The sequence below is a fragment of the Centroberyx affinis genome, unplaced genomic scaffold, assembly GCF_046629955.1.
Source record: "Centroberyx affinis isolate AG114_WGS23_722 - 3 ecotype Tasmania unplaced genomic scaffold, CSIRO-AGI_Caff_v1 ptg000827l_1, whole genome shotgun sequence".
Lineage (NCBI taxonomy): Eukaryota > Metazoa > Chordata > Actinopteri > Beryciformes > Berycidae > Centroberyx > Centroberyx affinis.
Genome location: NW_027279426.1, coordinates 29168 through 101256, shown reverse-complemented (window position 1 = coordinate 101256; position 72089 = coordinate 29168). Strand labels below are relative to the sequence as shown.

General features: G+C 40.0%; 1 protein-coding gene across 1 annotated transcript; it reads left to right on the top strand.

Annotated features, from left to right (window-relative positions):
- Window positions 1-35749: 35749 nt before the first annotated feature.
- diaph2 (diaphanous-related formin 2) lies at window positions 35750-68879 on the top strand (the record flags this gene model as incomplete). The annotated part of the gene is made up of 6 exons (XM_071520811.1): window positions 35750-35793; window positions 36409-36773; window positions 54778-54810; window positions 56488-56664; window positions 63614-63718; window positions 68859-68879. Coding segments are annotated over exons 2-6 (420 nt in total), but the record flags the coding sequence as incomplete, so codon positions are not given.
- Between the last annotated feature and the right edge of the window lie 3210 nt (window positions 68880-72089).

Below are 72089 nucleotides of genomic sequence, written 5' to 3'. Positions count from 1 at the left end.
ACCTGTAGGCTTTATTTTGCCCCTCTCTGTAAGCATATAGCAAGGCCAGCACTTTCATTGGAAAGCTGATAAATATAAAATATTGCCTTACTCCCCAAAAGCGCCCAGGCTGCTTTGCATGGCTGCACTTTGTATCTCTCCTCATGACTGAAAGGATGTCTTGCATCCAGTAAGAACAAGGGCAACCCTGCCTATCTACAAGGGAGAAAAGCAGAAAGCAAATTCAAGATTTATGTTCTGGCCGGCCATAATGCCGTTTGAACTTCTCAGTCATTTTCAATGAAATTGCAGAAGAGTGAAAATGTTGAAGCTAGTGTGCTGATGCTGTACAGTCCTGCCAAATGCTGTCAGACAAAGTCTCTGCATAGATTTGACACCAAGTGCCAAGACCCAAAGCCTTTGCCAGGACATCCTGTCACCCAGACCCAGCCTAACACAGACAAGCATAGACAGGGTGCAGTCTCCCCTAACTTACTTACACCCCATTCAAGCTTGTTTTCGGCTTTCTGTGACTGACTCAGGGTGAAACAAACAAACATTTCTATGTCGAGATAAATTTCATAAACACCTGATTGGTGCCATTTTGCATAAATATTATTTACAGACATGGAAAAAATGTCATTTGCAACGTCTTCGAAGCCATCTCTTGATCAGGATTCTTCTAATTAGTAAGACAACAAAACACAAGATGCATGAAGACCACATACTGGCATCAAAATATGAAACAGTATGATATGCTGATCGAGTATGACACTTTGTTGGTACCGCTGCATCTCTCACATCTCTACAAATCACCTCTCTCCACAGTGTAACAAAGCACCACTGCCATAACCATCAGGGTTCGGGACAGTCTTGACTCCCTCGCCAAGAACCACAGTCTGTCAAGTGCTGTCTAAAACCAATCAGTGCCATGTCTATAACCCCAGCCAAAAGGCTCAGCTGGGCTTTGTGCTGGGAAATGGACTGCTGGACCCCGCCAAAAAGCCCTCAAAGTCATTTCTCCCAACTGTAGTCTTGGGGATTCTTGTTAATCCACCGTACCCATCATCTATAAATAACTGGCACACTTGTGTAGACGCCACTTAGAAAGAGCGGTTTGAGGCTGGACACTTACAAGGCCTATCATTCTTCATTTCCACTCCGCTGCGCAAAGTAAATTGGAGGAGGCCAGTAGGACCAGGTAGGAGGAGAGGAGGAGTGTATGTGAGGGGCCGATAAAAACACTTTCCTCTAAATTTACAAATTTACAACTCTTTATGACAAATTAAATTGTAATTCACAGTACTGTACTCATGATCAACTGTGATTTGAGCATGCATTTTGGGATAGACTGGTCTATATGATTTTAGAAGTAAATGTTTTCACCATTTGCTCTATCCATCACTGTTCATAACTTTACTGCCTGGGTGCGTATTCAAAACATTAATACTGCAAACTGTTAACTATTCATAGTAGATGTTTTTCCTCTTACTTCAAGGTGCCAGGGGCTGTTTCACTCCCCAATCAAAATCTACACCAAGCAATAATACACCATGGCTATGACAGGGAGTGAGTTGTTTGTTTCACATCACTGCATTGCCAGATATTTGTTTAATAAATCGCCAAGGGGTAAGGCGATTAAACAGCCTAATTCTCATTGTGGTATTAATTGCTAAGAAGTTAATTAAAATGCACAGCGAATGGGATATACACCATCCCGTAGGATGTAATATTGCTGATATTATAAATACTTGATTGTGAGACTGATACTATAATATGCACCATCTCCTCTATCAGGCATAATAAGGTCCTTAAATTACAATTCCTGTCACCTTTTGTTACTTTTAGTCATGTCTGCAAACCGCATCTGCCCCTTTCATTTCCGATTACTAATTACCCATTATAAAAGAGTATCCTCCTCAAAGCAAGAAGGATAGACCATGTTTAGTAATATAAAACTAGTTAATAGGCTTTTATGCTAAGGGGAATGGTGTTAAATGGGCAGGATTAGCAGGCTGGTTTAAAACATTGCAGTACTGAATAGAATATTATGAAACTGGGGAATGAATAGCTGGAGGAATTAACTATTTTCTCTGTTGGCAGTTTTTCCCCCATTTATGCAAAACATCATTGCTATTATCTCATTTGATGTACTGAAAAGACCAGGCAGGAACGTGTCATGTTCTTATAATACTTTAGACCTGAGAGGAAATTTTAATGCCTTTAAGGTCCTGGTTTTTAAAATCATGGATTAATTACTTGTTGTGTCAGGTATAAGACTAGGCTGTAAAAGGGTTGTATGAAGTCTTTGAATTTAGTATTTAGGTACCCATAGATCACAAGTGGTTCACTGGAGGGAGGAAGGAGGTTAAACTAGGATAGCTATGAAAGGAGAAGGGAAACATATGGTAAAGTTTGTCATGTGGGATTTTAAGGCTACAGGTCATAGTTACTGCACCTTAAAATTTCTTATTTTTTCCTGAAAGGCAATGTACTGTAACTGGCCATTCGAGATTGAAAAGGCATTTATCCTGGTCAACCTCTGTGAATATCCCCCTTGCTTTCTTGGAGATCGTGCCCTGCTACTGTAGCAGTGTACAAATGATTTATAATGATTATCCCATTGTTACTTTTATGTAGACTGGGAACTGTGATAAAATATTGACCTACTGTATCAATGCAAGCTACAGTATCTTGAATGATCGTCAAAACGCTAAGTATTAATGCTACAAAGATCATGCTGTATCTAGAAAAAAGCGAGCGGTCCTTTTGCATACAGCTGGACTTTTTAGTGCGTGCCACATGTTTTGCATCCACTATAATGGCTTAAATATCCTTTTTTATGGGTGTAGAACAGCTCTGACCAGCTGGCATGTTCTCTGCCCCCTTGAGCATTGGCCCACTATCCAGTCCATTGCCAGTGAGTGCCAGTTTTTTCATGTCTATCGCATTTGTCAGAATTTCTTCAGCTAACATCCAATAGCTGTAAAACAGATGTGCTCAGAATGTTAACTGTTAAGTTTCAGACCCTAATGGAGAATTATTATTAGGCAACTATAATGGGGATAGGGTGTTAATATTTTCAGTTTTATAACATACAGTATATGTATTATATATTATATATTATATTATTTTTATTTTCAGATAGCCATTATTTGTCCAATTTAGTTCTGTTGAAATTAAGGGAAACCTGGCCAAGACCAGCAACAGCACATACATTTACAGACATCACAAATAATTTTGCTTCATAATAATAAGTAAAAGGTAATCTCAGAAAAAGTGAGAAAAAAAGAGGGGAAAAAATAAAATATAGAGGGAAGGAAAAAGAGAGGAGACACACAGAGATAAAACAAATTAACTAACCTTTTATCATTTTGATGATGATGATTAATGTTGTAGCCATAATAGCATGAAGCACTGTAGAAGGAGATCCAATCAAGATGAGATTTCTATCTGAATGTGGTGTGCATGACTTAACTTAGGTGGCCCCTAGTACCAGATTCCATCCATCACAAGAAATACTATAGTGTGGATACAATCCATTTCAATCCAAAATAAGAAGAGAGTGAGAGAAGGGCATGTTCATTTTCCCAAGAAAAAGACCAGATATTACTACAGCAACAAATTGCAGCACGATTCCTCCTAGAATCCACTCTCTCTCATCATTATTGCTGCAATCTAACTGCACACAGACTATGAAACAAATAACATGCTCTAAGAGTGAACCCGCATGCATTCTCTATGTTTTATGAGGCTACATTTCTTCAGCCCGCTCACATGACCGGGATGCAATCGGAACGTTGCTACACTCTCTCATCATTTCTTGCATGCGAATAAAATGGCCAGTGGCCGCTGTTTTTTCCCTGACTGGGGAATGCCATGGGTGTCAGAGCAATCAGGGGAGCTTAGAGGCATAAAGTCCACGGCTCCCTCCTGCTGTCTGCTTGCTAGCCCACCACACCAGAACCCTGATCCAAACTGACATACGGGACTGCACAGAATGTCCTCCACTGCCTTTGAAACCAATTAAAGCTCAGGCACTTTTATTTGAAAGTCCATTACAGAAGTCAGGCTCAAGCGGTGAGGTAATAGTATAGGGCTAATGATAGTTAGATTGCTCTTTCTCTGAGGAATTACTCAATGAAAGTGTGTTTGACTATATTGTCAAAGGCTCTGTAAATTTCCCACAGCAGCATTTCTTAATCTTTTTGATCTTGTGAACTGGCAAGCAGTTGTCATCAAAGATGGGTAAGCTATGTCAATACATCTTTCAAGGATTGCTTCAACACTTTTTGCATTGAATTGATGGCAGAAAATTTGATCATTAAACAATAACACAAGGATCAGCACTAGGCCCAAGTCTACATACTTTCCTAAAGTATGTAGGCCATCTAACATAGATATTTGTAGTGCAGTCACCTCCGCATGCTCATGGTGCTCCCCTCTGGCTCCCGAGGGTGTCGGACACACATCAAGGCTCACTGTGGGCTCATGGTTTAAGCATGTCAGCAGTGACTAAAAGATCACTTGTGCATGCTGCTTTAATGGCACACCCCATGTTGCACTAATAGCTCATGTTCTCTGCCCTCCCCCATCCTCATCCTCTGGGACATGGCAAATGGAGCTTCCACTGTATCGGAAAGGGATTTCCCCTTCCAACCCCATTGCATCTAATTCCACAGATCCCTTTTTCCCGGGTTTTAGTTCCTTCTGCTTTCTGCCTCATTGGTTGATCCATGGTGGTCAATCTTGCAGTAAATGTTTTCTGACTCCCAGCCCATAAACAATGGGATACCTCGATATTCATTATGTCAGGGTAAAAATTTGAAAATTACTGAGTTGTTGTCTCAGCAACTTCCATTTGAAAGTACATTGTTGAGCAGTCAAGATGGGAATTTGTCAATTTCTCATCTTGCTCAACATGACAAATGTGTTTTTTCCTAGTTTCCATCAATTTTTCTGTCTGGAGGTTCAATAGGGTAACATACCTGGAGTAAAATAGCCTGTGAATTGCTGTGGATACCCGTCCCTGGCTTTTACAGCAATTTCGGAAATGGATTACACATACATACATGCTAAAGAGATTTATGAACCCATAACAAACAGCCGTAGCTGCTGCAATAGCCGACAGCAGTCAGTGGTCTATGATGCTCCCTCTATTGTGCATCTAAAATGAGTCATTCACTTTATTTATGGCTTTCTTATGACACGGCCTGTAAATACACTTGCATAATACACAGCCCTCTGAGTGAATTACCAGAGACAAGATTGCATAAAATGCCATTTCACCTCATCATTGTCTGCCCTGCATTTTTTCCACATTGATGGCTTGTGCTACACACATTCCTATGTAAAGAACAGCATGCATAAGTTGTTATACAATTTTTTGTTTTGCCTGACAGCGGCACAATGAGATTAGCGGAGATAGACTGGGCCATAATGACCATTTCTGTGTGTCTCTTTTTGAGATGAAGAACGACTGTTTTCTGTCTTTTCCTTCCTCTCATTATGGTACTCCACTCCATTCAATTGACGGCGGGCTACTCTATCTCCAAGTGTCATGTTTAATGAACTCACAATTCATTCATTTACAGCCACAGAAGGGAGGAGAGAGGGGAGGAGGACTGACTGAGAGGGAATCAAAAGGAACGAGAGAAAAATGAAATGAATGGTAGAGAGGGAGAACAAGAAACAAAGAGAGAGATTGAGAAAATGAGTGGAAAAACAGAAGGGGTGGGGGGACATAGCTATTAGGTGAGTGAAACAGGGAGCTCAGTGCCCTGTTAGATTCTGTATCTCCTAAGGACAGGTCCTCAGGCTGGAGTCACTACATTCTGACTTGTTTTCATAAATAAGAGAACCAGGGCTTTTTCTCACTGTTCTGCACACACAAGCCCCAGGGTGGGACTATTCTTATTTTTGTTTACTTTTGACAAAGATATTTTCCCCTTGTCCTCCCCCTCTCCCCCCTATCGTTTCCAAAGCCAGCCATGTAAGCATGACGGTGAAGACATGGACAGAGAACATGAGAAATGCATTTATTGCTCTCATTCCCTGTCATGTACTGCCCATACCAGGATGAGGCTGTAGTCAGACATGCCCATTAAAGATAAAAGTGCAAACACACACAAACACATGTGGTCAAAATCAAACTATACATTTTATTGTTAGTGGAAGCAGTTCAAAACGTGACACTTTCAACTTTCACTCATTCACTGATTTTTGTATTGAGAGTCTTCAAAAGAAGTCTTGTCTACAGGAATGTTGTAGTTTGTGTCTCTGATTTGTCAATGTGGCCACATTCCCCCGAGGAGCGCAGCAATACTTTCAAGGTAAGGATGTGTATCCCTGAGCTGAAAAGAGCCAAGTCAACAATCCCCTTGGAATGCATTAGAGACTCATCAACGTTACCCTGGCTTAAAACCATCAGCTCAGCTCTTTTTCTTGCCCATCCCTTGTGGCAAACGCATTCTCATTAAATAACTTCCATAACGGTGGTGCATCTGAAGAACAGGCGATGGGAAAATTTTTAGGAGCCCCAAGGGGTTTCGAAAAGCCACGCACTGAAGCCTGCAACTATTGATCTGGCCCAGTTAGAGAAGAACAGAGATACAACAATCATTTAAGTGTCTGTGTTGAGTACAAGCTAATTACGGCGATCATTAAAATGCATTGTGATTGAATTTTGGTGTCTCAGCACGAGGAGAATCCAAAATCTAGAATACATGTTTGAAACTATGTGTTTATTGGGTCATTAAAGTTAAAGGAAAAAAGCGATATTCTCAAAATTTACTTGAATCCGGCCTTTATAAAATTTTTGATCATGTGGAAAAGATTTAACATAGCATATCATTTTGCGGGGTTTTAACCTCACTGGTACCACAAGGGGGTGGAACTCCAGGCCTTGGTGCTCTCGAAACAACAGTGTACAATTTCACATCCACTTTTCAGCTCCATAAAATTGTCCATGAAACTTGGCCTGGGGGTGTGTGAGGGGAAAAGGAGTGAGATTATTTTAACTCATCGAAGGTCATTGGTTTTTTTTGTGGCTGAGGTCACTCTCTCTCTCTGCACAGACCCCGTGGTGTTTTATTCCCGGCACCCTCCCTCTCTCTCCCTTATCCTCCTGGCCTCCATCACTCCATCCGTCACTGTCTCCCTCTCTATCTCTCTCTCGCTTTCTCTCTCCTTCCATCGCTTTCTCTCCTTTCTTCTCATCCCTATCTTTTTCACCTTTTTATTCTTCATCAGTTTTCCCCTCTTCTCCCTGCTTTTCATCTGACATACTCTCTCAGTGAAGCATTTTCCTTTTTCTTTTTGGCCTTGGATAATTTCCTATTTCTCCAGCCAAACTATAATAAAGCAAAGTTCTATCTGTGCTGGGTCAGGGAATCCAGCAGGACATAGTCACAGGGTATTCACACGCAGGTTTTACAGATAAGATAGGAGTGTGAAAAAAAATTTCAAAGATGCCCCCTGCACACACAAACGCACACAAACGCACACAGTTGGCGTATTTCTTTATTACACAAACAAGAAATCCTTGGAGCAGAAGAAAGGGAGATAGGGATTTCAACTCGCCTCTACTTCTCAAAACCACTGGACCTGTTCCATTTGTCCAATGCATCTTGTATTCATGTATGCGACAGTTTACTTTGGTCTCCACAAACCTTACCCATGGGCTCAGCATATCTTGTTTTTTCCAGCAGTATTATGTAGCAACATATTGAAGTACATAATTTTCTTTCAAATCATGTCTTTTGACTTTTTTTTTTTTTTACTTCGATCAAGGATTACTGAGAGAATCCTTAGTGGCTAGTATTTGGGCTAACTTATTTTCTATGTCCCTCTCTGCCAAGGGATGTCTCGGGTTGCTCCTGGCAACTGCAGATGCCATCAGCTTCCACTGAGCTTCACAGTTCTCACTAAATACATTATTCAAATTAGGGCTATTAGAGTTATTTTGTAAATGCCAAAGTGGTGTACTGAAAAAAATGTGCATTCCAGTGAATGTTTATTTTTGTTCTCTCACCCCTTGGGTATTGGAAAACATTGAAACCATGTTGAATACTAATGGATTGTGTCAAAGCCTCCTCCATCTTGGGGACTAGTGGGTGTCATTGTGAGAAGCCTGGTGTAAAGCTTTGGATGGACGAGTGGGGAAATTAAATTGTGCAGAGTAAGCTGCCTTCTAGCAATTTATCAGGAATGCTATGGGAAGGATTAGCCAGCATAGCCCCATTGCAGCTAATGGTGGTATAACTAGCTGCTGAGTTGTTCATATTGTAATGAATAGGGATCCTGACAGTTGTTGTTCCCAGTGTGCATTTCTAGGTCAGTTATCAGACACTTTTTGCTGTTTCTTCAGATGGAATAAATGTTTTGATTTTATCTCCAAACTATTTTTCTCCCCAAAGTCTGCAACCAAAAGATTAGAAAAGCAGAATTGTGAAGTTTGTTAGGTCAAGACTCCTGGATTGGCAAGGAAAATCTGGGTGGAGGATGTGAATGACTAATGCTCCATCTCATAAAACCTACAGCTGAAGGGTATTTGAGCAACGCACCTAAACTCCTATTGCTCCAGTGGCTTCGCTCAGTGGCCAACAGCTGTGAATGTGTGTAACTGTATGAACTGAGAGGCAGGGAAAATGCATTCACAGCATTCATTCACAGCATTCATCATAGCAGAAGAGGAGGATCTGAAGATGTGGAGCAAAATTAAAACAGCACTGAAAAGTTTTCAGAACATCTCCTTCCCTGCCTGGACCATCAAGAAAGTATGAATGTTCAGAGTGAATGTAATCGCATTTATAAAGCTCATAGTCTGTATTACTGTATATTACACCCATTAGATGATATAATAATTCTTCATACATTTGTGGTATCTTTGTGTGTAAAAATCTCTGTGATTTCACTAAAATGTGTTAATATCCTGTGTTAGCCTATCTGAGATCTGTAGTGCATTTGAAATTAATATAACACTCACATGGAAAACCTGTGAGGTTTCTAAACTCATGCCTTGTTAATTCCAGTCTTTTTTCCTAACTGTGTAGCCCAGCTGAGGTTATGGTGTCACTGAATGAACAGTTTTGATGAGCCTTTTTTTCACAACGTTAGCCATGATAAAGATGCTACAGCTCTGTGGAAATGTGCCATGAAGATAAGGGAAGCCGACACGTCAAAGAGTGTCTCTCGAACCAGAAGCAAGGCGCATGGGACGTTCTTTGGCGAATAAGTAGGGCAGCCCTAATTCTAATTTGACAGCCTCCTCTAACGCATTTCCATAGACCCTCAGAAAGAGAAAGCGAGCAAAGCGAGAGAGAAACAAGAATACAGTAAAAGCCCATAGATACAATGGACATGCGTGTACACACACAGACACAGACACAAAGACACACACATACACGCAAACAGCCCAGAGCAGTCAAACCGGATGTTTCCGTCACAATTTTCAGCATTCACTCTCGCTCATTGCACAGCGTGGGCAAAGTCAGCCACAAGACGAGCAGTGTGTCACTCTCATAGGCCCACATCCAGAGGGCTCACGAGTAACTCTGTGTATATTTCTAGTTGCATGTGTCATAATGTGAGTTTATAAATCTGCATACATATGATTGAATGCTTGAGTGAATCTGTTTTGTGTGTGTCGATGTGTGTGTGTGTGTGTGTGTGTGTGTGTGTGTGTGTGTGCGAATGACGTAGAATGTGTCCATGCATCTGTCACTTTGTCATCCCCTCCACGGGTGTTTTGTGTAGGCCATCACCACTTTATTCCTCTATAAACTGATTGGGGAAGCAGGAGGGAAATAAAAAGGCTTTTCATCTTCCGTTCGTAGCCATGATTTCACAGGTGGAGGGACCGCGCTTTTAGCCCTGAATGCATTAACAACAAGCACAGATGGATGCCACGCAGCTTATTGTGTGACAGCCAACACTGTCATCCCACATCCAAATTGTAGACAAAACAAGACCTCAGTTAACAACCCAGAGATGACACAGGTGGATTCTGTGCCAACGGTGTAGTGGCTCCTGCAACACTAAATACGTTTTATGGCAGCAGGATCAAATCATATGAGGAGAATATCTGTGTTCAACAGTTGATCATGCAAAATCACATAATAATAAAGGTTGTGATATTTTGGCAACCAAAGATTCCCACTATCCTTTTAAAAACACCATGGTTTTGTATTTGAGTATTCAAAAGGTGGACATCTAATTTTGGAACAAACATCCTTTATTATATGTTGTGACACGCAGAAGTCCAGCAGAGAAGTCCATATATGTAATAATGCAAGAGTCTTCAATCCATGCTTGCTTTCAGGTAGTAACAAATCATTAATTAATCATTTGTGACTTGATGCTCGCAGCATCACAACAATGCTGTAGATACACAAGAGCCACAGAGGTACTCATGCAGTACAACTAAATTAGCAGTGATACAGATCTCCTTTCATGTCTGTAAGCTTTACAGCATTACTAATTCCTATAATTTTACCATTTTGTTTTTTTCACTCTTTTTTATCATCTTTTGTAGTGACAACGAGGGGTTCAATGAGAAGAGGACAAAAGAAGTGTCTGCACATTTCCTAATACTATCTGCATCTGTTATTAGTAAACAATATTGCTGTTGTATTGTTCTCACCAGCTATGGATTTATTATATTGTGTGTTATAGAGTGTGTGTGTGTGTGTGTGTGTGTGTGTGTGTGTGTGTAGGGAAACGTGTGTCTATGAGCTACCATAGTTACCATGGCAAATGTTCTCCAAGATCAATTAAAACTTCTTTATACTGTGTGCCTTAGTTCAAAGCTTTTTGTTTCGTGTTTTTGTATCAGCAAGGCTTATCACAGGCTTTTGCAGGCTTGTTCTGCCCCCAAGTGGTGGGCAAGAAAGTCTATTTTTTTCAAGTTAAATCACTGCGCACATAGCAAAATATGTCACAAAGGCAGGTCTTTACTGTGTTTTATACTCCAATTATATCCTACTCTGTTTAAGATTATCATAATTGCATTAATGGAAGCAATGAATGTCGTTTGGGACAACTCTGTCTCCACCATCCATATGAATGACAGTTCTTCTTTATGTATGACTTGTAATAATCTGGTAAATGGATCAATGTTTGATTTGAGTATTCATTTAACAGGCTTTATCTTCTTTATTTTAGACAGACAGTTACGGAAGGCATTGAATGATGAACCTCGGATTAGGATTAATCCTTGATCAGAACCTGAAATTAGTAAACCATAGTGGTATTTTTCCCCTCCTGCACTCCCTCCACTGGCTGCCTGAGGCTGATTATATAAAAGTATACAAAGTTACTAAGGGAGCATCACATCCAGACCTCCAGGGCATCGTTCAGCCCTACAGTCCAGCTCGTACGGCTCTACTACTACCAGGAGTGTAGCAACCCCATCCCTGCAGCAATGTGGCCATTGCTCTACTCAGTTTCGACTTCTCTCCCCAATGGTGGAATGACCTTCTCACTAGAGTCTGGAGTGCAGAAACACAGACAATCCTCCATTGTAACCTGAAAAATGCTCTTTTCAGGGAAAACTAGGAAAACCTCACCTTGCCTTTTCACCTTATTTCCTCCTCTAATAGCACCTGAGCTTGCTCCTGTCAAAAAACAAAACATGTTTCATGCTCTTACTTCTGTACCTATTACTTCTACAATGAAAGGAATGCCTTGCCGTAGCTTTGACCCTGCAATTCAATTTATTGTTAACTTGTAATATAAGTAGCTTGCTGGTTAAGTTGCTTTGGAAAAGAGCATCTGCAAAAATGCCTCCATTGTAAATGCAAAATGTGCTTCTATACCCATGTTTCTCCACAAATATGGGCAGAGATTATAGCCAGCAAAAACTGAATTTGAACTGCATTCATTTTATTTTTTGATGCCTGTACTGTCAAATGTGAAACATAATGTAATGTAATGTAATAGTCACATACAAAATTAGATAGTCATATACAAAATGTAATAAAACTGTCCTAAATCACATCTCCAGCTACCTACTGTACCATTCCAGCAATGTTTGTTCAATCCAACACAGTACTAGCTGCAAGTAAACTTTTGCAACCATTGCAGCACAGCACACTGAAGCAGAAAACAGTAAAACAAACACACCTCAAACTAGCCACGCCCACATAAAATCCTGGATGTATATCTCAGAGACCTGAAAATGTCAGAACTGAATTTTAATGCATATTGAGGGTTGAATTTCTTTAAATACAAGTTTAAAATTGACAGCAATAATGACCAAATTTGAATCAAACAATTACATTTCGTTTCAAATTTGACAATACAAATTCAAATTCTGCAATTCAAATTCAGTTTCTGCTAGCACTTACTTCTGCCCACTATGGTGCCAGCTGTCCTGTGTTTTCCTAGTCTTAACACTGTCTGGGAATCCACTTTGATCCAGCCAGCAGTTTAGGGGTTTTAATGTTTTTTGATTGGTGCATTGGTGCATTGGTGCCCTTTGAATCAAGCAATTGAGCAGGTCATGGGTCAGCTGAGTGGATTAATTGAGCAGGGTCATGTTTGTCATTCTGTCAGACCCCTAAGGTCTGGACACTAACTGCCACTGTTTACACTCAAATGATTTCTAAACCAATTAATCACAAGGGTCAGCCTTTGAGTAGAATAGGATTGGTAAAATGTACATACAATACATTAGCTTCCCTTTGCTTGGCATTGCTGGAAGGGAGAGCTTGTATGGCTCAGTTGGAAAATGCATCATAGTAATGACCCCAAGGTGCTCGTTTCGAATCAAGGGCTAAGCAAATAAGAATCACTCAATGTCCTTAGTTATTGCTCTAGGAATTTCACAAAGAATTTCAAATGTTTTTTACTTCCAGTACCATGATGCTTCAAAACCGCTGTAAGAGTGCAACTGTCCTATACATTTTATGTTACTAAAATAATATTCAGTAATAGATGAGTGGTATATATTCTAAATCTTCAACAATCACACAATAATTTGAAAGATGTTGAAAATCTCTCTGATCTCAAACAGGTAAATTAGAAAGATGTTATCTGTTTTATTGCCAGCATATTATCATAATGTTCACATAATAAATAATTGAGATTTTACATATGTGCATAGCATGTAATCATATGCACACTTTCTGAATCACTTGAGGTGACTATGTAGATTTTATTGGCCCCCAACACAATAAAAATGTCCCATCCCAGATTTAGAAAACAGAGACTTTTTTCAATTTTGTTGGGAAACATTATCAAAGGACTTACAGTAGCCTACATGTTATTACATGATACATGATATTCAAACTTTCCAAGTCCATATACTTCAGAATGTTAGAAAAGACCCAAAGCAATACATGAAAAATAGTATACAGTATGCAGTAAGGAGCTTTTGGACAGAGAGTGAGAGATGAGACATAGCACAGATTTACCACAGGATGGCATTGTGATACGAGAAATAACCATTGCCTCCCCTCGCTTGAGTTTTCCTTCCCTGACCTTCAGTCACTCACTTGCCTAAAGAACGTTGTTTTTAAGGGTGCATTTGTGCCTAACCACTTAAATAGAGATGTTTGTATGAATGAACATAATCTAGACCAGTGATTCTCAACCTTTTTCATATCAAGGACCCCTAATTTAGTACACATTAGGGCCACGAACCCCCATTTGATGAGATTTTGTCTCTCAAACCCAAATCTGAGAATATTTTTATTGTTAGATGAGAAGAATTCCATGACTATCTGTATTGTAGGTAGAGAGATAACAGTGAAACTATGATCAAAACAGGCATTTTTCTACAGTCTCTAATTTACATCTTGTAAATTAAATAATGCTGAAGTTTAACAATTCATCAATTTGCTGGGGACCCCCTGGAACCCCCTCAAGGACCCCTGGTGGTCCCCGGATCCCACATTGAGAACCACTGATCTAGACAACAATGAATGCCAAATATTAACTCTTCGCAGTTCAAAACAAACAGAGGGTCTTCAAATGACATTCCAATCATACAGACATTCAATCATTCAATCATTTCAGTCATTTCAATGGATGAAAAGTTTAACATCTCTCACATAGTTGATCTTCACATAACTTGGCAGAAGTCTTCAAGGGTGCAAAGCATTTAATAGCGAAAAACAAAAGTTTCTTGATTCTAGCAAGAAAGCTGTTGACATGTCTGTCTTATTGCTGCATCTGAAACATTGCTCCTAGTACTTTGTACCTGTATAGTTAACTGGTGGGATTCAATTAATATCATAAGAGTTTTAAATACGTTGAATTGCATCCAAATATTTTTATTTAGTGTATTTGTGTTTTATACTTATTTTGGCAAATTTTCCATAATTAAGAAAAGGCTGGTTATCATTTAAAGGTTAAGTTTGGCGATTTTGGACCTATAAACGATAAGATAGCACTGTATTGATCTCCTTGGGGAAATTCAGTATGTACAGGTATGTAAGAGACTAATTATATATATATAGGTCCAAAACTGCTGAACTTATCCTTTAAGGGAGCAGTACAACCTGTATGACATCAGGAAAAAGACATCAAGATGTCTGATGTCTTTTTCCCACGGCGCAGCCGAGGGCATCACAAGCCAAATTCAGGTCAGGCAGTCAGTCAGTCAGTCAGGTAACGCTTAGTGAGATGTCATCACCACGCTGATGACGCTGACGCGACCTGTGCGTGCAGTCGACGCCATCAGCGTGGTGGCAGTAGCTGTAGCTCCCGGTGTTACCGAATTTGGTGACCCATCAGATTCTGTGACCTGCCCTGATATTCTTACCCTAACCCCAAGCATCTCACTCCACATTAGAGATCTTCACGGGTCCAAAATGATGGACCCGAACCCTAATGGACCCGGGAAATTCGTTCAGAGATCCGATTGGACCTGATCATTTTTAAAAATATATATATACCGACCCGTTTTTGCCCGAGATATTACAGACCTGACCTGGTGCATGTCCGAGAGGAGAGAGACCCGAAACCCATCCGTTTTATGGACCCGACAAACCCGGTAATTAAAATTGCTACTAAAAATGCCGTTCTACTGCTAAAAACGTTATCATGTCATACAACATATGGTAGCCTAATAAAAGGGGATCAAAATAACAGCCAAGTTTCCGACTTGCCAAGTTGTGCCGTTCTACAGTTTGTCCAGTAGATGACAGTGAGACTCCATAATGGAATCTAGCAGCTACTTGGCTACGTAGCCCACAATAGGCTAAGTGACAAGGAAATTAAATTGCATGTTAGATGGATGATTAAAACAATAGTTTTTAGCTTATTTTTCACCTCAGTGAAGAAGGTATCCATCTTGCGCCTTTCCTCCGCTCCAACTCGCTGGCGCCGCTCAACGTTTTTTTCACCTTAGTTTCGCTCTTGTAATCTGATCCTAGGTCAGCCTAATTATCACGCAAGTTACACAGCGCTTCCATGCGTTTCTCGTCTCGTCACGTGATCGGCGCTGATCACGGGTCTTCTCGGATCCACTCGGGTATTACACATAATGATAAACAGACCCGGGACCCGCGGTAATAGAATGGGACCCGACCCGGACTCGATTGACCATAATAAAACGTGGACCCGAACCCGTGAAGACCTCTACTCCACATGCCTAAACCTAACCACCCAACACTGCAGGTCACAGAATCTGATGGGTCACCAAATACGGTAGAACATCGGCTCCAGAGTTTTTGATGTTTAAAAGGCGTATCAACCGGTGAGTATCTGAGTGCAGTTGCATGAAAAACCTTAGGTGTCAAACTTGAGTTTGTCCCTTTAGGCAAATAATTCCCTGAGGCCAGGGGTTTCTTTAGGAACTTTGCATGAAGCCCTGATCTCCTCAGCTAAGGGCTTGTATTTAGTGTTTTACAGTATTTTCAGCTGTAACAACGCAGTTGAGTCCCTCGTTACCGTGGCAACCGCTCTGCGCGATCTACAGAGGCTCGGCAGAGATGCTATTATTTTGAAACATCTACAAAACTCACAACTCCCCTTGCAATTTCATCAAAGTTTACAGTTTTGTGACACCAATCCATGTCATAGATACTTTTTGTACTACAAACGGACTGGCTGCAAGCTAGCTAATAGGAAAATGCATTGAACAAGCTGCTAGCTTGGTGGATTTCCCTCTTGCCAACAATTAGCACATTTGGCTCTCTGGCTAGCCAGTCTGAAGCCTCCTACACATAAAACAACATTTTCTTTGACTGTAATATTAATTGATTTCAAAATAATAGCAATAAATGGCACAAATACTTAAGAGGCCATGGGAGGCCCCTTAACATTTAAGGAAAGGAAATTCCCTTAAGGGGCTTTGTGCAGTTATGGAATTATTTAACCAATAACCGTGCGGTGGTGCTTCAGTGCATTGATTTGAACACACGCGCCGTCGGTTTGTACCGGATCTGTGCTTGTTGCTGCCTTTCTGTTGCTGCCTTGCTGTCTTTCCCCATATGAACTCATACTGTTAAGTGTTTTGGACCATTAAGTCACTCATTTTAGTACTGGGTTGTGCTTACTTTTGCAGCTCCCTATGATTCTAACGCAATTCACTCTCCAGTTTATGTCCGAATGGGTAATCCATCATGGCATTCTTTTATTGTCATTTTTATTTAGCGTAGCCTTTTGTGTTGACAAGGGAAACATCTTACAATTGTGGTGATTGCACGATCCAAACCAGGTTAGGCTGACTTGGGAACTTCTTATATTTGTACACATTGTATAGATATTTTAAAAAAAAAATTCCAAGCTAAAATTCTTCACAAAAGTAACATAGCACAATAATAGACAGACACAAATGTAAGTCTCTGGAGAGGATTTTAGATGCACTTTTGGAGGCATTCAGAACGATGACATGGGTCATTTTAGTTCAAAGTTTCCAATAAGGAAATGGATAGAAGTAAAGTTGTTGGTGGTAGATGTAAAGTGATTGATTGTATGTAGCATGATCCATTAAGTACATCATCTTCTTTTTTAATTTTTATCCAGGAAAGATTACCTTAGTTCATATTCTAGTTTTCAGCACTGATTTTTCAACACTCATTTTCAGACATTCATACCTGGGTTCTACCGTCAACCCCCATCTTACGAAAATTGCACACAAACCATTCCATATACTTTCATACCTCTTGTAATAGTAAGAATAAGTAGGGCTGTTTGTGATGACTTGTCGTTTGTGATTTTGAAAGTAATGGTTTCATACCCTGTTGACTTGCACTGCAAACAAATGCTAAGAGGAGGCAGGTGCCAATTTCTCAAAACAAAAACATTGGCGTGAAAACTTTTTGAATAAGGAGGCTTGATTAGTGACCAATAGGACAGGCTTCTCAAAACCCCAAATCCTATTAAACATGCCTTACCTGGGGACATTATCCCACTCGAATAACCACACATCCTTTTGTTAATTGATTTCTACTCAGCCTTAGCTCAGCTTAGCTGTACACAGATACAAGATGTACACTACTAAAACAGTGAATTCATTTCCATTTATCTTCCAGGGTTATTCTGTTTCAAATAAATTAATCTTTTTCAGCAAATCATCAGGAGTGAACTGAAGGGGCGACAGGTGGTTTGTAATGGATTCTGTCCACACTCCCATGGAGTAAAGTGGATTTGTCGCTTCTACAAGTTCCTCATTCACTCCCTCTATGTACTGTCTGTGTGTGAGTGGAATTTCCACCCTGTTCCTCCCGAGTTCTTAAGTGAATTGAATGAGGCAGAATAAATCATTGTCTGATCAAGATGTCATCTTCATGAAAATCAAAACATGATGCCTCATAATAAGTTTCCTGATCGAGGGGGCTGTTGGGGCTTAATAACTTAGGGCCAAGTGCTTGGAAAGCATGCGGTCTGCAGGCAGATACAGCAGACAGTGGAGCCAGTAATAGTCTACTTTCTTTGTGGAGTTTCTATAATGCATTCATAAAAGCCTCATGTTTCATGTTTCATAACACACTGATCAGTGAGTTTTCCAGCACAAAGCATTCAGGATTATATCACATGCAGTATCTCACTTTAGATCATATTAGGGATGCATAGCTTATATGTATTTCCCTATCTCCATCCCCCTGTCATATCCCTTTATACATTAATAACTGGGATAAGGTTTATCCATGCCGCAGTATCCTGACTAATACTGGTATATCTTAGCTATGTTATTCATGTTCCTCATAATCTGAGAAAGAAGTTATCAATGTTAGATAGAACGGGTCAAATCCAGTATGGAATACTTGAGTATCTGGAATAATTACAGTGTATTGGTGTGCATGCAACTCCGTTCAAAAAGACAGTGTTGCTGTTTTGCCATAGATAATTCATTTTTGTGTTGTCCTTTCAGTTACAATAGTAGACAACATCAGAACAGATCCATTTGAGTTTGCTCATAAGTGTAAACCTCTAAAAGCTGCAGAACAGCAGGCCCTGTCAAACAGGCTCATCTTTCAAGGTAGCGCTAAGAAACAAAAGCAGAACAATAATACATTTTGCAGCAATGCCAATTAGTCACACCAGGACAGGAGAGGACAAGACAGGAAAAAAACCCAACAACTAACAGCTTGCAAGTAGATGAGTTCAGACCCTATTTTCTGACGTTCTAGGAAAGTTTTACAATACGTTGTTACTTCTGTAAATTCGTGTTTACAGCTTCACCCCTTTATCAATTATTCAACACAGAAGCAGCGTACAGATTTCAGAGGCTCAGAAGGGGGCCTTCCCTTGTATTTATAAGAGATTCCTTTGAGTAAACATGGGGGTGTGCCTGCCTGATAACATCACTGTTGAGCTATCCACCCTGCAATTTATGCTATCTGTTCAGTTTAATTCAAGATGACATGCATCATTTCAGGATTCTGGTGCAATCACTTTGATTCTGGAATTTAATGATTCATGAGATGGTAAGACAATTGTGGGAGTAAAAGATGGGTTCAGTATTTTGGGAAGTCAGAGCAGTGTTTTTTCTGTCACCTCATGGAGAAAAATAAAGCCTGGATTATAAAGGAGCATAATGTATCACAAATACAATGCATCACACACCTTGACTTTAACAATGGATATTGGGCAGTTAGGGGAAATGATAATGAAACTGTTCAAATTTATATTTGTGTGTGAGTATCACTGTGAGTGATATAAAGAGCTATAGCTAAGATCCTGAAGGGATTTGGGGCTATGTAAATGTGTTCTGAAACACTGCCTGAGTTGCTTGGAGCAGGGGCCTAAGGCAATCTCTTCCTGCTTTGGTGCCCTGCTTTACACACTTAACTACATCACTGGGAGAATAAGGCAGGGTAATTGTTCAGATGAAGTGTCCCAGTGGTAAAAAGTTAAAATGAGATTAGTTAGGTATTTGAATTAAATCATGCTCCTCAACCAGAGGTGTGAGTCACTGAAATGGGAAATTAAAGCAGAAGTGCCTTTTTTTACGCAAACTTGGACATTGTAAAGCGAGAGCTTAGTTTGTCTCTACTGCCATTCTCATATATGTTTTGGCAGTGCAATAAGCTTTCAATTGGCCCATTTGTTTTTCACCATTGCTTTACCTGAGCTAAACAGCTCCCCAGACATGTTGGGTTGTGGTGATGTCCCTCAATTTAAGCCTTAATGAAAGCTTTGTCCCACTGCTGTGAAGCTGTTCCTTGACAACACTTCACATCCCCCATTCCTAGAAAAGTGCCAAACAAGATGCGCCAGTCTCCTTCGCTCTGAAACGAGCTCCCCTTCTGTGATGAAAAATGCAGCCTGTCTCTTTGCTTATTGCTCTGGCATTTAGGTGGCTCAGCGTGGTGATTTGAAGAGCCTGTAGTGTCAAAGCTATTTCTCCTGCTCTTGGCTTAATGCTCTGACTCAACAAACCTGACCATTGTCATTTCCCCCCATCGGCTTCATGGTGGCCGTGAAGAAAAGCCAAGGAGTGTGGGTAATAACCTTCAAGGAAAGGGCTGTGATTGCACATCCATTTCACACTGAGGACCTCTTGCTTCCCCAGAGCAGTAAAATGCTGTATGGGGTAGGGAGTGAGAATGGCAGTAAGGTAGACACAGTGTTTTGTTGGGAGTGGGAGATGAAAGGGGGAGGGAACAGAAGTGGGGGAGGCCTGTATGGGGGCTGCCAGAGCTAGTGTGTGCCTTATAAAGAAAGGTCTCCCACTGTCTGGTCTACTACTTAGCTTTCTCAGGAATAAGTTTTAGCTCAGGTATGATAGCGCTGACAGGGGACACGCACAGTCTAATCCTAATGGGCTGCCAGGGGCACTGTGTGCCCCACAAACAGTACCACTCCACCTGCTGGGACCACTGACTAGAAGCACAATTTACAGATCTCGCTCCCGCAGCCTGAACCTGCACCAAATGGATGATAGCAAATCTTATAGTACCACCCTTGACCTGGCTACGAGGCAAAGTGGATGAATGGTTCCTATTTATGGAATAAAAAGTTTCATACTGTAAGAGAAAAGATACCAGTTACAACTTTACAAAGTACCAGTCATTTGAAGACAAGGATGACGAACCACAGCCTCCATTCATTCACAAAGGCTTTATAACTGATATGTGGGTTGACCCCAGTGTAGATCCATAATGGATACGTTTATATTTGTACACTTTCCCTCACCGATTTTGTGTGATTGCATAGTAGCTTTTAAATTTTGCCTTCCAAAGCTCCCCATATGAAGCTGTTGACCTTGCAGAGGGTTAAGCAATGCAATTTGATGGTAAATGGTTGTCATTTGGTTTGCCATGCCTCATGAAGCCGTCTAGGTTGTTATTTCTTGCCTTCGAGGCCCCACTGATCACCACATTACAGCAGTGCATGACTAAGTGGATGAGCTCCGCCTGCAGCAGCATTAATGCGACTGAATTGTCCATATTCCACTGTTAAAGTCCCCCCACCGTGTTGTCAGGGAGGTTTGCATACCTGTTTTCCGCAGCACAGTAGCACATAACTTTCCCTTATAAGGATGGATGCTGTGTGTACTATCAGTTTTTGGATGATTTTTGTCCAAATCGAAACTGTTAAATGTGTATTGCAAAAGGACAAGGTGTTGTTTTGAGATGACATTGGTGAAGTTTCTCATCAAACCTCTAGATGTCACTGTTGGCTAACCACTGGTGTTCTGTTACCATCAAGTAGGATGTTTGTATGGCTCACACAACCTCTGCAACAACAGATGGTGCTGATCATCATGCCTCACATCATATTTATCTTTCTTTGTTACTCCTTGTAAAATACCAGCCTCTAGATAAATAAACATCACAATTGACAGTACATGTTGGCTCAATGCAATTAGTCCTAATTGGAAAAAAAAAAGATATGGATGTTGGGCTGACAGGTTGAACATGCAATTAGGTTGAAACCATTCAGATGTGTGGTCTTATGTCTCGTCCTTGAGGAAAACGAATACAAGCCCCGAACAGATAAAAGAGTCATAGTTCCTCAAATGCCTCTTCATGTCGTAACATAGATTGCTTTTGTCTGTCTCAGTTTGTACCAAGACAATTAGTCAGTGAGTCGGAAAACCACTTCATCTTAATATGATATCCCATGGAATCGAGAAAATCATTCTCTGCAGTGTCCATCCTGTGTTGGAGATGATTAGCTAAGATCCTTCCCAGAATGTTCGCTCTCCCCTGCCTGCTTAAAGGGTCTTACCCATGAGAGACAGTGATCAATGATAATTGCACATATCACAACCCTCTGTGGGATCACAGTAGGGCTTGGAAATGTTCTCTCTCACTCTCTTTGTCTCTGTCTATCTGTATTTTTCTCTCTCCTCCTCCATCTCCCAAGGCTAGATGAAAATGCAGCCAAACTGCTGAAAATAATGAACTGTTGTATTTGGGTGTCTTGTTGGCTTCTTATTCTTCTTACTTCTTTTAGCACGGTACATGCTATATGTTACATTGATAGAGATAGGAAAGCATCTCTAGGGAAGCATCCCTTGGTTTAACACTTTAAATACATGATGTGTATGATAGTAACAGTTTTTTCAGACTGAGTGTCAGTGAGTTTTTCCCCTATCATACTTCTCCCTATGAGAAAGTTGGGGTCAGAGAATGCTGTAACCATGCTTTGTTCGCCTGCAAGGACCTCTGGGACCTCAGCATGCTAGCAGAGCCAATCAGCACTGTGTAATTGAAATGGAGCAGCAGTAAATGACTGCAGATATGAGCTGAGCTCCACTCCCACTGCAAGATCAGATAGCCAGGGCAATGATTTTTGTTGAAAACTAACTGTGCTACTACACCAATCCAATCCCCTTGGACCACGTAGATAGACTTGCACAGCACTGTATATACGCAGGAAGTAGGTGAATGTAGGGAGGAAACTGGCAGTAATGATATGACAAGTTATCATGGAGGAGGAGTGGGGAGTGGATGGGTGCGGAATAGACCCAGAGACTGGTCTGTATAGCTACAGTTAGGTCTGATAATTGTCGGGTTTTGTCACGTCTCATGTATGGATGAGTCATGAATGTCTAGACTTTCCTTAACTCTCACTGTGTGTATGAACTCTCTAGTACCTACTGATCAGTTGGCTGCTTCAGTATTCTGAACTGGTAAAATGGTTTGGTGGGCAAACTTTCCCTCAACATCATTACTGAGAATGCTAAGATGTTATACTGTCAATGAGTAAAGTTTTCTTTTTTAATCAAAAATATAACCCATGTGCCGCACGAGTGCTGGTAAAATTAACCTATCATGGAAAACATCAGCAATGTGATGCGAGATAGGCCGATACGTCAGCACTTGAGCTTTATGTGGTTCGAAAAATCATGCTGAATTTGTCACATGCTGTATGCGAAAAATATGATACATGACTATTTCAGGATTTGAGCTTCAGTGTGGTTTGAATACAGTATGCTGAAATTGTCCAGTAGCATATTGATATTTTGTGACAGACATATGTGACAGTATAGGCTACAGTACAGTTGGTAGGGATTGCAAATACTATTAGGATTGTGTATGTGGAGCATTACTGAGCAGAATCCAAACACGTTACACTTAGAAGTGGACTCTCTAAGTCACAATGGCTCATAAGAAAAACTAAAAAAATGTCCAGCTTTGTTTTCCTATTATTATTAAAGTTATTAAATAGTGGCACCTATATTGGGATTGTGAGCCACTGCATTATTTTCCTATTCTTTTTTGTCAACTGGTCACGGTGGCTAGTTGTAATTCAGACATTGATTCAGACTTTGCAAACTGCATCACATTATCCAGGCAACATACACGTGTGTAGACAATTAATTGATCATCAAATTATTTTGTTCTGGATAAAAAATATTCATAATTTACACAGATTTTTCACTTTTTTCACTGGTATAACATTTGTAGTTTTTGGTTTTGCTTCTGTTTGTAACAAAGCTCAGCTCCAAGAAATATCCAGGCTGGAGCATAGACAATCACATCTAGTTGATGAACTAGATGTAAAGAATTATAACTCAGAAAATGAAAAAGAATTACACAAAGTGAAAGCTGATTTGAATGCTCTACTCACACAAAGAGCTGAGTGTCTTGTCCGTAGAGTAAGACAAACTGAGTATTTGATCGAAAGCAGCCTGAGTTATACACGGTCTTAGAAAACCCATTACAATGATCAGAAAGCAGATAAATCCTCTACTAAAACTAATAAGGGAGTTCTAGTACATGATGCTATCATGATTAACAGGGAATTTCAACAATTTTATAAACAACTTTATTCTTGTGAGGCACACTTTATGGAAACTATCTTAATTTCCTTCTTTGATGGCTTGAATTTACCCAAACTATCTGAACAACAAATAACCTCATTAGAGTCTCCCATCTCTCTTGATGAATTATATGATGCACTCAAAGAGATGAATCAGGGGAAATCTCCAGGCTGGGACGATATCTCGCTTTATGTGACTTTCTGGGAAGAACTTGGTCCAATCTTATTAGAGATGATCCAACAAGCCATCAGGGACGAAAGCATTCACAGAGATATAAATATTGCAATAATCACAGTATTACATAAAAAAAGGCAAAGACAGCAATTTGTGTTCTAGTTACTGTCCTTTATCCATCCTTAATGGGGATATAAATTATTTGCCAATGTCCTCGCTCTGCATCTGGAAACAGTCCTGCCTGTATTGGTCCATCCAGACCAAACCGGATTTGTTATACAAAGACCTGTATCTGACAACTTCAGACGCCCCTTGCATATCGTTCACACGGCTTGTAAAACTTCCTCACCATGTGCAGTACGGTCTCTAGATGCAGAAAAAGCATTTGATAGGATCGAATGGATGTAGGCTACTTGTGGCATACAATGAAATGTATGGCGTTTGGGGATAACTTCATAAATATGCTTAAAATCATGTATCATAATCTAATTGCTGTGGTCCTTACATCCAGCAGCGCTCTGAACAGTTGGAGTGGAGGAGCTTGGTAAGCCCGGCCTCGGCATTGTTATCCACTTTATCACTCCAACCTTTAGCTCAGAAGACCAGAAATTCCTTTGAGGTTAAGCCAATAACAGTGAATGAGACATATCCTGAGACATCTTTGTACGCGGATGATTTATTACTATATCTTGACTTACTAGCTTACTATATCTCTACCAGCAATTTTAAGTACAATTGAGGAATTCTGCGTTATTTCGGGTTACAAGATTAATTTGAATAAGTCATCACTGCTCCCATTAAATGCAGTCATGAGTCATTCTCACTTAGATGTGGAGATACCAATTAGTTTCTCATTTCAGACATTTAGCCATAGACACATACTCATCCACTGACAAAACTGTAGCAAAGAATTATAGGAAACTTAAGAAAACAATTTCAACAGTACTTCTAACATATAAACTTAAGTGGACCAACCAAAATAATAAAATTTTGCCTGTGTGCAATTATCAAAGAGGAAGAATGAAGAAAAAAGGTGACGATTACTGATGAATTCACATTTCAGCAGAGCTATTGTCAGAGGGCAACTGTTCATGGAGTCATGTCAAGGTGAGTGTGTTGTAAATAGTGAGATTGTTATTGTAGTACAGGCTTTGGAGATCTCCAGCGGGGAGTTCAGCGGTGCGGGGATCACAGTGCTGGCATTCTCCAATGTGTTTTTCTTCTTTCACTCTGTGACGGACTAATAGGGCTTCCCATCAGGGAAACCTGCTTGTGTTTCCTGTCCCAGAGCTGCCCTCTTCCTCTCTCTGTGAAAACTCACAGCCTGCTGCTCCTCCACGCCTCTCCGGAGGTACAGTTCACTGCAACCCTGTTTAAAGGTCTAAAAATAGCCCACAGTATCATACCTAATCTGCTGAATTTGACACAGCATGGGTAGCGGTAGGAATACTACTGTAACTTAGCTACACAAAGATACACATGTGAAATAAAATGTGTGTGTGTGTGTGTTTTGGGAGGGGTGCTCAGGGTGTGCATTGAAAAGTAGATAACAACTTCATTTGACCAAGAGAATTTCCCTGAAGTTGTATGTGGTTTTCAATTCCATGTGACTCTGGGTCGTTTGAATGGTCTCTATGGACTGGGATCCACAGAGGTTTGTTTGTCTGGTCTGTTAGGTTGTCCCTCTTTTCGGTTTTATGTATTTATTTATTGGTTTAAATTTAGGTATTGGTTTATTAACAACTTATCTATACATATTCGTACTTAATACGTAGTTGAAGTTGTTACCAGAAATAGCTGAAGGCAAAAATGGATGGATGTTAAATTAAATTGTATGGATAATGGGTATGGTTATATATTACAGATGCTTTGTTAGCTAAAGAAACATTAAGAATCTGAGAAATTTGCCGGCAATGACAAGGCAAAGAAAAGAGACAAAAATCCTTGAAACAATCCTAGAAACAAACTAATTGTGTTTTTGTTTACATAGCAAGTCCTTGTGTAAGAAGATTGTTGTCATTCAGGATAATTAAATGCGGTGTGATCAAGTAACCGATATCCAGTATCTATACCGATATCCGGTAGCTGTATGGGGTAGAAACATGGACACTCACCGCTGCCCAGGAGAACTCGCTGGACGGGTGTTACACCAGGATGCTCCGTATGGCCCAGGACATCTCGTGGATGGAACACATGAGCAATGCTGACCTCTACGCTGGTCTACCGCTGGTGACCACAAAGATACGTCAAAGGAGACTGAGGCTCGCCGGCCATAGCGTGCGCCATCCTGACCTCATCGCTTCAAAATTTGTCCTCTGGGAACCCATGCATGATAAAGCCACAGGTGGTGCTAGGAGGATAACATACGTGGACGTGCTGAAGAAGGACACTGGCTATGCCAGCGCTGATGAACTGTGCTCTGGCATGCTCGACCGGGATGTGTGGAGAGGTGTCATCTCAAAAGCCCGAGTTGCCCCAGGGGACTCGACATGATGATGATGAACTGATATCCTCCTCTCTGCTATCTGTCCAGGCACAGATCTTGTTTGCTTTACCCGGTTTCACCATTTAAGCTTCTCCAACGTACTTCCACGATGCTGCTGCATCTAAAGTAATGCAGAGAATCGATTGCAACAATAACTAAGAAAGCTTTGGCAAGTACTACTGAATATGCATTCCAAAAAAGCATTCCAGGAAATCGAGCTTCTTCTGGAAGTCTGGTATGGCAGCTTATTATTTATGACAGGAAGAGGAATATATTTAGTATCAATCACTGGTGGACCTGGGTCATGCCGGGCCTGGATGCAAGAATTAGGCCCCCATCCCAATCCCTTCCCTCACATCTCTCAGAGGAGAAGCAATGTTTGCTGTTGCGTTATGGACTTGGGTACAGCCACACTTTCTGAACCACTTGGATCTCTGCTTGTGTTATCAATCATATGCTGTTATATGCTGTTATTATTCCCAGCATTTATGTCATCATGTCACTGCTTTTATACAGGATTCTCTGCTGCTTCCAGGTTTAGAATCAGCTGCTCTGATGTTTTTTTTCTCATGTCTCTGCTACACTCCTTGCACATATGTTGTATGATCTTTTACAGACATCTTAACATTGGTACTAAAGGCACTCAAATGCACTCAAGGCTAATGGAAAGAGAGATATCTTTTCTCCCATACATTTACGGGAAGTGGGAAACACAAGTGTGACATCTTACATTTTGAGGGGTCTGTGATCTTTTGGTGTTGAGTTTGTGATTTCAGATTTCACTATAAAATACCCACAATTCACTGCAAATTGTAGTGAACAGATGATGTACCCTACGATTTCTCCTGTATACCACAATCATGTCTTAGGCTACAGAAGAAGAAGAAGAGTAGCTAGCTAATATTAGCTTACGAGCTTTTTGTTTGCCAAACCAAAACAGCTTGCTACTGGATTAGGAGACGCCACCTTAATTGACAAATCACACTTGCACATGATTAGAATTTCAACAATTTATTTGTAATTTAATGTTCAAAACTTCCTAAAAATCGATACCTGAGTACATTTCAACCTGCTGTCATGTTGTGGTTTGTTTATGAGATGCTGGAGTGAGTGAACAAGTGAACCATTCTGAACGCAGATACAGCTGATTATAATGGTAAGACAAGGACTGAGTAATGCTAAATGGCTTCAGGTGCTAATGCACATACTGTTAGATCTGAGTGCTAAATATGAGTGGAGGGTAAGATTGATTTCACAACCTGGTAAGTTATTGGAAATCATGAAAATCTTCAGTGGAAAATGGACTGTGCATGTGTAGAAACCGTTTGTGTAATACATTTTGGATATTTGAATTCCTACAGGAATTTCTGGTGTAATTTGGACCCAGTCAAATATTTTCAGGAGTCTGATTTGCCTACTTGAATCCTAAGGATTTTTCACTCAGGTGGCACATCTTTTCTCATCACAGGGGTGCTAAGTTTCTCCGCAACAATTACATCCTGACTGTATTAGCATTTTAATTACAAGATGTTTATTGCAATAGAGTTGAGCATTGAGTGATTTCTAATTAAGGAGGCTTCAGAGTATTTCTGTAATGTATGAATTGAGCTACTTTGAGTTTGGTATAAGTTCTCCCAACAATTAATTGGATGTACCACTGTAGTGTTTTTTTTTACACTAAATCACATACTGATAGGGAATACATGCACACTACAGTAATAATAAAAATCAATGTGTACATCTTCCAAGAAGCTAGACAAATCTCTTGCTATCCTGCTAGCAAGAGATTTGTCTCCTGCTATCCTTGACTAAGGTCACAGTTACCTGTATGGAGTGTAACATTAGAAATAAGTAACTACCAGTCTCTTTTGAGTCCTTAAAAGAAACAATTAAACTAACAAGAACTGTACTATTGAGTTGCTCTCTTTTGTGATGCCTGTAAGCAATTACAGTATAATGCCTGTCTCTGGACCCTTCTAAAGGAAATTGGGGAGTATGTCCTGTATTCATTTACTGCCAGGCCTGAACAATGGGCCTCTCTTATGGTGAGGCCGATTACGGATGGAGAGCCAAGTTGTTTACAGCTTGGATTGTGTACATTAATCGCCGTCCACTTATGTCTGATTAAACTTAACATCCTGACTCCAAAGGAAAAAAAAACAGAAACATCGAGGGGTTTCTCTCTTGAACTTTATGCATCGGTAAGAGTGATCTGTATTTAGGATTTTTGTTCTCTCCCCACTTGCTCTTCACCATATGATTTTGGTTTTCCTACTGTTCAATTAAATTATTCATTAAAATACCAAGCCCAATCAATACCAATTAAATGGACAATGTCATCAGTTGAGATATACTTCACACCAAATAACCTCCAAAAGAGTACATCATCTGAAAAATGTTCTGATTTCTTAGCTTTAGCTTACAAAAAAACATTGGAAGGATGTAGCATATGTCACCCTACATCAGAAACCTCCTCTTCCTCCATCAAATAATGATGATAAAAATACTAATCTTTATTTGTATGAAACTTTTCAAAAAACAGTTACAATGCGCTTTACAAAGGAGTAAAACAAAGATGAAACCAAGCCTGAAAGGAAAAGACAATGGAAGCAATGAAATGTTCTGATGTGTCTCAGTCAGTAACAGGCTCCATCACAAACAAAGCAACACCTCACACCTCCACTGGACGAGCCGCACCTCCAGGCACACACACTTCAAAATGTTTAACATCAGGACAATGTTTGGTGCTGTGCCTGCAGTCCAGCCAAAAGAGAGGTCAGGGATAAAAGATCATTCAATAAAAGCAAATCTATAAAAGTGAGGAGTGTTTTACAAGATGATACTAATTTAGCCAGACTTAGCTCCAGAGGAATTTCATTTTGGCAATGGCTTGATGACCTCTTGTTTTCAGTCTAGACTTTGGAACTGCCCAAGGACCTCAGGTTGCACTCATGTGGAGTGAAAAAAATGTCTGTGATATATGTCTGTCTGGATTTATTTCATTCATCTAGGTAGTAAGATGTCAAAAAAAAAAAATTACAAACAAAATCCACTAGACTCAAAATGAAAAGCTGAAGATGTTTCACCACTCATCTGAGAGTGGTGAAACAAAGTGACCATGAAATTACTTCATGGTGTGAATCACCCACAGAGGTTAAATGCCATGGAATTCCCCACCTCTAAGTAGAACTGATGAAGCCTCTCGGATGAGTGGTGATACGTCTTCAACTCTTCATTTCAAGTCCAGTGGATTTTGTTTTACTTTTTTTTTTAATGTCTGTGATAGATTGATGCCTCACTCATCCGTCATCACTCATTAAAAGTGTAGAATCTTAAAAGATACTTTCAATATCACTAGGTCTTATAGGCAAATATGATTGTGAGTCACAGCGTAGCGGTGAAAATGTGTTGTGGATAACATGTCCAAGTACAGTGTTGGATAGTAACTGATGATGTAATAACTTCCAGATAATTAAATAACTTGAAAATGTAATAAAATATCCCTCTAAATGGGTCAAAAGTGTAATAATATCTCTTAATGTAATAAATTGCTGGATAATATAATAACATCACATTATTACATTAACCAGCAATTATTACATTATAAGGGGTGTAGCATATGTTTTACTGATGCTGTTTGATGATGATACTGATAATATAATAATCAAAGTCATCAAATTCTTCTTATCCTTTTGAGTTATTAATTTTTAATTAATTAATTTAATTTTCATCATAATTAGTTGTGGTCCTCTCAGTTGGAGCAGGCACATACTAAGTACAGGTAGTCGAGTAGGGTAAAGGTAGAGGGCAGGCAGAGGACTTTGTGCATGTTGTCATGGCTGCTATGTAAACAAGATAATTAAGAGTCTCTGTCACCACCATGTGATGTGAACCATGTGCTCAAAAAGCACTCAATGATTTTCTATTTGTCTAATATTGAGTGGTGACGAATCTCTGTGTTTGTCTCCAGGTTGTCACATGAGCAATGATTTCAAGTGTCCTTGTACCAGCACATTCATGTAGCTGGCTACCATGGAAACAGGTAAACCAACTGTGGGGAAGTTGTGGTGTACAAGGGCTTCTGGGCAGTTGTCAATGAAAACCTTATATGGGCTATTATTGGAGACTGAGGAAATGCATGAGGCGCACTGTCCTTGAGGTGTTTTTGTTGTGATATTGAAATAAACAGCTGACACAATTGAAAGCTTTTTGGGGAAGTGTGTTTTGTATGATCCGAGAAAATACAGTAACTGCATGAAAAAGTACAAAAGGAAAAAGCACTTCAGCAAGCAAAATGTCACAGTTAAAATAAACATTGTCTGCTCAGCTCCGTTTTGTAAATGTAAGCAATGTGACTGTCAACTGCATTCTGCAGGTCATCTCGCCTGTTGGTTATATGTTTACATAAAGGATTTCAACTACCGTGCAATCGCTACATCAACAATTTACTCTCTGCTTTACAATAATAAAGAAGTGAAACAGACTATGACTAAACAATAATGAAGATAAACAAAATTAGAGAAAAGTTCAACATAGTGGAGAGTTTGACCAAATCAATAGTGCAGCAAGTTACTGTTTCCTTCAAATTTAGGCATTTCTTCATAGGATATACAAATGAAAGGAATGTGATTAACCAGGCTTCAGCAGTGGTAGAGAGACAGGAGTTATACAGTATAGAGTTTACCCTTAGTTGCCCTCCTTCCATGGTGGCTGAGCTCTGCCAGACTAGAGAAGAGACTGGTGCCTGCCTTGTAGTACAGCGGGAGGGCAATGAATAATTTACAAGTCATTTCCCTTTCATCTCTCAGGTCTAAACACAGTGCTTTCTACTGCAGCCTCATATCTCTCTGAGTCCTGCGATACTGTAATAGGAGGGGAATGGCTCTGCATAACAAGTGCAAAGCATGCTGGGAGGTTCAGTGGGGGCTCTTTGGCTCAAGAGCAGAAATAGGCTATGAAAGGAAATTCTAGGAAAGTGTTTGCAAAATTGAATATTCACATAATTGGACTGGACTTAAAGGATAAGGCTGGTGTTTTTTAATGCATTTCTTACCGTCAACAAATCCTATGAAAATAACAAAATCAGCAATGATATATTTCATCGCGATGCACCGGGCCTGCCGACTTTTTCCTCAAACAACTTAATAAGCCGGCTGTAGACACATTTGCGATCTTAGGAAAGTAGTTCCGTAGCACCGAAAATAGTCCCCGGCGTAATGAAGAATTTGTTCCCATTTGAATTTGATTTGGTAATAACTACAACAGCCTGACTTTTCGTGGTAACAGTTAGCGATTTCAAAATTTAAATTGAAACTATGTCTTTGTGAGCTGTATTTCAAGGTTTTTTAGCTTACAATTGGAGCCAATGACTTCTGGGTTGACGGCTAAAAACGGTACGTGGGAATTCAGAAAGTAACGGGAGTAGAGCAAACGCTTTGTTGATTTTGTTATTTTCATAGGATTTGTTGACGGTAAGCAATGCATTAAAAAGACCAGCCTTATCCTTTAACCATCCCCAGTCACACTGATACAAAAAGCTCTTTTTTCTGTGAGAGCCGGAGTGCTCACAGTATCATGGCAAGGTGTGCAACCAATGGAACCACCTTCAACCACCAGCTTTTAAATGGATATCGGGATTAATTAATTTACAGTGTGCCAACAAAGTCTTATTAGCGCAGTATTGAGACAGACTCAGACCTTCTACTGATGTCGATGGAAATCATAACATCAATCAAAACATGCTGTGAACAGGATCTATTTTTTCAGGGCCATGGTCAGTCATCTAAGGATGGCAGACGGACTCATGGGAAAATGATGTCCCACATCCAGAGCAGCTCCATATATTTAATTATAGACCTGGCAAGTGGATGTTGACTGCAATGCTAGCTACCAAAAAGTAGAGGAGACAGAAACATCACAGCAACAAGGATCACAGTGAATGTCTATTGGATTCATAACAAAGCAATATACAGTACAAGATGTTAGTTGCGAGCTGCAGTATCAGTTGCTTCAGTATCGCAATCACATAATCTTTTGTTTGTTGTTGTCTTAACCTGTTTAACAAAGAAGCTCTTTGTAATGTAGTAGACCATATAAATAAGATTAATGCTGATTGTGCTGATTATGGTCATGATACACTGAATGTAATTCAATTTACACAGTTATTTTTATGGGCTCTGTCATCCAACTCAAGAAACAGGGATTTTATGTGCCAATGTCTCACTGCAATAATTCTTTGCAAGATGTCAGCAGCTACAGCGACTAAACAGTTAAATTTTTATCAACTTGTTTTCATGCAAAAGATCCAATAGAATAACTAGTGGGTGACATGAGTCCAACATGGACAGATGGGAAACCGAATGACCTAGTTTAATGTTTGGAGCAGCTTTCAAGCAGCTGGACTCAAACCCAATATCATACCGTAGAAACATAGAGAGTGAAATGGGTGGCGTGTCTTTTAGAAGAGTGTTTACTGAACTTAGCAATTGATTGACTTCTGAAATGAACAGGCAAAATCAATACAGCAATATGGGTGTTTATTAAAAGTCAAGTAAGTTTTTTCCCCTATAGCTCATATTCAGTCTTTATCAGTTATTACTAGTTATATTACTACAGTCCTAAGAATGAAAATTTTTCCTCATCTCAGAACCTAATTGCTGTTCCAAATACAGTGCCATTAACCATTTTTTTTCTCTCAGAAATCAGACAGCTGGACACACACAGGCAGTGGCAAATCAATCTCCCCCTGGCAGCCTTTGTTCATAGGCAATCTACTGAATGAACCATATCAGGAAACCATTCAGTCATGGATCATGTCCATGCAGTTGGTGAGTTTTAAGAAGATGTGTCAGCAGAGCAGAGAGGCTACCAATTTGTATACCTGCTCCAGCTGGGAAAAGTGACTGAAAAATACTCTCCCCAGCCTCTGCAACTAACATTGATGTGGCCTTGAGCAAGACACATAACTGCCAGCTACTCCAATGGAGCTGCTCAGTGCCCAGAAGTAGAAGACTGTGGTTGTACTGGGCAGTTCACCGGTGTGAATATGTATAACTGCATGAGGGTGAATTTGGGTGGTGCTATAAATAGAAATGCAACTCTCTTCAGCAAACCTTCAGTGGATAAACAAATCAAGTAGGAATGCAGAGGGCCATAATGCTTTACTCACAAAATAAATAAACAAAACAAACACATAAATATATAGCACTCCATTTGAGGAATCTTCAAGAATCTTTCACCACTCAACTTACCTATTGAAAACTTGCTAACACTATTCTTATAACCAATTAGTTGTGTTGACATTTCAATCCTTTGGACACAGTCCAATGTTTTTTCCTTTGTCTATCCTGTGTTTACACACTGCAAAGACTGGCAATTTGCAGAGTTTACACAGTACATACAGCCACATATGGAACAACACATTCTGTACTATGAGCAGTGAATCATACAAACAGTCCACCACTAAACTGGTGCAAAACAATGTGAGTCTGGTCTCTCTCACACATTAAGCACTAAGCCTGTCTCTCTACCTGTGTTGTCCCAACCCAAATGAGTCTGTGGAACAGCTGGGACAGCCACAGGGCAGGAGAGGAGCCATTGACTTTCAGAGCCAGAATCAGAGTCAGAATTAACTAATTAGTGCAGTAATATAAGTACAGGCAGGCACACATGGTGCATGACTTGGGTTCGACCGATATGGGTTTTTGAAGGCGGATATTTTTAGCCTATTTTCTGCTAATATTCAAAAAATCTTTTTTTTATTTGACCATTTTCATGCCAAAACAGTTTTAAAGTGTTTTATTCTTGTTAGTGTGCACAACCCTCTGTAACGGTATGTAGACCATGGGACACTAAAACTCTTTAAGATGGGGATATCCACAATACCTCTTCAATGGAAGGAGAAAATTACGGATATGTTTGGACTTTAGATGAAGAATAATTTACAAAAAAACATAAACGAACAATTCAATTTAAATAAAAAAGTAGTCGGGGAGGAACCTCCATCAAATCGGAGGTAGATGGTTTTAGTAGGTATATACTGCATAAATCGATATATATAGGATCTCACAATCTGTGCAATCAAAAACATACATTTGACAAAAGACTCCACATATGACTCCACATATATACATTCAGCATTCTAACACTATGTGCACTTAGGCACTGTGGCAAACTGTGTGGTGGAAGCGGTGCGCTGTGGCCGAGCCCAGGCAGTGTCCGCGGACTCATGCTGCTGAAGGGAGGGACTCTCTCCCTGGTACTCAGGCACAGTATGCTTATCGCCAGAAGTGTCCAGATGGTGCTCTCTCCATGCCAAATACACCATGTACCTCCAGTGAACATCAGGACACTCACTCACTCAAAATGAAATGATACAACAATCTTTGAATGTGGTTCTTGAATACTGCTTCACTACATTGTGGCTTAACATAGTTTCAGCACATTTTTTGATTTTACAGTCCCCTATTTGCATCCCTTTCTAATTCTTTCTAACCATCTAAATGCTCAGAAACGTACACTCATTTGTATTATTTGCAGCAGATAACTTCTCATTTCCACGCACTGAAGCCCTGCATTCATATTCCAGACTTGAAGTGAAATCAGTGACCTCAAAGAATGATTCGGAGCATCATTTATCAATAGACTGCTGTGGGAAGATTGCACCTGCATAGTGCAACCATTAAAGGGACAGTTTTCTGCTCCAGTAACCTTATTCCTATAGTATGGCAGCCCATTCACAGAGATGATACTGCTCCTTGAAAGAGAACGTGGTAAGATATCGCAATACAAATCTGATTCGGATCATTTATATTTGTAAGCTGTAGATTGCACATTTTTGTTTTCTTTTTATTTAACCTTTATTTAAAGAGGGACTTTTTTTCTTCTAAATCTTTTCCCTTCTATACATAAAAGCCCTATGTTCAGAAAAAGATATATTTTCCTCATATAGCTGCAAGCAAGCACACATACACTATATCCTGGACTGATTATATAATGACCTAATTACATAATAATAGTAACCCAAGTTATCTTATGCAATTCAACTTCTGGTAAGACTGCAAAAGATAGTAGTTTTCATTCGATTAAATTGTAGTATTCTGCATTTTCACACACACACACACACACACACACACACACACACACGCACGCACGCACGCACGCACGCACGCACATAGCGCGCGCACGCGGTTTGCCTCCCTGTTTCTTTGTATTCACTGGCTGCCTTTCATATCATTTCAACCGTCTATTCTTACAACTGACTGAATCCTATCCAGTTGCTGTGAAATCAGTCTGACCTCGCCGTCACAACAGTCCCCTCCTCTTCGACGCCAAACCGACCTCCTGACTGACAGGTAATCTGACCAATCGCTGATGGAATCCCTGCTGCTGACGTACATCACATACCAATCGGAATCTGTGGCGGGCGGACCTACTGTGGGCCTGGCATTCAGGTTTGGTTGCGATAGTAAGCTCTGGATGGGATTTTGTGAGTTTTCTTTGACATGTTATTTATTTGTTATATTGCATTTAATAGCGTATTATTGTATGTGGTTACGTATCATTGTGTCTGCTAAAATAAACAACATTAGCGAGGTAACTGTCGTGTTTTTATGCTAGCCTGGGCAAGTGAACAGTATTTGCAAAGTAGCCCAAGCAGAGAGAACAACGGTGATTTTTCTACTATAACACAATTGTTTATATCAATTCAGCTTCATGACTGTAATTTTTGGTAAATTATGGCCATGTCAATGCACGTTTAAAACTGTCAGACTATCTTTGGTTCCCCTGCATCATTTTGTCGGTTACAACAAGATTATTGCTACGTTGTACAAGTTTGCTTTTTGAAACAGTTTAACGTTAGTCTGTTCCAAATATTACAGTTAGGCCCATAGGAAGTGAGTAGTTAGTCTATATCTCTATCTTTTGTGTTTAATGCCTGCAATTTATGTGTTTTATTGTTTGCCACGTGATGTCTGCATTGAATGTGTCTGCATAATAACAAGGGTATTCAGGGAAACACGTGTTAAGGCAAACATTTGTTTAAACTTAATGCACAAGACGTTGTGATATTGTTGTTTACATCATATTCTGCTCGTTTCAGAAAGCTTTTTCCGCGGTGTGAAGTGTTTTGCTCCTGAACTGAAGAGACATCAGGACGGATACAGGACCCTACCACACCTCTTGGTCAAGTAGCCTCCTCGACAACTGGATACTACTGAGGAATTACTTGGAGCAGCCAACTTGAAAGTATTATTTACCTTTTAACGGAATGGCTTTTGAGAAGACCTAACCTGGGTTGTTTGTTTTTCCAAGTGTTGCTACAAGCGTGGAGTTAACTTTTGAGGAGGTCATCGAAAGTCTTTAAAGGGAACTAAATCAAAAATGGATCAAGCAAGCGGCGGAGAGGACCCGAATAAACCCTCTAAAAAGAAGTCTAACGAGGATGAGGGTAAAAACAAAAAGCTGGTAGGTATTCCGCCTTGTTCATTTTACTGTTAAATGAAGGTAATGTGCACTCAACTGCCACGTCCTGTAATCTTATAGACATGCAAGGGTTAAATGTCACGATCCACAGTAGTAGTTGTAGCAGCAACTTTGAGAGCGCTGCACTGCTCTCCACAAGTTTCTCACTGGTATACCGTATGCAAGTTAGTTTTATTACTTGGCTGAAGTGCAAAGTTTAAAACTAGGCCCCACTCACTGTTTTACAGTTATTAGTCACTGGTCAATGTTACAATAAATCCTGTTGATGAAGTCAACTCAAGCCAAGCCAAGCAGAATCAGACTTAACTCGTAAATCCCCAGGCATCTGAAAACATCACATGTTGTCATACAGTGCGTCCCTGTGTAGAGCAAGAGGAGCCTCAAATAGCTATTGATGTCTTGAAAGCCCCAGATGGGACTCCTATTACTATTTAATGTAGCCCAACACAGAACAACTAGCCTAATAGCAGTTACACTCAGGAAAGAGAGCTAGTGTTTCATTCAGTGCTTTACTTTTCAAAGCACTCAACGCATCATGCAAACCTGATTACACCAATCAATGCTGCATAGTCTGAAAGTTTTTTGAGGAGCATTCTTGTTGTGACAGTTTGGCTTCAAAGTATTTTGTGAATAGATAGATAAGGGTAAAGTTCAGTTTACTTGCTGACCCATTGCTTAGAGTTATATCCATGTAGTTTGTGGTGGTTTGTGGTGGTTTTAAGCGTTGTGTGTGTGTGCGATTGATATGACCTGTCCATAGTCAACATGAACAGCATTATCAGCACAATAAAATGGCAGTCACTGGAGGACAGTGCCTACTAGATAACAACTGATAACTTAAAACTACACTTAAAACTACATCAACATTCATGCACGCAAAGCCTCTCTATTGGCCTGGCCGGGTGGAATAGTTAATTACTGTGTAGTAGTGTGAGGAGCTGTTGTTGTTGGTTGTTTAGAAAGTGGGCAACCCTGACTTTGCAGCCTGGGAGCTCAGATGTCAGTGAGCGATTACTGCATGCTCTCCATTGCCTGGAAATGAGATCATAAGGTCTGGGTTGTGGCGGGTGGTGGGGGCTTCCGTATGACATCTGAATCATCACTTCTGATTAACTAACCACTCAGACAACTCTGTAATTAATTTGCGTAAACTTTAAACTTTGCAGTGATTGTGTAAAAAGTTTGCATTACCACCAAGTGTAGGCTACCTAAATGTAAAAATTTCAAATGCCTTATAAACTGTAGCTGTGGTCCCTTTATTCACTCTCCTGGGTGGAAACTAACTGTAAATCCAAGCTATACTACTGAGTGTTTGAAGTGCATGTAACTGCGTACACACTGTCAGCAGCTGGAGAGACCAGAGGCAGGAAGTCTGTTAATTTTCTGTGACCAGAGAGAAACTTTGGCTGATGTTGATCATGGTTGCTGCTTTTCCACGTTTGTCTGCGTGGAAAACTTGGCTGCTGCTGAACTTTTGGCTATCAACAGCCAATCACGTAGTAGCGCTGCTATATGTTGTGCCGATCACTGAGGCGTGATTGGCTGCTGATCGGCGGAAATGGCCAAAAGTTTAGCTGCAGGCAGCCAAACAAGGAAATGAGAAAGCCACTATTTAATGTCAGCTGATGTTTCTATGTTCGTAGAAAATGAATGAACTGAATTCATGTTGCTCTTGTATAAAGTTCCCTTAAAGCTGAGGCATGAGAAGGACAACAGTATCACTGCTGAGGTCACATTAAGCAGCAGGATGGTGATATGGGCAAATTGGCTTAATTTGAGCGGTACAGCTGAGAGAGACAGTTGCTCAACAATGTCCTGTGAAGGGTGGGGCTTTGGAGCCAGGACTGCCGGGAGAACTTGTACTGTAGTCTGTCAGGCTCCAATGGGATTTTCAAATGCAAACCTTGCCTCAGGCAAAGACTTGGTGGAGGTATACAATGAGCTTTGAGCACTGGGACTGACCAAGAGGAGCAGTATCAACAAAACAAACCAAGTATTCCTCCAGCTCTGTGCCTCTGTCACACTCAGGGGAGGGGGAGGCAGAGAGTACAACACTGAAGGCCTGAGGCTCAAACTTGTAATCACTGGTATGCGTTCCAGCAAAGTTAAGGTAGGGGAAAGTGTGACCATAATAACTGCCAGACTGAAAACCCCAGTGTGGACTAAAATGATATAGAAGGACCTGCACCCCTAGAGCTACCAAAGGGTATTGTCTATGGTTTTCATCTTTAGAAACGCTAACAACACCCTGTAACTCCTGAATATCCCGTCCCCCCTTCAACTTTAGACACACCCCAAGACTCTGCTCACTACGGACTAGCTGAGTGCATGTGTCATCCACACACTCTTCCAGACCATTTCTCTCTCTGAGCTCACTGCCTTGCGCTCCTTTAAGAGGTTTCAGGGCCAGGCGCATTCCCTGTTGCTCAATCCTCCGAAGCAGAGCATAACACAGACAGAGGCAAAGGAAGCCTGTGCTGTGGTTCTTGCAAAAATCTCAAGACAGCTCAGAGTGTGAGGGAGGAAGTCATCATTCATCCCTGGGTGGAGCCATGATCTGTCCTCTTCTGTTTTTCCCTCCTTTTTAGCTGCCCTGATATATACTGTAGCTCCAGGTTTGTTTGCAGACTTGTAAACATGTGGAAATGTAGTGAAAGAATGTGTATGTTTAATCAGTGAACTACAATTCTCATTCTGCTTAAAAATGCAGAAGGAGGTAAAAATGCAATTCATATTTGGTTTATCAGGTCGTTATGTCATCATCTGTCAACTTCTGAAAATTGCTGCTCTCTGGCAGTCAGACTTCTGAAGATTTACTTTCCTGTTCCCCATTTCTCCATATATGGGCCTATAGGATCTCATTCCTGACATGCAATGTAATTTGTGTGGATGCGGTCCAGATTCAAGGATGGGGTTAAGTCTATCTTGAGCAGGATTAAAGTAGAGATAGTCACTGCCATTACACACTAACAAGCCACACAATGCTCATAACATTGATAATAACCAGTTAAGTGCCTGGCATGGGCACAGTTTGGTCTAGGAGAAGTCAACCAGACTTTGGAGGAGAAACCTTGAAAGCTGTATGTTTGTTTAACAAGTCACTGGGTAGGATTACATCACAGCAGCACCATTTGGGCTTTGGGCCCAGGATGTGGATACACAACACAGCCAAGGACATTAGAATAACACCTCAGTGTTCAGGGAGTTTAGAGAACATTCAAAACTTCTCTGTAGCTTGCTGCTATGGAGCTTCTTTGTTACAATGTCCTTGCCTGACGTTGTCAAAGCATGACATCCAATGACATGAGCAGATGGAATGAGGTCTTTGTAAAGGAATTCAGGGGAGCTGGTTTGACAGAGAGGGAGAGATACTCCCCTTCTGCGTACAAGAGTAAAACATGACCTCTGTCAGAGCAGCGTGATGACATAAAGATAACTATATTATTATGCATTACATACAGTGTCAATGTCACTGAGCTACTAGCTAATGGTAAACCTACAAACTGAATGTACTGTAGATAACCGACAGTCAAGAGGTGCCACTATGTATGTGGAACTTTTGTTTGATTGGTCTTATAAAGAGTAGTGTTGTGGACTTGGTTTACTTTGTATACCTGTTCATTTTCATTTTTAAGTCATGATTTAAAAATATCAGTTGCATACTAAGATATAAGGTCATTTCCACAGAACAGCTTGGTTTAGAGAATGCATTCTACTGCTGTGACGCTGTAATGAAAAACATGTTTTGTGTTGACACACTACTTTTTGTACTAATGGTTTACCATGTAGAGATTGTTCCTAAGAAGTGGGTCCAGATCATGCCTCAGCTCTCCACCCAGAATTTACCACAGGATGGGTACAGGCTTTAAACCAGTAGTGTTGGTTTGCTGATCACTAGTAGCCTATAGACCCACAGGCATGCATGTTGTGAGGAATAATAATGTGAAACAGGTCTGCTGTGCTTTGGATAACAAAGTGTAAAACTGGCAAGGATGTAAAAGCATTGGTGGATAACTGAGCAGAGATCAGTGTTATATTCATAGTTCTTAAGTCTCAAGGTTGTTCAATTCTCCTTGGGAAGAGTTTTTATGCTTAAGTACTCAGTATTATTAGAAGCTTTAGCAGGCATTGTCCTTCAACAAATCATCTTCAAATTTGATATTTTGAAATAAATAATGTTCTGTTCTGTGCAAATAATTAGTAATACTTCACCAGTAATCTTCACCAGAGCACTCTGTGGCTTGTTTTGGTAGCTTATACCACCCACTGATCTGATCAGACAGGCAAGGGACTGACTCCTGTTTGCCTATTACAAGTTGTGCTTGTACGCTAATTCTTTCTAGTATCTACAACAAAAGGATTAGAGGGGATCAGTATCTCAAAGGTCATTCATAGGCTGTGTATGAGAGAAAAAGAGACAGTGAGAGAGACAGTGAGAGAGTGAGAGAGAGAGAGAGAGAGAGCAAGAGAGGACCCCTGAGAGCATATAGGCTACAACTTTTCTTCATGGACAGGAAACTGAGATGAGTCACTAAACTCAAATTCAGCCAGAGCAGCTGCACCAGCATTGTACACATATACTATGAATGGGTGAAATTGCTGGTCAATACCTTTGTGATTTGGATCTGCATGTGTATGCTGGGTCTCTAATGCTTTTGTGTTGTCAGTGAAATCAGCACTGTGAGTGTTGTTTTCCATTTGACTGCTGATGTCTTTTTAATGCTGTGTTGGCGCCCTGGCTGTTGCTTGGATTCACTTCATTTCCACTTGTCTTGGTGGATTTTCTTTAAGCCCACTGATCATTAGTTGACTCTATTAAATTGTGTTGCAGTGGGCTGGTAGAAAAAATTTTGGTACACAAACCAATTTCATCCACGATTAAACAAAGATTTTTCACTGATCTCAACACAGAAAATACCCAAAAAAACATTTATGAAACTTAAGCAGAAAACCTCATTGACGGAAAGAAATAGGCTACTCATATAGTTTCAACTTTGGCACGTCAAAACATTTTTGTCAGCTTCTCAAACATGCTTTTATTTAATACTGACAGTGTTTGTAATTTGTAATTAACCCTTATTAATTAAATCAGGTCTTATTGATTATAATCACAGTAGTAATTTAGTAAGTCGTTAAAGTAATTAAAGCATCAGTAATGCATGGACAGTTCAGCCCTGCTTAAGCGATGGTATCTTTATTATGAGACTATGGGATGCCTTATTGGAATAAAGGCGTACTATGCCTCAGAGATTCATGGGATTTCATAATGTGCTGCAGGCTATTCTGTAAGCTATTGACAGACTGTTTTGATATATATTTTGGCAGTCAATAGGTTGCTAAGCATAACTGCACAAGAACTAGGCTATAATCCAGACATAGGGACTCTAGGCTAAGTGGTTCAAACATGCTACATAGTAGGTCATAACCCAAATGTATAATTGGGAAATGAGAGTAATTGTTGTTTGTAAACAGTGAAATACCCATTTACTTGGCAGCACAGCACAATATCATGTTCTGCTATGTAATCTAACAGAGGCAGGGATTTCTGGCATCTGGATTGTGTAAACAGCTGGGCAACAGTATACTTAACCTCAGTTCTTTTGACAGTATTTGATTGTGAATCATAACTCATGGCCTCTTCTGATGGAAGCTATGGCATTAGGAAGTATTCTGACAGCGTTTGCGGCTTTGACGTATGAGCTTCAGGGAGCATTTTAGGTCATGCTAGCCTGTTACCATGCTGTTACTAGAACTTGTCTCAGCTTAGCACACTTTAGAGGCAATCTCTGAATTAGTTCAAATTTTATGAATTTTAGTTCAGCCAAAATATACCCATATTTTTCTTCCCTGTGCTGTTTTGTTTTTGTTTTCTATTCACAGTCCTCTATTGTGGAGTGTGAGTATAACAGAGATGGTGTTTGCGAGATGTGTGAGAAACAGCAGGAAACAGACCACATGTGAATGTTACATGGCATTCAGGAAGTTGGAGAGAGGAAGTGGTGAAGAATGCTTTAGTCACACTGTGGAAGAAACGACAGACTGCTCTAACATCACCCTCTGAGACTAGGCCTATTCATGCCCATGATAGATTAGATTAGATTAGATTAGAAGACCATTATTATCCCGAAAAAGGGATATTAATTTGGCTGCTTCACTTACATACATATTAAAAAGCCCAAGACATAAGATGTAAGAAAAACATAACGCAAGCATCGAGGCATTCAAATCAGTCCTCTCCATGTAAAAAAGTACATGTGAAAAATGCATTTGTACTTTAATCAGGCTGGGCTGACTGAAGAACCTGAAGCGTAAAAATAACATAATGCAGGAAAAAGTGCACGAGTGTTATGCTTTGGTTGAGCCACTGCACAGTCTGATGGAGGCTGGGATTAAGGGGTTTCTCTCCTCTTTGACTTCAGGTTTTGTTGAATGCTGAATTTGCTGAGACTTCTTTAGAGGGGTGATTGTCATCATCTATGATCTGCTTTGTTTTGCTCTTCATCAGTGTCAAGTAGAGCTTGGATTTTGCTTTTGTTTATTTGACAACTCTCTCCCGAAATTATTGCAGTCCATGACGTGTGTTACCATAGACACAGATTAGACAGAATGCGACAGTGCTGTGAACCACAGTATTATAGAACGATACAGTAATTTGTTTAATAAATATATCATAAAAGAGAGGAGACTATGCAGTAGGCTTCGATGCAATTTCTCAAGAGATTGGTGTATTTGTATTTGAATTGCAGAAATTTTAATTTGTCATGCTCATATTGAACCATTGAAAATTTTGATTTGTTGAACCATTGAAAATTTTGATTTGTTGAATAAATTAATTCAAAAATAAAATTTGTAAGGAACCATTGCAAATTGAATTCAATGGCTTGAAATAGAATGTGATTATTAGTCAATTTAATTTAATTTATTTTCAAATTCGTTTTCCCAACTCAAATTAAATTTCTTTATTCAGATTCAGTTTCCTGAGACACACAAGTTTTATTTCCTGAGTGTCGACTGGAAAGCAGCCCCTCCTCCGAGGCTGCCAACAGTGGGCTAACACTCTTCATTTAGCCAGCCACAAGCCATGTGGCACTGTGCCTTGTTCATCTCCTCAGCCAATGATCAAGTCTCACTCTCACCATTTGGTGAAACAGTTGCAAATTGTGTTCTAGCTATTAGTACTGGGCTGCATACAAGGCTCAGTACATCAGTTTGCTATCTTGCAGATAGCTGGTATTACTTAAAAGCAATGTATTGCAGCCCGGCTGGCCATATTTGGCATTGGTAGTGTAGAATATCACTGAGGTATGTTAATCACTACAGTGAGGGATACAGATTTTTTAGAAGACACATAAATTACCACTAGCCACTACCTAGTTTTTTAGACAGCCATCAATTATGGCTTGATTTATCAAGTGACAAAATTTGCAACTCCAAGTGGGGAGAATGAGACTCAGACACTGGCTGAGGAGATGAACAAGGCACAGTGTTACACGGCTTGTGATTGACAAAGTGAAGAGTGTTAGCCACTGCTGCTTTGGAGGAGGCAGCAACATTCAGGGAATAAAAGTCCCCTGTGCCGGAAGTGTCTCTCAGGAAGCTGAATCTGAATGAGGAAAACTGAATTTGAAATGGGGAAAACTGAATTTGAAATTATAGCTAAAAATTAAATTTAATAAGTAGTATGAAAAAGTATGAAAAATTACAATTTCTGCAATTCAAATACAATCTCTGCTGGCTACTACTAATCTCTTTCCATATAATAGTCTGCGAGTTTCTGAACGCTACAAGGAGATCTCTATGTCATATACACTGGCATTTTCATTCTTTCATACAAACCATTGCCTTTGTAATAGCTACATATCAAGCCAACTCCCAAGGGCACAGTAATAGAAATTTCTTTTCAAATTCTGGAGACACAAAGATAACCTGAGGGCAGTGCTGTGCTAGTCAACGGTCACATGGTCAGGACGTCCAGTGTAGAGCCATTCAAATCACAGCCCCACTGGCTTTTGTGTGCTTCCCCTTTTCAATAGTTGCTGTTTTAGGAAAATGTAAACAGTACCAGTGCTTTCCTGAAATAATAAGCATACCACAGACTCATGCCCTTTTAAAGGCACTGGAGCTCTCATCGAAAACCAATACACTTTTTTCTTTTCTTTAAAAAAAATAAATAAATAAAGAATCACTTGTTCTGAGGTGGTTTTTGGAGCTTATTGGAATGAAACAAGTGAAAACCTGTCTCAAAATCAACATTGTAGGAATGGAGTTAACTGCATCAGTCTCGTCTTAATTTAGTTGTTCTGGGGAACAGGATGACATTTTGTTCATGATTAAATCCAATTGTCCCTAATCCAGCTAGCAGAGAGGACAAGTGTCCTATTATGGTTTATGTGTATGATAGATGTGCCTGTGTTTGGGTGAGATTCTCACTCTGGTGTGTGTGTGTGTGTGTGTGTGTGTGTGTGTGTGTGTGTGTGTGTGTGTGTGTGTGTGTGTGTGTGTGTGTGTGTGTGTGTCTGTCTATGTGAGCTCGCCTGCATGTGTATGCTCTTGGCACTCTCTACACTGACAACACTAATCACCCTGTGTGTTGTATATCAGAATTCAGAATCACTCAACCCCGATTTTACTCAATCTCATTCCCATTTGTGTTAACTGAATCTCATCATCGAAGATAGATGTGTTTAGATGTAGACAGTCTTACATAACTGCACAGTGTTTTACAGCTGGGCCATTTTATTATTATAGAAGATAGGGCTAGCTAATGTGTCATTCATTCTGCAAGCCCTCACCACAGTCTTTTCCCACAAGCAAACAGTGCTCTGTTTCATGGAAGTGCCCGTTGAAGGGGGAGGTATAGGGGTGTGTACGCACTATTAAGTGGCATTGGATGTGATCTACACATTACTTCACTCACTACGCTCTTGAATGTTAGATCACAAGCTACTTGGAGTCTTGGACTGCAGTATAGTTGAACACAGTGTACTGTATGTTAGATGTCAAATCACACAGTCTTTTGTCAAGTTGCCACACTGTCTCACAGGCTTTAGTTATAATTTTATAATTTTATATACATATACTGTATATACACACATTACATTTATTAACATATGTGTATGTATGTATGTACGTACAGTATATATGTCTGTAGGCTATTTTTCTGTATAATTTTCCATAATGTAATTTTGTGTGCTTTACAAAAACCCTTGTAAATTATTTTTACTAAGGCTTTAAACATATTTGTGGCATAACAATAATAATAATATTAATAACAATAATGAATTGTGCAGCACTTATCTAAAAGTTTATAGAATTTATAACTCCTTGACATTAACCCATAAAAACAAAAATAGAAATACAGTATATTTATAAAGATAAAGAGGAGATAAAAATGGGAAGCACATTCAAAAGAAAAATGGTTAAAAAAAAAGTAAGTACATAATGTAAAATATAACATTTAAATTAGAGTAATTATAAGAGCAACAGATATTAAAAAGTTGGCAACATTACATAAAAGCAAGTCTAAATAAAGTTGACTGGCGTAGGAGTTAAAGTAATCTAAACAAAATGAGATAAAAGCATGGATGACCTTTACATTTGTGGAGGATAAACATTTCAATCAGGAGAGACTAATGTGAAGGATAAATGACAAGTTTATTGTATGATTGAAATTACAGAAGAGTCTAGAATTTACAGAAAGGCTTTGGCGATTAGCATGGGAAAATTTCTCTTTTGAGCTAGAGAGAGAGAGTAAGAAAAGTCTTCCTGATCGAATGTTCATGGTAGCTTGATTATTTGATTTTTGATATTTTTCTCAAATTCTACCTGCTCTTCAATAGTCAAGTCACTGTCAAAAATCACGTCCATATTTCTGGTGACTGGCTTTGTGCTGGAGGATAGACTGCCAAGATCCTTTAAAATAAGATTTCTGTATTTAGGAAGTCAAATAAGACTACTTCACATTTGCTTTCAGTGAGTTGTAAAAAGTTCTTAGACATCCAGCTCTGCTGTTTCTGCAGTTTTGGTTATTAATGGGTTTTAATGGCAGGTGTAACTGGGTATTGTCTATGTAGCAATGGAAAGAGATGTAGAGAGATGACATATTTGGGAATGATGTTGCCGAGTGGGAGATTGATGATGAGAAACATGATGATGAATTGCCTTTTATGATAGAAAAGATTCTACTAATAAATAAAATCAGATAAATCTATAAATCAGAAATAAAATCAGAACCTGCAGCATCCCTGTCAATTCTACTAATTCTGATTAGTGAATCTGATGGCAGAATTTTCTTATCTATTCCAAATTGGAATTTTGATACCTAACTCTGTCTTTGGCATAGCAGCTCAGGGGTAAGCAAAGGCTGACTATAGCATATCAGACTGCGACACAAACACAAACTGTGCTTCCTATTCACCTTGCAAGAGTGGGTGCTGCAAAGTTGACTGCAATGGGGAGAGGAAAAAAAGACATTGATTATGCTAATTTTCATTCCCATTTTATTCATAATCATTAATCATCAATAATATAATGCCTGTTATTTCAGTTTTATTCAACTCTGACTGCTGTGTCATATTTTGCACTGGACATTTTGTACCCTCTGAATCACTTAATTTTGAGAATAAAAGATTGAATATTTATGATTTCACATCTCAAATTAGGCTGTTAGTAGCAAAAAACAATCCACGAAAGGTAAATACAATTCACATAAAGGCTACAGAAATATTTGTCCTGGTAATGCATTACCCTCTCCATGAGCTCTTTGTACAAACAAAGCACACGTGGCTCTATCAACAAAATTGTTATTTTATTGTCGAAAGTACATAATTATAGCAATAAAATATTCCATCCTAACAAGTTGTTTGGTATACTCTAATTTTTTAGTGTGCAGATAACTCACAGCATTAGTTGGCTGTTATTAAATCGTTTAGGCTATTTATGGCCATCTTCACTGGAAACAGCATAGCACTTTGAAGCATGCTCACTTTTGCTGTAATGCCAACTACATGGCTGAATCCACAGCCAATCTTGTACTGCTGCCTTTTTGGAAATAAGGATATGTTAATTGCACCTCATCATGGCAAGTGCACATTGTGATTCTGGCACACTTGACGAATGGTCCCCCTTTTTGCATACCTCAACCACAAGTCATCACATTTTCTGCCAAAACCGAATTTGTTTAGAATTGCCTATGCATGGATAAGCACAGCATGCAATGTGTGGTCTCCATTCATTCCACATAGTTAGTGAATAGCGTGTAATTGTTTGCTCCTCATTTTGGAGGTGTTGTGCACATTTGTAAGAGGGCTTATATGCAGACATGATAACAGACATGATAAAAGTGTTAATGTGTTTACAATGTTCTGTATGTGTATTTTCCTCCAGGGTATAGCTTGTTTATATGCCTGTTGAATGGATATATAGCCGCAGGATGTTTGCCTGTTGGTCTTAAGCCTGTAAAAGTGTAGTGAATAGTTCATATTCAAGTTAAATTACAGTTGGAGTAATAGAAATCTATAAGGACAACGACACAGCATTGGATATTACAATGAGTGACACAAATTGTGCCACAACTCGAGGCATTAGGCCACGTTTTAGGAACCTACCTCAGCTTTGTCATAATTTAATAGGCTGTGAATTGCTGGAACTCCCTGGGAAACCTTCTTGGCTGACTACTCCCCTTGTCCCCGAAAACACACACACACACACACACACACACACACACGCACACGCACACGCACACGCGCACACACACACACACACACACACATCCTCCATGTGCCAGTGTTTCTGTGTCTCCCTCCTCTCTGACCCAGTATTCCTCCTTAGAGATGAGTCTTTTCTTTTCGAGTGAGCAGCAATAAGATGAATGAATGTGAAGGAGAATTGTAGTCAGTTGGGACATTTCACTTTTGGAAGTTTGATCAAATTGCTACAGTTCAGCAGAGTGTCTCCTCCAGAAAAGTTGTCGGGCTTGGTGGCGACTGCTAACGAGGGCATGCCTGATGCACAGCCAGCGGTATTGTGAATATTCCTGATTCAGGCCCAAAATTTATGCAATGCTAAAATCTGGGAGGGGATCTGGAAACGTGACTACATAATTAGGGTTCTCCATTTTGCCTTGAAGTGGTCAGCCAGACCAAGCCATATTCCTCATCGTAGATTCTTTCTATTTTCCAATGCCAAGGAAAGGTGGGAAAACTACATTAGGCCAAGCAGCCTACCTGGCCTGAGGTACACTGGGGGAAGCCTTGCTGTCTTTTTTTAAAATTTGTTTTTAAAGATTATTTTTTGGCATTTCTGCTTCATTTAGTTACAGTAGAGAGAGACAGGAAAGACAGGGCAGAGAGAGGGGATGACATGCAGCAAAAGGCATGGACTTTTCTATCTTTGTAGTAGTGATGATGGCTTGGTATCAGCATAGTATTTGTAATAGTTGGTACAGTAACTGTACAGTATTTCCTGTAGTGATTACATTGCCTGACTGCAGCATTGTATAATTGGGTCATACAGGGCCGAGGCAGGGGCTCATGAATGAAGTCTGAAGGGTCGAAAGAAGAAGACATGGATGGTAGCCTTATGCACAGACCAGTTTTGAAGAAGGAGAGGGTAGTGGAGGCCTGTATGTGTTTGTCCAAGTGCATTTCCATGAACGGACTGTATTTTACAACCATCACTCATTGCTCTTCTTCTCTCTGTGTCTCTTTCTGTGTCTTTGTCCGTGCCTCTGCCACCCTCTTCTTTTCTCTGCTTGAAAAGGGCAGCCCCACAGTGTAAACATTAGGATTTATCTGATGGATTACATCAAGAAGGACAAATGTTAGTTGAATCCTTTCATGAATCTTTTGTAGCTATGTAGACTCTTGTGTAATACTTCTCTCAGTTTACAAAGACAGCCATTGTGAAGAGTTTGTAACAAGGTTAATTCAGACAACTTGATTTGTTTAGACTATGTCTAATTCAATTTTTGAGGAGTGGCATCAGGCAGCACCAAATATCATCCGAATAATTCAGGATAATACCAGCAAAGCAGTGCATCCTATGTGATTACAGAATGACAAATTACATGATTTCGAAGTTTGTGGCTATAAAGAGCAAACATCAACCTATAATCTAACTAAAGGAAAATAGTCTTCTGGCCTAAAGGGCTGCCAGCTGCAGACCTGTTTTTAGGAGACTGCCGGAGCTTAGTTATTCCTCAGTGTGGAAAAAGTTTCTGATATAGCCTATTCCTTATCAGATATCTTCTGATAAGAGTTTAGTCTAACTCTATGTAAACTCTATGTTAGCCTGTGGTGTGCATGTTTAAATTCACACCAATACTCGGATTTTAATGCAGCTATGGGATCACTGTAATGAAGGTGTGACATAAAAGCACTTAATCTTGTTATTACTTTGAGGTTTTAATTGGAATATTTATACTGATAGGCTACATGTTGAATTTAGCAGTATTAAGTCATAATTATCATGGGGTTGTTTGTATATTAAACCTGTCCATTGGAGGTTTTTAAGTTTTGCTGCTATTTGCCAACTTATCCTTGTTTGTTTTAAATAAATATTTTGTTATTTATGTACAGCTAAGCTATTATATCCAGCCATAATACCCAAGTCTCAGTATTGATAACTAGCAGGGGATATGGTGCTATATGGAGGCAACAAAATATCATTGCAGATTTGCAACAAAATTACTGCAGTTTATGACAGGAGGGAAATGACTGACTGCACTTTTAGCTTATAAGAGAGGAGCGGAGTGATGTATTCAAGCAATAATTATAGTATGCAGAAATATTGACAGAAAATTCTTTCACTGCAACACATGTTAACAGCTCAATTAACCCCAGATTAGAGTAGGCATTTAGAAGAGCGTGGCGTGCTTCTATTCGGCTTCACTGCTTGGCAATCAGCAGCAGGTGGTACTGAGCAGAGCTGATTGTATGCAACTACGCTCTCATTTGTCTCCAGTTTTGTTTGAAGGTGAGGCATTCTAACATTATAAAATGTACTTCATGTAGGCCTGAGTTTAAAGTCTTAATTTTTGTTTTAGAATTAATTCAGTAATTTTTGATTTTTTTAGGGCATCTATTCTAAACCCATGACAAGAGCCTAACTTTAATTAAAGATGAGTATTCAGATAAATTCAGAGTAAATTTAAGAGATCAGGATGACATGCAATCACAGATGGAATTTAAGGGTTTTGTGCATCAGCCAACAATAGTAGTCTGAATTTTCTTTTTAACCTGGTGTATCAGCCCACAGTCTCCTGTGTTGTTTGCTTCCTCTCCATGTAATTTAATCCCCTCACTTTTGAGGTTTATTGTCACAATATGATCATTTATTTGATAGGACATAAACAACATTAACCTACACTTAGTAATGCACCAGAGATTAAATGATAAGGCTACGCAAGCTAACCTTCAAGATCCCGCTGTGTTAATTTTACAACCCTAATTCCTCCAGGTCATTAGAGAACACAATGCTGGTGCAGGGGTTCCCAAACTTTTTAAGGTTGGAAAATTCCTGTAACTCCAGCATGCAAAGCACATCCCTTATATTCACATCACACCTTATGCATCAACAACATTTAATTGCACAATGGGACAGAAATCCAGGTCAATGACACTGTGTAAAGGCAGGAGACACCCCTAATACAGAGCCTATATATTAAGGCATATTTAGTATCAACAGTTTTATAATGGCATGCCACCAGCTTGTGCAGACTTGGCTATACTAGAGTGAGTTACTTAATACTAACTGAATGGATGCAGTATGCTGCCCTTAGTAAAGAATTCCTGCGCCCTCGTTTTGCTGGTCCCCCTTTTAATCCTGTTGTCATTGCCGAGTGTAGAGCTTGTGTAGAGTATGTAAGTTTTATACTGCTTCTGTGCCTCTGACAATTGCTGTCTTATTTCAGTCACTATTTATTGCTTCTAATCAGTTAATAGTATAGGCTTTATAGCATATAGCCTGATGGGAAAAGGTTTCAGTGTAGCTTAGCTCTCTCTCTCTTGCTCTTCTCCAAATTTGTTTATGTTTGCAGCAACATGATACGCTTCACTGCACTGAATGCAACACAGAGAGGAGACAGAATATATGCATGATTGGTATGGGGTATGCAGGCAACGCATTAATACTTATTACTTTCCGAATAAGCAACAAACAATTTTTTGAGTTTATAAAATAAATGAACACCTAAGGAGAATAAAGTTTTGCTGTAATGAAAATCCTGCTTGTACTAAAGTTTACTTTGCAATGGTGAGTGGGAGAGGCTAATGTACATCCCTGCATGGAATGTAATCTAAATGGTTTACCAAATTCCAACTCTGCTCCACTCTCAACAGGTGGAAGCTTTACATTTGAATCTCCTTTGTTTAGTAAATTTGACTTTCTTTTCCACCTTGAAATCCAGATGTGAGCATCACTGACACTAAATAGCCTATAGCTGAAGTGAACAGTTGGCTAAGGGACTCTTGGTGCAGACACAAGGTAGTCACATGAAGTTGCCAAGAACGGTTAGCAGCACATTGCATTGCAGTCCTCCCTGCCAACAATGTCTAGCTCCCAGTATTCCTTTGTTATTATTAGAACTAATTAAAGTAAAACCTAATTTCCTTGTAAACTCATTTTGCTGAAGCTTTTCAGAGCAACTTTGTCACCCATTTTATAGTGATAGTTCCAGTGAGTGCGTTAAAATGACATCATGCAGATGGTCTTGTTAAATTAGTTGGAAATAAAAAAATTTGCTACTTGAAACCTAAGCATCGGTAGCCAACTTGAAACTACTATAAGTTGGTCCTTTGCCTGTCCTGGATGGAAATTTATTTCATGTGCCACCTGGTGGCATGTTGTAATGAAACCAAGAGCACTGGAAAGATATTATTCCCTTCATGAGTTGTTGGAGGACTTGATGTAATATTAACATTAATTGTAATATGTAACATTAATTTCAAAAGTTATTGTGTAAAATATGCATACTAGTATGGTTTTGTGTCCCCAAATCGACTCTCAAGTTGTGAGAAATTGCTTTGTGTTTTCATTTTTACCGACCTGCATGGAGTCATAATCATATTTGATTAAGGAGGGACCCAGAGCTAATTTGATTAGGTTATTTAGAGGAATATGTGTTTGGTAATAAACATTTATTATGATGAAAAAGTTTACTTTAATAAGCAGTGGAAGCCCAGAGGACATGCAAGCTTAATTGTTAGATGTTAAATTGCATTGTTGCGATGTTGCCAAGATAATGGGCGAGGAAAGGCCCTCAAGTCAAGGCAATTAACCAAACAGTGGTTTGATTGTTGTTAAATTGATTAGAATATGTTTAAGTACCCCATTTGAAAAATAGCTATTGTTTCATGCAGTTTTAGGCTGCTAGAGAATGCTGCGCTTAATGATACATACGCTCTGAGTTGGGGAAAGGAAGAGTTGTTGTTGTCCAGGCCATCTCCTCAGCTTGGCCTACCTCCGAAAGTTATGAGACCTTCTGCACGTAAAAGGACATACCAGGAAGCCTTTGTCTACATAATCTCAGATGAGTTGAGACATACATTTATCATCTTGACTGAAATTATAGTTTGGACATCCCATTTAGCCTGCACACGCTGAGACTGTAGCTTGCTTTTCCATAGTTAGAAGGCTTCATCTCCCAACTGTTGATCAGTTGTTGCAGACGGGACTAGTGATAGACCTGGCAGTTTGAGTGTGTGCTCAGTGTTGCCCAGAGCGATAGGGTAGCAGCTGAGAAACATGCAGAGAGGGAGGTGCAGGTTAGAACCAATCTGTTTACTCACACCAGCATCAGTAGTTTCCTGATTAGAAGAGTGGAGAAACCCACGGCTGGAGGCAGGCTTTATGGCCATCATCACCCCACATCTCCCTACTCATTAGTACTTCACAGCCTAGCGCCACAGCATATGGCACAGTGTTGCTGCTGCTTCCCATTCGAGGTGTGTTTCAAATGGCTGTTCCTCGCAGAGCCACAGGCCTTTGGCACTTGCCTATCTTATTGTGTCTCAAATGAAGAGAAACATCTGTATTGAAGAGAAGGTTTTTTTTGTTTTTATGAGAGTTGCGAGTCTGGAGAGTCTTTGAGTGTGTTAAGAATCTGTTTGTTTACAAGCCGGGAAGGATTGATGATAGGCTGGAGAAACAGTGGGTGACACTCATCCAAGGGAGAGATGGGAGTTTGTTTGACAAGTCAAAGACTAAGAGTGATGTGATTGGGCCACTGTCACTACAACAGATGCTCTGTATCACACACCTGCGCACACACACACACACACACACACACACCACCACACGCAACACCACAGATAAAACACATATTTTAATATTGTGTTTCCCTGTCACTCACGTGACACATTTTTTTAGGTACACATGTTTAACTTTATTTTATTCTATTTTATTTATTTTTTTTTTTTTACTTTTTAAGCATTATGAATTTGCATGTACCAAAGGGGAGTTATGGCTTGGTGTCCTTATTCCATTGGTGGCTGTTGTGCAGTGGGATCATTTCTGCATTTCTTTGGTATATGTCTATAAGTGTGTGTGGGGTGTTCATCCATACACAGAACACTAAGTGCGTTTTACATGCATATTATGTTCGAATATATGGGATACTCAAGTATTATCCCATTTACAATATCCTGGATACGCTCATATCCTTGTTATGAAACCTGAATATATATATTATAGCTGGAGTATACTGATATTAGCTGTGATACTGAGACATATTAACACTCTATCCCATATACTGTTAGTTATTGTAATCTGTAAACTCTATTTCAATATTCAGAATATTCTGTTTCTGTTTCTTATGTATAAAATAATATTTGTGATCAGGATCTAAATTTTGATCCTAGCAGGAATATGAGCCAGTATCTAGAATACTCTGTACATGTAAGCGCACTTATTTAGGGATACATATACTTTGGGGTGTTGCCACTTTCAGTTGGATCTTATTTTTCACACTGTGCCCTCCCTCCAACAGAACATACACATAAAAACATTGGCTGACGACATGGTAAGGTGCCCGTTTTAATTTCGGTGTGGTTCTTTTTGTTTTACATCCTCATATCGTTTGTTTTCATGGCTGCATGGGACTTTTAACTGAAATGTTTGGATGGATCAAATGTACAAGACAGAAATGGCATATGTTAACCAAGAATAACATCAAAGGCCTAGATGTGACTGTATCCTGTGTAGGCTACAATTCAATTAGTGACAATAGAATAATAACCAAATATTAAGTAATATTCAAAATTATTTTATGGGCTTTATGTTTTCTGACTGTTCACAGGAATGAAAATACACACTCCAAAAAAGTGGTTCTTTTGATGTATGTTGTGGACTAAATGGTGCTTCATAGAATAATTAATATTTGAAGAACCTCTTGAACCTGATTATCCATTGCTCTTCAAGCCATTAGTATTTCCATTTAGTAACATCAATGTCAAAGTTAAAATCCCACTTATGTCATCTACTGTTACCGCTTCATAATACTGTCTAAATATTAAAGAATATTTTTTTATGAATAAGTGTAAATAACCATTTGGTTATAAAATGGTGCTATTTGGTCTCATGATGTTTTGAGCACATCAGTAAATATAACAAACAGTGCCTTGTATAGTTTTCCTATGGTTCCATGTTTCTGTAAGTTTTCTGTAAGTCTTTTGTTATTTTTTTTATCATCAATAAAATTATGCCCATAGCACCTAGACTACTGTAAGCAGCCCATAGATCATTTAGTGTGTAATCACCAGTAACACTTAAGATGAAATGTTTCAGCCTGGAGCCTTTTTATGTTATACTCATTAGCCTTGATTAACAAATAGCCTAACTTAAACACCTAGAGCCATATACAGTGATGCATCAGGTCTGGGATGTAGCCTGTAATGTCAAAATGCAGCTACAGCTTACCAAGAAACGTCACTATTTTGCCTTTCCATGCATTTGGTCCATCCGCTAAAATTTCAGTAAACAGAAAGTAGTGGCATCACGTATGTCATCATCATATGTTTGTCTTTCCATCTCATTTATATGTGCATTCATCCAGCATGACCTAATACATTTTTACTAAAGATGACTAACATTGACTGGTGCATGTTGTTCAAGTACTACTTCTGACCCACTAACAAATGTGTGCAGGCTGCATCTTCTTTTGATCTATCGTACATAATATGACACTAGACTTTACTATGCTTTTCTGCATTCACCGACATAGTGACAGTTGATGAATACAACAAGGAGACTGAACTGTAACTCACTGATGTTATGGCAGTGAGTTTAATTTGCCATTATACACTTAGACTATTCTAATTTTATATCCTGTGCATGTACACAAACCCTGGCACTTTAAGTAGGATGGTAAGTGATGTCCTAATAATGGGTTTTATACATCATACTGTGTCAAGTGTGTTTTGTGCAACAACTACATTTAAGTTTCTACGAAAAATTCATAAACATGTTTTTTTTTTTAGACCTAATCATTACAGAATAGTTATGTGTAGACAAAAGATTAAACTTACAGTCCACACATATAAGCACAGCTCCATGACTAATAGGGAGAAACTGTTTCCATTTGAACTTTTACAGGTTGTTATATATTCATACTGTGACATGACAGCCCGAATAACAGAACTTCACTTGCTCTTCAGAGTGCAATATTTTAATATTACACACACTCCTCCTTTCCTTTCAGCGTGACCGGATCACCAGTTTCAGGAAAACAGGGATGAAGAAGGAGAAGCCTCTGATACAGCACCCTACAGATCCCCTGTCCACCCAGGCTGAACTGCCTGTGCCCCAGCCCCTCTTCGACGACCGCTCCATGAACCTCTCGGAGAAGGAGATCATCGACCTTTTTGAGAAGATGATGGTGAGCCTGGTGTTTCTGTTGTATCAAGTGAATCTTTTTAATGTGTTTAAATGCCTCTCTGTGGGATGGAAGGTTTGCTTAGAAGTAGAGCATCTGACTCAGAACCAAAAGGATCTAGGAGGAATATGCAGAGGGGAAGAGAAATTTAATTTGCCTTGCATAGGCTATATCTTATAATATGATCCTTTCATCATCGGTGTTACACCATGTTCACACTGCAAGCAACATGATCAATAAGTCACCGGGTGACCAGCAAAACTCAGCCGATGTGTGGACAGTCAACAAGCCTGTTGGTCAAAAAAAGTTTCCCATTGCTGAACTTTTCGCAGTCAACAGCCAATCAGATTTTCCATGCTTCTTTGTTTCGCTATTGATGTGATTTTGTTTCATGAACAATGGCTCCACCTGGCATGTGCAAAATGGATGAGAACATAACAGCCTTTCAAAGCTTCCCAGTTCTCTGCAACCAATAAGCGTCTCAGAAATGATGCTTGGAGAATAGTTTCATCCATTGTTGTGGTTGATGGTAAGCTCTGAAGTAATTTTGCATTTCTTTGTTTATATTCGATTGATACTACCTAGTTAGAGTTTGCTAGCTATTTTAACTCATCAAAACGAGGTAACTTTATGAAAGGCAGTACCAAAGCAGTGAACAATACATGACGTGACTGTTAAAAAATGTAGTTGCACAAGGCCACTACATAGATGCAGTCAAAACATCTTCGTCACAAATGGTGTTAGAATAGAGTCACCCATCAACCAAGTTGCTTGCAGTGTGAACATGGGGAGTCACCATCAGAGCATGACACTATTGGTAGTATATGTATGTGATCGTGGTCACAGCCCAGCAACATCCATATGAGAGTGCTGTGGGTGAATCTGAGACACGCAGTAGTAGTCTGTAGCTGCCATCATAATAATACAGTCATGTATTGCCAGTTGTTCCTGGAGCACTCTCAACTATTCACCCCAAATGTTCTGCTACACACAGTAAAAGCGTTTTCTAGTATCAAAAGAAAAGCTACAGAATGGTTTATTCAAAATCCTTTCAATGATACAGTTTGTCAGTGTTGGGGCTTCACTGCTTTTCTGTCTCCAAGTAGGGCACATTTGCCTCTTTCCTAATCAGTAGGCAGTTCTGTGCGCTGTCTAAGCTTCCGTACAGTACTTACCTGGCTCAGTGCACAGAGCCCAGCCTCAGCTCTCAAATCACACAGATCCTTAGCGTAGAGAGCACATAGATCATGCACAGACAGTAGAGTGTCATGCTGTCATGACTTTTCACTTAGCTCCATAATTCAGGTTTCCTTGACTGAGAGTCACTTTTCACAGTATGCTTTTCCATGAGAGTAGAGCTGTAGAGAATTTCTTGTATCTAGAAAGTTTGAGATAATACAGTATTTACTCAATCGGTCTATAAACCTAGTCCCACAAAACACAAATGACTGTATTAATACCAAATATAGCAAAGGCAGTAGAGTAGTATGTATATTTGGATCTTCACACCAAAATAGACTCATATGGGTTCTTATGGTGCAAAATAGCAGAAGTCCTCACACAAACAAAAGGGTTTTGTTTACCCTTTTGGCAATCCACTTGTTATGCTTGACCATTGTCTGTTATTGCAACCTCTCTGGTGTCTACAAAACAACTCACAGTTGTGGTGTTTGGTGCCAGTGATTTGAAAAGGAATGGGACAGCTATGAGTTTGTATGAGGCAGATAAGTGAGCTTAAGTGTACTCACATCTCCATCCATCAACACCCGCTATCCACATCCTTCAGCAGTTCATCAGCAGCTCTCACCACACCACAGCTGTGATCTGACACATTATGTCAATTTTCACCACACTAGTGTCCCACTCACAAAGATTTAAATGTCTTACTGCTTTGCACAGTTCATTGAGACAACTTTTCTTTGTTCGTTTTTTTTTTCCTAGAGCATTGGTTTTCAATTCTGGTCCTCAGGACCCAGAGCCATGCTGGTTTTTATTCTAGCCATCTAATCGGGAACTATTTTACACGTGGGATGCAAATTGAATGCAATTAACTTCAATTAACTACTTGGTGGGATAGAAAACCAGCAGCACTCTGGGTCCCCAGGACCAAGATTGAAAACCACTGACATAGCTTTTGCAGGTTAAAAGCCCCCTAAACCTCATAATATTTTGATCACATGAGTAATGACACACAGAGCTAATTGCCCTGCTCATTGCAATATATCCAGTAAGCAATCTTTTACTATGACGACAATGAGCATTACCATGTAACTCCCTTGGTGAGACTAAACAGTGCCCTCTTGTGGGGTTACGCATGACCTCTTCCTTTACTCCTGACTTCCTCAAGGATAGGGTTTGTACAAATCAGTGAGAAAAAGACTTATTATATCTGGAGCATGTACAATGCTACAGCAATCTTTCACATAGATACTATCTTATATAGACCTGAAAGAACTCTATTTACAGTAAAGATGAATGGATTTTGCATTCAGATGTTGAGCTTCCATCAACCAGAGCTCCACCTGCATGCTCCCCAGGCCACCGTCAGCATGAAAACCAAATTTTCAAAGTTCAACTCACACCCATCTGTGAGGTCAAAGCTCTTTCACACTTGCGATTTTACTCCATTGAAATGGGCTCTTGCCCTTATGTACTGCAGGATTGAAATCTAACAAAAAGCTTTCAGCCCATCTCTTTGAAGTCGGGAGCTGAATTACTCTGGCTTCATTGCATAGGTTGTGTGTAGTGTGTCTGGGTGCAAGTATGTTTGTATCTGTGTGTGTGTGTGTGTGTGTGAGCCCTGCCTTTCCTTTTTTCTCATACAATGGTCTTTATTGCCAGGGCCAGAGAAATGCGGACAGTGCTCCTGGTTTTCATCAGGCTACTGCTCAGTGTTTTCTTGCCTGGGTGCTCATCCCTGTCACTCAGTTCACCTCTCAATTACTATGTTTGTGCTCACAGCGGCGTGACATTAAACCCAGGCTTCAATTTGCTCAGTGACGGGAGACAGAGAAGGCATGTTTGCTGGTCTGACACTTGACGGGCGTTGACACTCTGGGGTGGAAAGTATAATTACAGTAATGAAATCAAAAAGAAAAGGGTTATTTACTTATGTACTTTCGAGGATACCACTGTTTGCCTCATAGATTGTAAACTTTTCTCCTCTGAAGTATCCAACACTGAAATGACAGTGGTGGGCAGTTTTCTTTGATGCTACTAGTTTTTCTTTCTTGTCTATCTCTTTCTCATCTCTCTATCTCTTTGTATCTCATACACAGATACATTTTAGTTGCTCTCTTTGTCCTTAAATCCTTTCCCTTATTGATTGTTGTCATGATGCTACATGCCACAGCCTTAGATGTCTAGCTTGCTCCAAATGAAAGGATGACCTGTGGCATATTAGTCTGACCACCTACTGTGCATTAATGACTAGGGGAAAGTGAAAATATTTTTCCTCTAGAAAGTGGTCTACACTTTGCCCTGTATATCTCAAAGCCTGAATAGCACACAGCCTATTACTGATAGGTTATCAAAGGCTTCTGGAAAGAGAAAGACTCAGTTAGTGGCGAGTAAAACCAAATAGGCTAAACCCTTGCTAGTATTTTTGAAGCTAACCACGGAGGAGGGGAGTATATTCATTAAACCTCAGGCAAAGTTAAAATGCATGAAAAAATCTGCACTTTCAGCATTGCCTTGAGAAAGGTATGTGTCTTTATTGTGTATGTGTGCTTGTCTTGTCCTTGGATTCTCCAAGATGTGCACAGCTGGACCTCAGAGCCCCTGATCAAAATGCACAGCACTAAATCCACTGATGAAATCTCAGGTAGTCGCATATCACCGAGAGAGCAGCAGTGGACTCTTAATGCGTGGGCTTTGTGCTGGGAAGACAGAGAAAAAGGATATAACATGTCTGACACCCTTGACACCCCAACCCCTTTCATTAAGAATCAGACCGATAATTGTCTGTAAAATGCTCGGGCAAGGGAAGCAGCGGCTCGGGTGACTGGTGGTGCCAACTTGTCCTCGCCATCTAGACAACATCCCCTTGACAGCATGATCTTCTGCCAATAGTTGTATTGGCACATTTTAATTATTTTTCACTGATCTGCCATGAACAGTCAAGGCATTGTTCAGACGCTGCTTCCATGTCTTCGTGTTTGGTGTCTGTCAACACCAAAACCTCCATGAACATGACATTCTTATTTAGAGTTGACTGAATTGATCTGAGTCCAGTGCCAATCTGTCTCTGTTACTGTTCTTGAGGAGTTTTTTGCTCACTGTTAAGATTACTGTGTATAGCTTTGAGGGGGAACAGGCAGGACCAGAGAAAGAGAAATGTAACATAGCAGTGCAGTTGTGGCTAGTTTGCGGTTTTATGTGCCTCTCTCTGCCCCATTGCCAGGATGAACACTCCCAGTAATAAGCTCCTGTGTGATCCCTCAGCAGTTACACTCTGCACCAGGACACTAAAACCAGCCAACAGGAGAGCCACTATGTGTGCCCTTACACGCTCCCCATGAATCAAACTTGGGGGCAGTGGACAAAATAATCGATTTGTCACAGTTGAAGCAGAGCAAACAGTTTTTTACCTCTTCTGCTCCTCTTAGATCCACTTTTCTCATAGCTTGGATTGTATCCATATGATATGATGGTAGCCATTAATTATCCTTGCGAATGGAAGCCTGTGGATGCCCAAAGCCCCAGACACCCTGGGTTGGGCTGTGTTCACAGGCACATTGCTCTGCATTGGTCTGAAATGTTTGTCCATCTTGGACATTATTTTTCCTTGGTCTGTTTTCTGAGGTTGTTTCCAACTGTCAGTGTCGGCACCAGAACAAATCAATAATGTGACAAAAGATAAGTATTTTTACGTGTGTGTTTCCCCCCTCAGAGGGGGATACAGAGGTTCACTGGGAGGGACAGTGTCCCCCAATTCCCCACGATGCTGAGTATGCCAACTGCTGCAGAATGAGATTAATTCTGATTTGGGCAAATGCAAGACAAACCCATTCAGATTAGCAACTGCTTAGCAGACCTTGCCAGACAAACATGAGATAACATGATCTAGGACATATTTCTAGATAACTCCACTGTCATGAATATAAGCTCCAGTGTAGTAATTTCAATTACCCAAGCAACATAGTCAGAGATATCTTGGGACTCTTCCATGTAGCCTATGAGGGTATAATTAATAAAAGAGCATAAATCATCTTGGAGGCAAAAACTTCCAGTTTGCCCCTGACAAGCATCCCGCAGGCCCCACCACTCCTACCCCCTCCTATAACATACTCTGTCCTCCTTGCCACGTTTATTGAATGCCAATTAAGCAGCTAAATTAGCAGGGTTCAGAGATTAATTAAAAAAACCTGCTGGTTTCCTTGGGTAAAAAACTGCCAATTGTAAAAGTTTCAGCTGCAGTTTTTTTCTCCCTGTGCCACAAAAAGGATGTTAATGGCTTTCTAGCTCAGAGGGTATTTACTAGAGGAAATGTAGTTGGAGGAATTTAGGTCATGGTGCCCCTGGATGGGAATCCTGCCCATGCTCCACTGACAAATGAAGCAAGCACTGTTAAAGCCAGATTAGACGTTGCAAGAAGTTCAAACCATTATATGATACAGTGTTTTTATTGAGTAGACATATGCTTCATTTATCAGGTCAGTTTCCTAGTCTTTACATCGGCCACTGTCGTGAATTAGATGGAGGGGAATCACTGCCAAATCAGATCAGCTAAACCAGGGGTCTCAAAACATGTGCCATGGAGGGCTGAGAATCTGCATTTTTTGTTCCAACCAAATACCACTCCAGCTGATTTCACTGATGAGAGGGAGGAACTAATCGGTGAAAACACCTGGTGTGGTCTTTGGTTGAAGCGAAAACCTGCACACGCTCGGCCCTCCATGGCAAATGGTCTGAGATCCCTGAGCTAAACCAAAGAACGCATCATTCTCTTCGCCCCCCAGCAGAGGGCAGCATGGCTCCACAACAATAGCTTCCCCATCCTAAAACTCTGAGGAGGATGTTTTTTCTCTCTTTTTATTTTAGCCATCTCTTTGTGCGAGAGTGCTCCTGATAAACATCCCCCCTCCATTCTAATCATCATGTCATTCCCTAGCTTTTAGTGCTCTGTCCGGCCTTCACTCCATCCCCTCATCTCCCTCACATGAAAGACCTCTTTTGTGATGCAGAATGAAAGTAGCACAAAGATAATACTCCCAATAAGACGCAGATACTGCCTACCCAGCCTATCTGATGTGATTGCATGGCCTCAATAGAGGCTGTGTTGTTTGATTCTGCTCTCTTGTTCAGAGGTGAGTCGTACAGTATATCATGCTGTAGCCTTGCTGCTTTTGTTTCTCTGACTAATTATTACTGTCATTATTTCCTGTTGCTGTACCTCCTGACTATAACAAAGACATAAAGATGGACGACGAAACGTATTCAACCGTAGAAGGACAGGGTCTGATGAAAAAGGGTTATAGTGGAAATTAAAGTATAATTTTTTAGGGGCTCCAAAGAGAATATTTCTGTCATTAGTGAAATTATTGCTCAGTAAATAACTTGGTTCACAATTTTAGGTTTTGAAAGACTTGAATGTTAATGTTTTTATTTGGTTGAAGTGTTTGGGCTTCCTATTTGGGTTAGGGTTAGGGTTGATGATGGGTGTTGATGATTCGGTTTTGCCATCTCCTTTCTTTCCCTCCTATTCTGTGTATTGCCTTCTAATGTGTTCTGTCTAATAAAGCAGAAATGCCAATATAAATATTTTTAAAATATGCTTATCGAGTTTTTTGCATTTTATCTGTTTAATACTCTGCTTAAACCTATTGTTCTAAATATGGTTAATTCCCAGTCTCTGCCATTGAACATTAATTAATATTAAATAAGATTTATGAATATAAGAAGAAATATTCTCCTCACTTTCTCTGCATTGTTTGTGCACTTCTGTTTTCAGGAGGACATGAACCTGAATGAGGAACGCAAAGCCCCGCTGCGTGGGAAGGACCTGAGCACAAAACGCGAGATGGTGGTCCAGTACATCTCAGCCACTGCCAAATCTGTAAGTGGGAGAATAAACCAAAGAGCTCTTTCTCAGATAGACCTAGAGTGAGTGTGTACTCTGTAGTTATAGTGGGTGGGATGAAATATCATGACACTCTACAAGACGCTACAGAATAATGAGTTTAACCTGATCCTCTGCTTTATGGCTCTCTCTTTCTTATATCTTGTTTTCTCTCCCTCTCCCTCTCCCCCTCTCTCTCTCTCCTCTTTTCATGCTTGAGCCCCAAGTCTTTGATTGCAACTTTCATTTACTTTCTTCCTTGTTTTTCTGGGTGCTTATCAAAAGGCTTTTGTTGGACTGTATTCTCTCAGGTGCTTTTATATTTGGGGAGGGAAGCAGGTTTTCGCTTGATTTTGGAGTGTGTTACCCATTCGTGCACAGTAATCTGGAACATGACCCTTGCATCACTCTAAACCAAAAACAGCAGTAAAGCCACTGAGTTTTGAGGGTAATCCATGAGTTTTAGGGTAAATTCCCCCATCCTCTTTATGAAGTTATGGCCATGCTTGTGACGTGAAAATCACATCAGCACAGAAGAAGAAAAGTGATTTCTGTCCCCGTTGCTTCCCGAACCTGGTGGCCCTACTCTTGACATCATCATTTATTACCTTCCTCATTGTTATGGTAATTAACTGGCATTATTGATAATGATGATTACCCGAGATGATTGAATTCTTCACAGGGCCCATTATGCATTGTGAGCACTGATATTTTATTCAAATGAATAACGTAATCTGTGTAGTCAAAGGACAGAGGACAAAAAGGGATGTCTGTCAGCACCCTGCTTTCACATTCAGTGGGGTTGAATGAGGGGAACGGTTCAATGTCCGTGATGATTGTAGTTGTATCTACACATGTACAGCTTCATGCATGTGCACACATACATATCTACACCCACACATGCACACACATACACACATACACACATACACACTTTGTCACATACTGCTATGATAGGAGTGGGCAGGAAACCAGCTTAGTTTGAGCTTAACAGTGATGGGGACATCTATGCGTGTTTCTGGGTGATAAATGTGTGACACTGCTACCAAATCCCCTTCTCAGTAAGAAAGACAATACACACAACCTATTTGTGTAACTGAGAAAGACACAGGATTACACAGCAGGCCAATTATTCCTCTGTAGAGGAATTTAGCAGGGGATCACTGCAAAAAATATCAATTTTAGCAAGTTATTTAATCTTGTATTGAGTCTTAAAAATCTTATTTTTCTTAAAACAAGTGAAAAACAATCTGCCAAACGGGTTAGATAATTTAACTCGCTTTAAAATGCAATTTCTTGTTTCAGGAATTTTCTATATTCTTCCTAGAATCCTAGAATATCAATGAAACAAGTTGATTTGCAGTGGAAGTAAGTGGAGTTGTCTTACTGCAATTTTTTCACTTGTTTTAAAAAAATAAAAAATAAATACAATTTAAATACTCAATACTAGGTTGAATAACTTTTCAAGATGGACTAATGTCTTCAAATGGATATTTTGTGGGAATATGAGCTCCTGGTAGATGGGAAGAGAGAAAATCTATTCATATAAAATAAATATAGTGAAAATGGAGCAAAAGCCTTCCAGCCTGCAGCTTGTGAGAATGTTGTCTAAACTGCCTTTGAGTGATCCTGTGCTCTGTGATGTCTTTAATAGTCTGATCTTAGTCTTCATATCCTTAATTTGTGGGGAATCTTCACAGCTAGAGCCCATGCATAGCCCACAATCAGCATACTCTCTGCAAACCTTAAGCAAGTGCGGTACATTTTAATGCCTCAGAAGCACTAAACTTTAGACACTTTAGTCAGTCTTTTGGAAGGTTGGTTTCATGATTGCTTTAACCTTTAACTAATTGGGTTGTTTTTGAGAAATAGTCACATTTTTTGACCCAGATTAAGCCTATATTCTTTTGCAGGGTCTACTGGTCAATGATGAGAAATGTAGTGTGCACTAGATTAGAATAAAATGTTAAATGTTGATAGGTGAATAAGAGTGAATGGGAGTGGTGTGTTTTCTAGATGCTGGGCTCTCTCTGTTTTGCTGTGGTGCCTTTACCTTTTAATGTGTGTCTAATTCTTTCTCTACCAAAGATGATTGCTGTCTGGTGAGATCACTGTTTTGGGGCTTTGGTGGGACTTTTCTGTTTTTTTCAGGAAAACGGACTAACTTGCATCCATCCACTCACTCATTAATGCACTCACACCTAATTTTCCTGTTTGTTCTAGACTGGGTCATAATGTCACCGTCAAATATTTGACAAGACAGTGTTATTTGTAATGACTTTTATTTTACTCTTATGTAGACATCTTATTTTTACTGCAGTCATGAAAATACAAGTGTGTACAAAGGTCAGTGAGGGCATTCATGAATGTCATCAGCCCCCCCATGCCCACATCAATACTCCAAATCCATCCATTTAGACTTGAACACCCATCTATCTCCCTTAAGCTGCAGCTAATGCAGAGTATGCGGGCTTGCTGAGATTGCATTGGAGATGGATGTTTAAATCTGTAAATATTGGTTGAACAAGAAATATCCCCTAGTATCCTGTGGCCTTTCTTCTCCTCTCTCTCTACGGACCTGCTCAACTGAGAGAGTGATTTGGTGCCTCACAAAATGCAACATTATTCTTTTTCTTCCACATAGAAGGAACAGCCTAAAAAACCTTGAATTTCAATAGCTTTAGATGATCTTGCTTCGATTTGCCTCCCAAATCACATCTTTCTTATGCAGTATTAGCATGTTGATATACTATCTGGACTTTTCTTTAAAGCTATCTGGCTTGAAATTATAGCTAATGGGAGAGTAGGCAGATTATTAGTTTGTTTACTCCTGTCAAATATGTCTTTCAAGAGAGTGTGAGTTTTTCTTGCCACCTCTCTACTAGTCTATCACCAGGCAAGATTGAGAACACTCCCATGCTCTACCAGGGTGCCTCAGCAGGAGTCGTGCAAATTACCCCCAACGCAAAATGGAATGTTTTTTCAAGGAAAAGTTCTACATTGACCTTGTTCATTTGAATATAAGTTGTGTGTTTCAATGGAATCTAGCTCCGCTTTTGCAGGAGTATGTCTGTGGACATCCTTGACCATTGACTTTGCATGAAAAGTTGCCTTTCTCTCTCCCTGTTAAATGTGTGCCAACATCATAACACTGCCAAAGCATGCCTTTTACACTAATGCAATCATTTATTCCTTACATGGATGATTTTTTTTGTTTCTATTCAAATGTGCTGTGTCTCAGGGAGTCAGGAAGGGTGTGATGGCAGGGTCTTGTAAGGGGGATTGTCTAGTATTTTCTGCAGCCATATAATTGCAATTGCATTTTAAGATGGGTCTATTTGATATGACCACCAATGTACCACCTTGTCTCTTCACGGAGCCTGACAGTTGCTCAGATAATCCAGTTCCTTTCTCATTACAATGATTAGTGTTTATAATGAATAATATATAGATTTACACCACGAACAATTATGGTAATGGTTGCATTTGTTTGGGAAAGAGAAAAAAAATACCCTTTCTCATAATAAGGTGACATGTCCTCAGTAGTTTGTTTATACTGTGTTTTATATTATTATATGTAATTATAATTTAGCACCAGAGATGCTCATTAGCATATCACACAATACCTCAGCACTACTCAAATTATTACCTGGGGTACTTTATTTTCCTGAGAACTGACAGGAGTTTTGTCCCTGTTTTAGTGAGTACAAGGTGTTACATTGTGTGCAAAATAGCAACTTGAAGTTAGTGAAACTGTGCTGTTCCTCCTCAAGCTCCTCCCTGACTGTTGTCTGTGCAGTCTCAAGATAGTGTCTGTTCTTTAGGTCAAGCTGCTCTAAAACACGACTCAAAGACAAATATCCTACCTTATAGTCATAACAGCCGTGGAAAATATCTAAGTTGTAATTTACGTCCGTGTGACTCATCTCAAGGTGCCTGTGCAGATAGTGTGAAATATTCCCCAAAGTTAGACAACGACATGCTACATTCATCTGAGGCCAGAGGAAATGTGGATTTATGATTTAAAAAGTAGCATGTGCATGATCAAGCGGCGACACATTTAAAACTGACTTTATGGCTGTCATAAACTCTTGGTAGAGGGATGAAGAGGGGAAACCAAGCATCAAATGGCCACAGAGTGGGAGAGTTTGAGAGTGACAGTAAAAGGGATGGAAAGGGAGATTGGAAGAGATGGCAGGGAGGGAGGCAGAGAGGGAGAGAGAATGGGAGAAAATGAAAACGGGAGAGAAGTGAAGAAGGGAAAAAGACAGGAGTGTGCAGTGAGTCCTGTAACGTACTGTAATCAACGTCCATTGCCTCCAGAACTTGCAGCAGAGAGAGAGGTGCTCAGCTACAGATTAGAATACATTTACCTGGCTGACAGACACCCTCCTACTGTGAAACAAGCACCACAGTTGCAGTAATAAAAAAACGCTCCCACTACCTGCCACTATTGACAGATAACAAGGTTAAACTCGAGGAATCGTGCTGACTGCATGGGCTCAAGGTAGCTATGCCACACAAATTTGACACCTGAAGCCCAGCACTGATGGCAGCTGATTGATTTTAGTCTTGGGAGACCCTCTACAACCTGTTTGTCCACATTGGCCACTGTTCCTTTTAGGGGATGGATCTACACCAGTCAATCAATTGCAAGGACAATCACATTTTGGCCAATTAATCATTTAATGAATACCCTTGTGTGGGAATCAACATGTCTCATTATGTTGATTCATCACTTCCACAGTTATTGTTGCCGTTTATCAATATTACCGTAACAAAGAGGAGGGATTCAAAATTAACTAGTTATCCTTTACTAACTGCTTTTTCTTGATGTTTCATTGAGTCACAGACTGTACATAAAAAAAAAATTAATTTGACCTTGCGGCTGCCAAACTCAGACACTTTCTTTTCCAATATGTGCCTTCAACTGCAAAATTTCTCTTGTTGTCCATTTGTCCATTAAAAATGTCAGCAGTATTAGTGTGTGCTAGTTGTGTGAGGGATGTTTGTTATGTCAAGTTACGCTAATGCCTCTCTACCTGTAATGTGGAGAGGATTCTCTGGCCTACTAATGATTGTGCTGTTTGTGTCTTTTTGCACATTAACTCCCCTCTTCGCTGACCGCTGCATGCAGATAACTGGGAGCAAAGTTTCGGTAAGTAGCCCATTACTTATTTGGCTTCTGAGTCTTGTTCTTTCCATGTATCTGTCTTCATTCTCCCTCCCTCTCTCCCTCTATCCTCCCCTCCTACTGTCTCTCCTTTCCCCTTTGGAAAGATGTTGTCAAGTACGTTCCAGAATGTGCAAGTGAGGTCATTTTTATGGCTTGGATGTTTATTTTCAGCCTTGATATTGCTAATGGGCTGTAATTTGGAAGGGCTATAAATTGCCAACACAATTCCTGCATGTAAATGGTAGCACGTTCAAATGAGGGATTTTGAAATTATACAGCCTGAAAATGAACTGGGAATCCTTTTGTTGGTTTTTGCCGTTTCTCTTTTGAAATGGATTGCAATCTAACACCTATTAGCATTTGAATATTGTAATACCAACAATGAGGGATAGTTTTTACACAAATAATCATAATCTGCAATCTAATTTGTTTATTGGAACATTTGGCATCTAAATGGCTTTCACTGTGTTCATTCTGTCTTTGAGACAGCACACATACTGAGAATGTATCACTTAATAAGACTTGGGCATGCATACACACACTTAATGTGCACCGCTCTCTCTCTCTCTCACACACACACACACACACACACACACACACACACACACACACACGCTGAACCTATTGAACAGTGGAAAAGATATTAAGTGCATTTTTTCTCCCCTGCACAGAAATATTGGGCTAGTTTAATTTAGTGGCAGTATTCATAGCTATATATTTGAATTTGTTGTCAACACCCCTGTCTCTATTCCAAAACATTAAGGCATGTCACCTCTGTCTCACAAATGTATGCTCTTGTTTTTGTTGTGGATGTCATTTCACTTTCCCTCCCTCTAGTTTACAAAAGACTCCAATCATCTTTATAAATATACACTGTCAACAGATTGCCAATACTTCTTCATTTCTCCACACTGTAATGCGGCAATAGCAGATTTTCTCTCTCAAGTTCTCACAAAGTGGCACCCTATTGCCATTGTAAAGAGCTGGACCTGATTTTTGAGGGGCTTTCAGGAAAAAAACGCTCAGTTATTGCTTTTGCGAGTGTTGAATTGTCACCTTTTAATGGTATTTCATTGCTTTTTGAGAGCTCTTTAAGGATTAAGGGGACTGTAAAGCTTAACAGGAACAAGGACAAGGTAAAGCAGCACACTGTGACCTGGCCTCTGCTCTGTCCAGGCACCCAGACAAACCTCGCTCTTTGAGGCATTTTACAGAGAGACGTTTTGTATCGATTGCTTTTTCTCCCTCTTTTGTCAAACTGTTCTTTTGTGCTTGGTTATTTCTGCGGGAAGAGTGGGTTTTTGGCTAGGCTTGTATGGTGGTGGATGGAGTAGCTCTCGATCAGCAGCAATAGCTACATTGTGTTCAGTAAATGGAATATGACAGAATTACCCCTGCTTGTATCATGACCACTCATCCGAGGATATGGAGGCCTACTTTCAGAAGTTCTGCACACCATGTCAGAAGGTGACAAAGAACCTGATTATCAAGAAGTTTCTTCAAACTCAAGAGCACTCTGAACCATTTGACCTGACCTCTGTAACCTCTGTGTCGATCCCGCAACAGTAGCCCGCAGAGCTGACTAATGTAGTGAAAGCTGGGAGCTGTCAGTCTTAAAAGCCCCACTCAAACAGCTAAAGAACCAGGGGGAAAGCGTTTAGCCTGGTTAGCCGATTGTGGGCTACAGTTAGCTCCCTGCTTGGCTGGCAGATTCCCATTTTCACGCTGTCAGCGCGCCTCGGCGGGAGGGAGCCTTCTCAGAGGTGCTGGATGGAGGGTGTTGTTTAGGATTGTCTATAGGGAACTCGCAACACTTACTCCTCTGTCTCAGGCATGAAATCTCTCTGGCACTTTCTCCTCTCCAGGTAGAGAATGAGGCGGGAATAGAGGACTGTGTGAATTGGCTCTAATCCAGTCTGGCCAGCGTGTAAGTGTACAACACTGCTAAGTCCCATCTGCCCTCTCCACCTCCTTGATCGAGTTTGAGGGGAAGATGAGTAGCCCACGTAGCTGGCTATCAAGGTGCCTGCAGGTAGACGAGAAATGTCCAGACCGGCCAGACAGCTCTGCTAGGGCACTGTGCTGCAGCAGCCTATTGACCAGTATGACGGCTTTATAGCTTCAGTCTCTGTAAAGATTGGCCTGATTTACGTCACAACTCCAGCGCCACGTTCTAACAACAATCTAATGACTCCTGCGGTGTTATTGTGAAAGCAGACTTCCATCTCTCTATACTACCATTGACAGGCTCTGTAGCTCAGATGGAATGATGCTGAGACTAAAGGAGTGAGAGCGCACATGCTAAAGAGAATGAGTGTGTGTTCCATGTGTTGACCTGCAGTAACCATCTCCAGACCACAGGGAGGTGATCAATATCTATATGAGACCCCCCTGCCTGTTTCCACGGTAACACGCTGGTCAGCTCTGAGATGTTAGGTGATGTGGTGATGGTTTGCTTGTGTGGATGTGTACTGTATATGCGTGTGTGTATGTGTCTCTGTGTGCGCAAAGAGCCACAAACACCTCAAATCTGAGAGACGAGACAGATGAATCTGTGTTGGCACTAGCTGAGTTGGTTTACAGAATTGAGTATTTTTCTCTGATGCTTTTCTGGAATAATGGACAAAACTTTTCTTTTAAAATGAAATGGATTCCTTCTACCCACATAGGTATTGGAGGTGGACCTTTTCTCTTGTTAAGTGGCCAAGACATATTTTTAATAATGACCTCTTTTCCAGTGTGTGAAAATGTGTTAGGTGTTGAAAATGGTTGATGACAGAACAGTGCTCAGATGTGGTTGGGCAGTGAGATGTGGCAAGCATGAGAAAGAGCTGTCATTCATGAAATAGCATAGGACCTAAAACGTGGAAAGCTGGCATATGTATGTCATAGAAAGTGGATAAAAATAATAATAATAATAATAATAATAATAATAATAATAAACTTTATTTATATAGCACTTTTCAAAAAACAGAGTTTACAAAGTGCTTTACAGAGAAAATAGAAACAGACAGAAAGACAGAAGTACAATCAGTTAAAAGCCAAACCATAAAAATGTGTCTTGAGACGTGATTTAAAAGTAGTAACGGATTCAGACAATCTTACAATGGGAGGCAGACTGTTCCACAGTCTAGGTGCCATTGCTGCAAATGCTTTATCACCTTTTGATTTCAGTCTGCATGTTGGTACAGC